The sequence below is a fragment of the Adiantum capillus-veneris genome, chromosome 8 (genome assembly GCF_014529385.1).
Source record: "Adiantum capillus-veneris isolate H3 chromosome 8, ASM1452938v2, whole genome shotgun sequence".
In the NCBI taxonomy this organism is placed as follows: Eukaryota; Viridiplantae; Streptophyta; class Polypodiopsida; order Polypodiales; family Pteridaceae; genus Adiantum; species Adiantum capillus-veneris.
Genome location: NC_140938.1, coordinates 130332903 through 130404991, shown reverse-complemented (window position 1 = coordinate 130404991; position 72089 = coordinate 130332903). Strand labels below are relative to the sequence as shown.

General features: G+C 41.6%; 1 protein-coding gene across 1 annotated transcript; it reads right to left on the bottom strand.

Moving 5' to 3' along the window:
- Positions 1-46754: 46754 nt before the first annotated feature.
- On the bottom strand, positions 46755-48002 carry LOC147452965 (uncharacterized). The gene has a single exon (XM_086519050.1). It carries the CDS (start codon positions 47767-47769, stop codon positions 46957-46959), a length of 813 nt encoding a protein of 270 aa, XP_086375176.1. The 5' UTR covers positions 47770-48002; the 3' UTR covers positions 46755-46956.
- Between the last annotated feature and the right edge of the window lie 24087 nt (positions 48003-72089).

Below are 72089 nucleotides of genomic sequence, written 5' to 3'. Positions count from 1 at the left end.
ACCTACCAATCCCGCAAGGTGACACCGCATATCCTACATTTGAAGTTGTTAAGGATCCAACGATGCATTATAGATTTTTAGTAATGTGCAACATATGTACAATGGATATGTACTACATCATGACCGTGGATCTTGACAGCTTCAAAAAATATTTATTCTATTTTTGGCTTCCATGTGCTAGTAATCATTGGGGATCTATGTTTAAGCAAATTAGTATGAGAGCAAGAGGATGCTCAATCAATGTGCCCATGACTTGCTGCTATAGTTTCTTGCCATTCTTAACATCCATCATTCTTGCCATGGTTTCACCCCGTGCTTGTTTTAAGTTGCATGCCTTTATTTTCTTAAAAAAATAGTTCAACTTAATTATCCTCACACACTAAATTTTTTTAGTAGACATAGAGTTAACAGACCTAGCAGTTTTGCTCGACACTACTCTACTATAACAATTGTTTGATGTTGAGCTATTATGTTTCTTTGTACATGGTTTGAGTCAAGTGAGCATTCTATTGTGTGCATATGGTTCTAGATTGCAAAATATGAGTCATCTCAGCAATCTAAAGAATGAAAAAAGAAAAAAAGCTTGACCAAAGCAAGATTCTAGATGCACTAAAAATTAAAATTCCAAAACAATGGTCAGCTTCAAAAACTACTACAACATCTATTTAAACTTTGCATTTGTAGATATAAATCCCATTCATAACTATTTTGGCATCAATACCTAGATTTAGTGCGACTCCCACACCATAAGGCACTTCACACCAGCTGGAGTAAGCAAAAACCTCATTAACAACTCATTCCAATCTACAATGATGACACTAGCCATGCCCATCAATATGCTAGAGTTGATGTACACTACACGACAAAGAAAGTCATACACCGCTACAAATCATCTTTCCTATTGCTATAATCTAGATGACTATTTTTCATTCCCAAGTGATAGACAATACTCACAAATTTTAACAAGCATTTTCCCATCCATGAAGCAACATGTCTCTTGAATACACCCTCAAAATGTACTTATCTCCAACTAATGGTAGTTATAGAATGTAGCCAAAAAAACTAAATGACGCAATGTAGCCAAAAAACACACATGCCCTTACTGAAGGTGATCATACCAGTTTAGGACAAACACAAAAGACAATAATTTAAACACATTGAATGAAGATCACTAGAAGATGAACATAACACATTGACATAAAATAATCAAGAACAATCCTAAAACGCAATGACATACAATAGCGTGAAGGTAACCAAAACAACACAAAGACTTAAGGGAGCCACAAAACTCCAACATCCTCAATAATCATCACCAACCAAGGATAGACAAAAACAGCAACTATAAAACTATATGGTTAAAACTTAGATATCCTCAATAATCATCCCAAACCAACCCAAACTATGCAAAAATTGACAACCTTTTGAAGACAGGTTTCATCACTGAAGTTGTCTGCAATTGTTGATTATTGACTACAAGAAACTAAATTCTCAGATCTTTCAATAGCCCTTGACTAATAATATCGTCATGAATTCATTTGCGATATCAGTGTCTTGTGTCGTGGCATTCTCTAAACCCCCCAAGGCGGCTTCATGTCCCTGCTTCTATTAGGCATATCCCACAATAAAAGATGCCCCAAATGAGGGCTTCTCGGATAGCAAGCTCTTCAAGCACCTTTTAGGCTTTCTAAAGTAGACGACATCTAGCATACATCTCAAACCAAGGCATTGCCGAGCATGATTGTCTATTTCAACAGCCCTTGATTAACAATATGATTGTGAATTCTTTTGCCCATGTTAGTGTCTTGCGTAGTGCCACATGCCTTAAAGATGAAAGTGTAGATTTCACTTACATTTTCTTTCAGCAACCCCTGCCTTTGCCCAAATTAGCAACTTGAGTGGTGCCACACGCCTTCAAGATGCAAGCATAAGTGACTGCACATGGAAAGATGCTCTCACTTTACATCCACTGGTTGAAAATATCCTCGAGCTTGTTGGCCTTGTCGCCTTTTGGTATATCCTTTAATGAATTTGAAGAGACAACATCCCGAAAACATACCTCCTCGAGTACTACCTGTGATTTCCAAAGTACACCACATTTGGCATACATGTCGACCAAGGCATTGTTAAGCACAATGTTTCCTTTCAATAGCCCCTTACTAACATTAACATCATGAATTTGTATTTTGATATCTATGTCTTGCATTGTGACACATGCCTTTAAAGTGCAAGCGTAGGTAATTGCGTTTGGAGAGATGCCCTCACACATGCTTTGAAAACAACCCAAAGCTTCTTAGTCGTGCCCCTGTTGGGCAGGAGATGATCAAACGGTTGTCGAGAAATGAAAACAACGCAAACTTGACCATAAATGAGAAATGAGCATAATTTTGTCAAAAATACTCCAAATTTGGCCAAACTTCACCAGTGCATCTAGGACAACTATAGTCACTAGGGCAAGAGGTCACGAATGAAATCTGGCTCTAAGGTGTTGAGATGTCGAGCTCTACACCTTGAGCTGGCATCCACTACGGGTCTTGGCCGCTTACGGCATTTACTTACTGGCGCGTTAGGTGACCGACACGGAGGATCTCTGCCAGTGATTCTACAGCTGTGGACTACACTTATAGTGCCAGCCTAGTACGCTTCTAGCGAGTTCACACTTAGTGACCGAATGTACATATGTGCTACTTTTCAGCTTTAGCACTTAGTCATTTTGTACTCTCTTTTCTGTGAAGAAGAAGAAGAAGCTTTCCATCTCTGTGTGCTTTGTGCTTGTCTTGTGTAGCTCTCTTGCATCCTCATTCTTTACATGGTATCAGAGCCTGGTGTAGGCAAGAGAGGCTAAGAGAGCAAGAGCATCACAATCCCTTCGTTCGCAATCCACGACCAGATGCCGAAGGCGCCTCGCACAGCGAAAAAAATTTTAGGGGTTTTTCACACAAGTTTCTGAACAGGTCTCCAAAGTGCAGTATACAGAGATTTACTGTACAAGTACAGTGGTTGTGAAACGCTTGATTGTGGACACTCGTTGAGTGTAGAAAGCGTTACAGGAACCACGATAGCAGGTTCAACAGATTTGCAAGTTTTTGCAGATTGCAGCTATTTTGTCTTAGTGCTTCAAGATGTCTGACGGTTTCAGTCAGATTGTTACTGAGAAGCTTGAGAAAAATAACTACCCTGCATGGAAGTTCAGAATAACAAATTTCCTAAAAGGAAAAGGTTATTGGGACTATGTAGAAACAGACAATGAAAAGGAACCAGAGATTCCCGAGGCAAATGCTACAGCAGAACAAAGGAAAGCTTTGAGGGACTGGCAACAAGGCCAGAGCAAAGTGATGTATTGGCTTTCTATGAGCATCACAGATGGCATGATGGGCTATCTACAGGATGCTGAAACCCCTGCCATTGCATGGAAAAACTTAGGCAGAGTGTTCGAGGTGAACACCAAGGCCAGGAAGCTTCAACTAAAGTTGGAGCTAAATCAGGTTAAGCGGAACAACCTCTCCATCAATGATTATGCTTTGAAGATCAAGAGTATCATTGAGGCTCTTGGATCTATTAAAGTCTCAGTGGAAGACGATGACATTGTCCGTGCATGCTTGGATGGTCTAGGAGATGAGTATGTACATTTTAGGTCTTCCATGAATACAAGAGACGACATCCCCGTGTTCCAAGATTTGATTTCTATGCTTATTCTTGAGGAGAAGAACCTTGACACATCTTCTTCTCATGGCAGAAATAATTCTGAACAGGCCTTCTATTCTAACTCCAACAGAGGTAGAGGTAGAGGTCGTGGTCGAGGCCCAAGGGGTTGCAGGGGCCAATTTCTGGAAGGTCAATCAAATCAAAACAATACAGGTGGCAGGGGAAACAAGTCTCAAGGCAAGGGGAGTCAAAGAGGTCGTGGTGCAGGATCAAGCAGGCAGCAACATACTCCAGATAGTAGAGAATGTTGTACTTGTGGTGAAAGAGGTCACATGTCACGTGACTGTCCAAAGGGAAAAGCAAGTAGAAAGAGAGAACAGGGCAACTATGCATCTACTAGCAGAGATGCAGATGACAGCAAAAACGAGCGCATGTTTGTTATGCAGCATGTAATGAATACAATGACTGCAGAGAATTCCACCCAAGATGATGTTTGGTATGTGGATTCAGGTGCCTCTAATCACATGACGTCTCGTGGAGAGTGGTTTAGAGATATCCGCAAACCAGATGTGTCAGGCTATGTGCAGACAGGAGATGATACAGCTCACCCCATTGCTCATGTAGGGGACATACCTCTAAATACGAAGAGTGGGAAATCAAAGTACTTAGCAGATGTACTTCATGTCCCAAACATTACAAAGAATCTTGTTTCTGTTGGACAAATGGTTGAGCAGGGTTTGCAGGTTCGCTTCAATCCAAACGGCTGTTATGTAGAAGATTTCCAGAATGGCTGTAAGCTGATCACAGAGGGCAAATGTGTGGGCAGAATGTTTACGTTGAATGTAGACATGCCTGAGGTAAAAGCTGCATTATTTGCACAGGGCACAGGTGTTGTGGCTGATGTTGACATTTGGCACAAACGCATTGGCCATGTCAATGAGCAGAGATTGCACAGCATGCAATCAAAACAGATTGTAAAAGGTTTGCCCAAATTCAAGGTGGATGGTATGCATAAAGTGTGTGCAGCATGCCAGTTTGGAAAACAGTCAAAGGGCTCATTTCCACATGAGCGCAATGTATGTAAAAAGCCACTTGAGGTGGTGCACACAGATGTTTGGGGTCCAACCGATACTGCAAGTATACATGGTTGCAGGTATTATGTCTCTTTCATTGATGACCATACAAGGAAAGTATGGGTCTACTTCATGCGTCACAAAAGTGAAGTGTTTGGTCACTTTCAAGACTTCAAAGTCATGATTGAGAAGGAGACAGATATGCAAATCAAGACATTGAGGTCAGATGGAGGGGGAGAGTACTTCTCCAATGATTTTTCAGATTTTTTGCGAATGCATGGTATACGCAAGCAGTTTACATGCAAATATACTCCACAGTAGAATGGGGTCGCAGAAAGGAAAACACGCACATTGCAGAGGTTGCACGTGCATTGATGAATGAGAAGAACATGCCTCATTATTTCTGGGCTGAAGCTGTAAATACAGCTGTGTACATTATTAACTAGACACCTACAGCTACGGTGCATGATGTAACGCCTGAGGAAAAGTTTACAGGTACAACGCCTGATTTGGCACACTTGAAAGTGTTTGGCTGCATAGCTTACATGCATGTACCAGATGAGTTGCGTAGGAAATTGGATCCTAAAGCAGAGAAATGTATTCTTGTGGGATATTCCCTTGAACAAAAGGGGTACAGGTGCTACAATCCTACTACACGAGAATTACGAGTGAGCAGAGATGTAGTCTTTGATGAGATGAGCAGCTGGTACAGTAATGCACATGGCACTATTGGGGCTGATGTAAAAGATGATGTGGTTGTACAAAATGTGAGGCCACAGTCACAGGTTTTGAGTGGACCACAAGAGTCCTCTTCTCGTGGCTCTGTTGAGAAACCATGGAATGGTAGACTACGTACGCAGGTTACTCCACCAACAGGTACAGGGAATGTATCACGAAAAGGAAAGGAAAAGGTTGATGAACCTCCCTTTATGGTTGATGCATCATCAGGTTTTTCACATGTAGACATGGATTCAAATGGTTCTGAACAAAGTCTTGATGAGGAATTTGGAATTCCGGCTGTCAGGACACCTGGTGTAAGGAAAGTACAAGAAGATGCTAGAGGGCAAAGGAGTGACCAAGGACCGCGCAGATCTAATAGAGTCACAAATCCAGTTCAGAAATTGACTTATGATGGGTATCTAGCGCATCACCAAGCCTACATGGCTAAGGTGATACAGGATGTGGAGCCCACATGTTTTGAGGATGCAGTTGGAAATGTGCATTGGGATGATGCAATGAATGAAGAGATGGCTACATTGGAAGCAAATGACACATGGGAGTTGGTTCCATTGCCAAGTGGCAAGAAAGCTATTGGCTGTAAATGGGTGTATAAAACCAAGCATAAGGCTGATGGTAACATTGAGCGTCACAAGGCAAGGCTGGTCGCAAAGGGTTATGCACAGACGTATGGCATAGACTATGAGGAGACCTTTGCTCCAGTGGCAAAGATGACGACAGTGAGATCTGTCATAGCAGTGGCTGCATCTAGAGGATGGATTATGCATCAAATGGATGTAAAGAATGCCTTCTTGAATGGTGAGTTGCAAGAGGAAGTGTATATGGATCAGCCACCTGGTTATGTCGATCCAGGTTACCCAGATTATGTATGCAGACTTCTCAAAGCTTTGTATGGTTTGAAGCATGGCTCTAGAGCATGGTATGACAGGATTGCCAAGTATCTTGTCAGTATTGGTTTTAGGAGAGCTCATGCTGATCATTCACTCTATGTACGTGAGAGTGATGTGGGGATTGTGGTCATTACCATATATGTAGATGACCTTATTATTGTTGGTGACAATGCTATGGAGATTGACCATGTGAAGGGTCTTCTCAAACAGGAGTTTGAAATGAAAGATTTAGGCGAGTTGCGCTACTTTCTTGGCATTGAGGTGATCAGGACTCCAGAGGGTGTATGGCTATCACAGAGACAGTATGCTTTGGACATGTTGTCAAAGTATGGTATGGCTGATTGTAAGCCAATTTCTATTCCCTTGGATGTGAATGCAAAGCTGAGTGCAGAGAAGGGTGATGTTGTTGAGGATGTCAACATGTACAGGAAGATTGTGGGTAGTCTAATCTACTTGACTATCATGAGGCCAGACTTGAGCTACACAGTAGGCTTGGAGAGTCAGTTCATGCAACTTCCGAGGAAGCCACATTTGGATGGAGTACGACGCACACTTAGGTATGTGCAAGGTACTCTTGACTACGCATTGTTCTATGCAGCAAATGCACCATTAGCATTGTATGGGTATACAGATGCAGATTGGGCAGGTAGCATTGTTGATAGGAGATCTACGAGTGGGTTCATGTTCTCTTTTGGGAGTGCTGCTGTTACTTGGAGCAGCAAAAAGCAGCCTACGGTTGCTTTATCGAGCACAGAGGCCGAGTACAGAGGTGCAGCAGTTGCGGCGTGCGAGGTAGCTTGGCTACGCACATTAGTTGAGGACTTGGGAGTGCAGGTGGACCAGCAGATTTTCATCCATTGTGACAACCTCAGCAGCATGCAGTTGGCTAGGAACCCAGTGTTCCATGCCAGGACCAAACACATAGAGGTCCATTACCACTACGTTCGAGAGCGAGTGTTGGCGGGCGACATCGACTTGGTCTACGTCAGCAAATAGCGGATATCTTTACCAAGGCCCTCGGAGCTGAGAAGCTTCGACGTTTTCGGACTATGCTTGGACGCTGCGACATGCAGAGCTCGAGGGGGAGTGTTGAGATGTCGAGCTCTACACCTTGAGCTGGCATCCACTACGGGTCTTGGCCGCTTACGGCATTTACTTATTGGCGCGTTAGGTGACCGACACGGAGGATCTCTGCCAGTGATTCTACAGCTGTGGACTACACTTATAGTGCCAGCCTAGTACGCTTCTAGCGAGTTCACACTTAGTGACCGCATGTACATATGTGCTACTTTTTAGCTTTAGCACTTAGTCATTTTGTACTCTCTTTTCTGTGAAGAAGAAGAAGAAGCTTTCCATCTCTGTGTGCTTTGTGCTTGTCTTGTGTAGCTCTCTTGCATCCTCATTCTTTACAAGGTACATGGATCGCAATCCATGTTGGAGCACATTTTGATGATTTGATGATACCACTTGGCTCCCACCTAGTAGGGCACATCAAGGTGATGCTTTGGTCTGAAAATTTTTAGGGTTTGGTGTTAGGAAATAAGACGTAGCTAAATAGATTTTTGAGTAGATTACTTAATGGAGAGAGATATATTTCACACACAAGAGATTATAGAGTAGAGAGAGAGAGAGAGAGTACACACAATATACGTGGTTCACCCAATGTGGGCTACGTCCACGGGAAAGCAGTCACTCAATGGCTTTAGCACTTCAAAAGAAGAAGTAGTTTACAAAGGGATTAAGCCCTTGATAGAGCTCCCGCCTTGATTCACTCTCACTACCTCACACTCACCTTGTTGCATCAACTTCACACTATGAAATGTGTGTAGAAATGGCCTCCTTTTATAGGCCAAAAGGGCTGCCCTCTCTTATGAGAGACAGCCATGTGTAGCCGCCCTTGTGCGAATAAGTCCAAATCGGACCCTCCAATCCGCCCATGTGTGGCCGCCCTTGAGAAGACAAGTCCGCTTTTGAATTCGGCCACCGGCCACCGGCCATTGACTTCCGACCACCGGCCAACCGACCGATTGTTTTCCGACCACTTTCCGGCCGCCGTCCGGCCGTAATATTCCGGTGAAAAAGAATATTCCGGAGATAAAAAAGTCTCGGGGGCCTCCGCCGCCGAGGCCTTTAAAGTTGCCCCTGATTCTTGTCCGTGAAAATTTTGGCTTCCGGTGAGTGATTTTCCTTCACACACGATGGCTTTGCCTCATAATGGGGGCCTTACAAATGTGCGCTTTTACCACAGAAAATTACAAGGGTAAATCAGGCTCCATACTTAACAATCTCCCACTTGGAGACTGATCTCCAAACCAAACCTGTGACTGCTTTCCATTGTGGCTTCTTATCCTTGAATGCCGATTGAAGATGAGAAAAAGCTCAACTTCGCCTTGTTGACCACCTTTGTAAACATGTCTGCAGGATTTTCACTTGTATGCACCTTTCCTAGCTTTAGTTGTCCCTCTTCCAAAAGAGTGCGTATGAAGTGATATCTCACCTCAATGTGCTTTGTCCTTGAATAAAAGGCTGAGTTCTTCGCAAGATGGATAGCGCTTTGGCTATCACTGTACAAGACACAATTGTCTTGTTTGAATCCAAGCTCTTCTAAGAATCTGTGAAGCCACAGAATTTCTTTGCTTGCCTCAGTCATTGCTACATACTCTGCTTCCGTGGTAGAAAGTGAAACCACTTTCTACAGCTTTGAAGCCCAGCTTACTGTTGTGCCTCCAACCGTGAACACATAACCACTAGTGCTCCTTCGAGTATCTTTGTCACCTGCCATATCTGCATCAGCATACCCTTCTAGAAAAATATCAGTTCCTCCAAAATACAAAGCATTTGTTGTTGTCCCTTTTAGATACCTAAGTATCCACTTCACAGCTTGCCAATGCTCTTTACCTGGGTTGTCCATGAACCTACTCACAACTCCCACTGCATGTGCAATGTCTGGCCTTGTCCAGACCATAGCATACATTAGAGAACCTACCGCTACAGCATATGGAACTTTAGACATATAGGCTATCTCCTCTTGTGTCTTTGGACACATATCCTTCGTTAGTTTAAAATGACCAGCCAAAGGTGTAGAAACTGGTTTTGAATTTTGCATTGCAAACCTTTCTAGTACCTTCTTGATGTAATCTTCTTGAGATAGCTTTATTGTCTTCTTCGTCCTGTCCCTTGATATTTTCATACCAAGTATCCTCTTTGCAGCACCTAAATCTTTCATTGAAAAAGATTTGGACAGCTCCTCTTTTAGGTCTTTGATGTCCTGCATGTTAGCACTTGCAATCAACATGTCATCAACATACAACATTAGGATGAAGAATTTCCCATCTCCCAAATTCTCCGTGTAGACGCAGTGATCCGAGTTGCATCTTGTGAATCCATGATCCAACATCCATCGATCAAACTTCAACTACCATTGTCTTGATGCTTGCTTTAAACCATACAAGCTCTTCTTTAATCTGCAAACCATTTTCTCCTTACCTTTTACTTCATACCCCTTTGGTTGAAGCATGTAGATTTCCTCCTCTAAGTCACCATGAGGGAATGCCGTATTTACATCCATTTGCTCGAGATTTAGATCATGAGCAGCCACAAGGCTTAAGACAAGCCTCATTGAGTTCATTTTTACAACAGGAGAAAATATTTCATTGAAGTCAATACCTTTCTTTTGAGAAAAACCTTTTACCACAAGCCTAGACTTGTACCTTTTCTTCCCACCTTGTTCTTCCTTTAGCTTGTACACCCATTTGTTTTGAAGTGCCCGCTTACCTTTAGGCTACTCAACCAACTCCCATGTTTGGTTGCGATGTAGTGAGTCCATCTCCACTTGCATGCTCTTCGTCCATTCTTCTTTGGATTCATGTTGCATAGCTTCTTCATATGATTCCGGCTCTCCAGAATCTGAGATCAAGAGATGGTTGAAGGAAGGAACAAATCTTTCTGGAGGTCTACTTGCTCTTGTAGATCTTCGGGGAATAGGTTGAGGCTCCTCATTTGGTTGACGTTGTTGCACATTGTCACCGTTTGCAGTCCTTGAGTCTTCACCGTCCTCAAGCTCCATGTACTCATCACCTGTTTCTTTTGTTTGTTTTCTTTCCAAGTAATCTTTGTACATATTTTGTTCGTTAAAAATTACATCCCTACTCCTTAAGATTTTACCATCTTCAGGATTCCATAGGCGATACCCAAAGTCTCCTTCTCCATAGCCAATGAAGAAACACTTTTTGGACTTTGCATCTAGCTTTGATCTTAGGCTTCTATCTATGTGCATGAAAGACTCACACCCAAACACTTTGAGAAATGCATAATTCACCGGTTTACCTGTCCATGCCTCTTTTGGAACTCTCCCATCCAATGCCGTTGAGGGTGACCGATTGATTAAGTACACAGACGTACTTACAGCTTCCAGCCAAAGCTCAAGCGGTAGGCCTGCATGTAGCCACATGCTTCGTGCTCGTTCCATGATTGTCCTGTTCATCCTTTCCGAAATCCCATTTTGTTGAGGTGTCCTTGGGGTTGTCCTTTGCCTCCAAATGCCATTGCTAGCACAAAATCTTTCAAAATCTTGGCTGCAATATTCGCCTCCATTGTCGGATCTGAGGCATTTAACCTTGGTACCTGTTTCATTCTCCACAAAGGCTTTCCACCTTTGAAATATGGAAAATACATCGAATTTATTCTTCATGACATAAACCCATGTTTTTCTAGTCGCATCGTCTATGAATGTTACATAGTACAATGAGCCACCAAGTGATGGTGTACTTGCAGGACCCCAAACATCAGAATGAACCAACTCAAGTTTTTTTTTTTTTCTTTCATTTCCTGATTTTTGAAATTTTACCCTCTTTTGTTTACCATAAACACAATCTTCACAGAACTCTAAGTCCACTTCTTTCAAACCTGGTAGAAGCTTCTTTGTTTGAAGGATTTGCATTCCTTTGGCACTCATATGCCCAAGTCGGTAGTGCCACACCGCACTGTCAACTTCTGTAGTTGCTGCACAAGCTGAAGGTTGCGTGCTAACAATACACAACTAAAGTGTACCGACTTTTTCACCCTTGGCAACCACCAAAGATCCCTTTGAGATCTTCCACCGTTTGTTTCCGAATGCAATGTTGTGACCTTCATCGTCCAATTGTCCTGTAGAGATCAAATTTTTGCGAAGAGAAGGAACATGCCTAACATCTTTAAGCTTCCATTCATTTCCGTTAGCAATTTTGACAGAAACTGTACCTTTGCCGACAATCTCACAAGCTTCATTATCTCCCAAGTATACATACCCAAAATTACCTTTGGTGTAGTCTTGGAAATGTTGCTTGTGTGGTGTCACATGGAATGAAGCCCCGGAATCTACTATCCAGGAATTAGACACATTGTCTAATGAGAGAATTAGAGCATCTTGCTCTACTTTACCTGCCACATTGGCCTCCGATGTTGGCTTGTTTTCTTGAGACTCTGTCTCCTTCTTCTTCTTGGACCAGCAATCCTTCTTGACGTGGCCCTTCTTGCCGTAGTTCCAACATTCAAGAACTGACTTTGTGCGTGACTTGCTCCGCCTTGAGCGATCACGACCCTTTTGGTTTTTGAGCCTCTCCTTAAGCCTTCCTCTTGTTTCCATTGATAGTGCAGCACTTGATGATTCTCCTGTGCTTCTCCTTCGCATTTCCTCGCTTAGGAGAACACCCACAACATCATCAAACTTAAGAGTATTTGTGCCAGAGATAGAATTACTTATAGCCATCACAAGGTTGTCCCAACTATCCGGTAGAGATGATAGTATAAGGAGAGCTCGCACTTCGTCATTGAAATTGATTTTCACTGATCGAAGTTGACTTATGTTTGTGTTAAAGTCATTTAGGTGTTCTGCAACTGAACCATTCTCTGCCATCTTTAGATTGAACAAGCGCTTCATAAGAAATACCTTATTGGATGCCGATGGTTTCTCGTAGAAGTCGTCAAGTGACTTCATCAAGTCCTCCGTGGTCTTCATCTCTGAAACATTGAAGGCCACCGTTGACTCCAAGCTTAACCGGATTGTTCCCAGTGCCTTTCGATCAAGAACAATCCATGCTTCATCTGCCATTGTTGCGGGCTTCTTCGCAAGACCGCCTAGTGGCAAATCTAGGTCCTTCTGGTAGAGATAGTCTTCAATCTGCATCTTCCAATGTTGGTAGTTTTTGACGTTGAACTTCTCAATCTTGAGCTTCCCTTCCTCCGCCATAACTCCCACTCAATTCAAGGAATCCTTTCCTTGAGATAATTTAGCTACGAGCAAACCTTGCTCTGATACCAGTTGTTAGGAAATAAGACGTAGCTAAATAGATTTTTGAGTAGATTACTTAATGGAGAGAGATAGATTTCACACACAAGAGATTATAGAGTAGAGAGAGAGAGAGAGAGTACACACAATATACGTGGTTCACCCAATGCGGGCTACGTCCACGGGAAAGCAGCCACTCAATGGCTTTAGCACTTCAAAAGAAGAAGTAGTTTACAAAGGGATTAAACCCTTGATAGAGCTCCCGCCTTGCTTCACTCTCACCACCTCACACTCACCTTGTTGCATCAACTTCACACTATGAAATGTGTGTAGAAATGGCCTCCTTTTATAGGCCAAAAGGGCTGCCCTCTCTTATGAGAGACAGCTATGTGTAGTCGCCCTTGTGCGAATAAGTCCAAATCAGACCCTCCATTCCGCCGATGTGTGGCCGCCCTTGAGAAGACAAGTCCGCTTTTGAATTCGGCCACCGGACATTGAATTCGGCCACCGGCCACCGGCCATTGACTTCCGACCACCGGCCAACCGACCGGTTGTTTTTCGACCACTTTTCGGCCGCTCTCCGGCCATAATATTCCGGCGAAAAAGAATATTCCGGCGATAAAAAAGTCTCGGGGGCCTCCGCCGCCGAGGCCTTTAAAGTTGCCCCTGATTCTTGTCCATGAAAATTTTGGTTTCTGGTGAGTGATTTTCCTTCACGCACGATGGCTTCTCCTCATAATGGGGGCCTTACAAATGTGCGCTTTTACCACAGAAAATTACAAGGGTAAATCAGGCTCCATACTTAACATTTGGATCATTGGTTAGGATTTTAGGTCAAATTTGGGGAAAATTTGACAGACTTAGAGAATTGAGCTCTTTAATTGGGATCTTGAGATCCAAATGACTTGATACTTCAGGGCTAGACTTTGTATGGCATCCAGGACTAGATGGTGATGCCCATTCTTGGCTGGGTGAAAAAGGTACATGGATTGTGATTCATGTTTGACAGGTTTTGGAATGCCATTTGGAACACATGTTCCTATAGTCCATCCTAGCACACTGGTGAAATTTTTTCAAGTTTGGGCATGTTTTCCTAAGTTTAGTCCATTTCTTAGTTTATGGCCATATTTTTCCACTTTGACCATATGTGTTTTCTGGACCTCTTTTTATGAATTCCCTTGCTGATGTCTCCTTGACTTCTGGTGATTTTTGTTTGAGGATCCCCTTGCTGCCCAGTTGCCTATCAATTTCCAATATTCTTTTATTCCATTTCAGGTTGGAGATCTAGCTGAGCAAATTCAAGGACTTTGAAAGCATTTTTAATTAGATTTCACAAACTTTGAAACGTTGATTGTTTCTCTTTGGCACTTTGGTTTCTCACGCATCTGCTTTGAACTTCAAAATCAACATTTATGTGTTATCCTGACATCCTTTGCCCTGTATTTCTCATGTATTGAACTACTGGTTGTAAACTATTGAAATCTATCACAATTTCCCTTGGAGGTACATGGATCACGATCCATGTTATGAGCTCAAATAGTACTAGACTTGGTGGGTTAGTTTTTTGTGCATTTCCTAAGCCATTGGACATAGAATTTTAGAGTTAAGATCATGTTAGCATTGGTTAGATGACCATTTGCAAACTGAAACTACAAAATCTCTTGGTTCCTAGTGATTTAGTGATCATTTTTGTGCCCAACTTGCATGTCATGCTCCTCTTTGCTACCTCTAAATATAAGTTGAGTTTTTTTCCTAAATATGTCATTAGGGCACATGGATTGTGATCCATCTTGGAGCATGGATTTCAAATCCAAGTAGCACAGTGTGTTCCTCGACTTATGGGGAGTCTACTGTCCATTTTTTTTAAATTTAGGGTTTTGGGAACATGGATTGCAATCCATGTTCCACATCCTTTTGCAACTATGATTAGCTGGGATGATTTTGCTAAGTGTCAGGAGTCTAATGGTGAAAAGGTTTTTGGTTTTGACATGTGTAGCTGACCCAAATGGGCTCTGACAGTTTTCTAATTTCTCATCTTTGATTTGATATGTTCTGTTGATTTGATGTTTTTGGTGCAGTTTAGCATATAGAAAAATGTTATTGCTAGGTTAGTGATCATATGTGACAAATCTGGTGGAATAAGAGCTATTGTGGTGGTCGCAACAGGCAAAAATGCGCCAGAGAACTCTAGCTCTCTCTCTCTCTCTCTCTCTCTCTCTCTCTCTCTCTCAATGCAAATGAGCTTGATTTTTCCCCATTCTGACTGTACGTCCCCGACCTACCTGGAATGCCCTATGCATACTTACCTTGATTGCTCATACTTTTTTATCATACCACCTGTACTTTGAATAATTCATCATTTGGACATTTGGTCACCAATTGGCTTTTAATCTACAGTTTTGATCCCTCACAGGTTGGTCCAAAATCCAATTGGTGCCAAACCTTTCGATATTCTCCATGTCTGAAGCCCCTCCTTTGCAGATTCAGCGTTTTCTTTCAGAGCTCAATTTCAGATGTCCTGGCTCTACTTATTATTTTTTTTAGCTTAAAATTAAAAATATTACCAATAATTATTATTATTTGGCCAAAAATTTTCCAAAATTATTATGCTCACCCATATATACATACTCTTAGTCTAGCACCTTACTTCTCATGAGTTTTGCAATACGGCTCAATAATATGGCTAAAAGAGCTCATGAAAAGGAAAACAATTAACAAGAAATTTTATATACAAAGTTATGATCATCTTGTTGTTAGTTCATGTTATTCTCCCCTTCCCATTCTAAGTCATCCCCTACAAAGATGTGACGTGGTGCATGGGCGCGAACTATGTGTCTATGCAAGGCCATGTAATGTGGCCCTATCATGCGAATTAAAGAGATGCATGGGGTAACGACATGTTGTGCAAGATGTGTGTTCTGAACTGTTTGTTCATTGGCTATTGTTAGCAAGGTTGCTTTGAAGTTACGAGACCTAAATGAAAGGGCTTAAAGAAGATGTGCACGTTCTTTGATTGTGGAGGCTAGTAACCTTGGTGGTTAATTTGGTTTGTTTTGAAATCCATTTGAGTTGCTTTGATGGATAGCAGGGAGATTGTGATCCATTTTGTTGTCGATGTTGTTTTGGTCTCCATTGCCATGTGGTTTTTGGGGGGTGCTTGTGGGTGGGTTGGATTGGCTTTGATATCCAATGAGAAGTAACTGAATAGGCATGAGAAGCTTTGTGTTGTTTGGGAGGAGTGGACATTATGTTTGAAAAAGCAGGTCCAATTAGTGGGGTTTGAATGTGGGTAAAATTTATTTTGGGAATCCATATTTTCTTTGGATTTGACTACATCATGGACTTATTGACCCAAACCTTTCTAATTGCCTTGGTTGAACGCGACAGTGTAGGTTTAGGTTTTTCTAAAAGTGGCTGAATTTCGCTAATGGAGTAGTGAAGGATGTGTCATTGAACTTGAGTTGTAAGGTGTCATCCTACCAATTTGGTGTTGCTTTGTATGTGTGCATCCAAGGTACTCCAAGAATCACTTCTTCATTAAGATTGGTATCTACCATCACATGAAATTGATGAGGGAAGTTGTGATCATCGACATTGATTGATAAATTGGCTTGACCCATACTGAGCAATGTCCCTTGATTGGCTGCCTTGAGCTCAATTTGGTTTGGTGTTAAAGGTTCCGTGGCCATTTTCAAGAATGTCAAGTATTTGATGACATTGGCTCATGCTCTTGTGTCTCCTAGTGCTTGTTTGGTGGAACCATCAGGAAGTTGAAGAATAATTTGGAAATCCATACCACCAAGCCATGTAGGTTCTATTTGAATTGATGTGATTGGAGAAGGATTGGGACCTTTGCATTGCGGCCAAGTTTCCCTATGGTTGGCTTGCTCCTTCCGCTTCAATATCCTCAGCCTCTGGCTTCCTCCTTGGCCTGTGTTTGGATAGCAGAATTGTTTCTAACTCCACTTTTGTCAATGGGACAAGGTTCTTTTTTAACCCGCGTCCACTTATCCAGTTAGGCATCTCCTCACCTGCCAATGTTGCAAGTTTTAAGGCACCACTTTGCGATCCCTCGTTTCTTGAGTTTTTTGAGTATTACTTGAGGGTATACACCAATATGTAGTTCCCTTTCTAAACTTCTTGCTTATTATATGTTGGTCATGGAATGCATTCATTTGTTGCTTCTAGGAATATATCCCTGCTATCACCTTCAATCATGTTTTTTCTAGTTGTTCCGGTCCTTCAAAGAGTTTGTATCCCGTCCAACCCAGCTATGCTGCGACTCGAAGTGTGGGAATTAAGAATTCCACAGGGATAATAGCATTTATTCCAAACACAAGATTAAATGGAGCGGCTCCAATGGAAGTTTTAAATGCTACCCTATAAGCCCATAATGCTCAGTGTAGGTTTAGGTCCCAATCAGTTCTTAAGTCACTCACTATTTTGGTTAGCACCGTGAACAATATTTTATTGGTGCTCTTTGCTTGTTCGTTAGCTTGGGGGTGATAGGGGGCCAATTTACAAAAAACCACCATGAATTCATTGACTAAACTTTCAATGATAGTGTTTACAAAGTGGGTTCCTCAATCACTCACAATCTCAATGGGTAGGTCGTATCTTGTAATGATGTTCTCAAATAAGAACTGTATTGTAGTCCGTGCATCATTTTTTTGTGTTTCTTTTTCTTCCACCCATTTGTTCAAATAATATGTTGCCACAATAATGTATTGAGCGTGTGTACGGTATGCAGGAGGTATTATGGGGCCTACAAAGTCTATGCCCCACTTGGAAAAATATCAAACTCCTATTATCGATCATAAGGGCATCTAATCTATCCACAGAGGTGCCTTAGTGAGTTGGAATTTGTCACACCATTTAACATTTGTTTCCGCATCTATGAATAGGGTTGGCCACCATATTCCTGCAAGAAATATCATCTTTGCTATTTTGTCAGCCAAAAAATGTCCACCCGATTGGCTTGCGTGTGCTTGTTCTAGGATGGAGAAATATTCACCCTTAGTAGCACACAATCTCAATTGGATGTCTTTTCCTCGTCATTGATCCAGTTGATTCAAGATCAGCGCATAGTGTTTTGCTTCCTCTTCAATAGTTCGCATTCGTGCCTTACTCAATCCCTCCAGGAAGGTATTGATTTTTAAGTACTCCATAATATAAGTAATCCATTTGGGCACTACTATCACTCTAAAGAGTGTGGCATGTTCCATTGGTGGTTGTCTCTTATAGGCTTCACAAGATTTTATGTATTCATAGACGCACTCTCCCATGTTTATCCAGTAGACACCAAGTCTCATTAGTATTTGGAATGTTTTCGTTTTCCCATTATGAAACCCCATGTGTTGTATATGGACAAGTCTCAGGTAGTATTCGTGTTCATTCGGCTCTACACATAGTCTCAAGATATCATCATTAACTTTTTTGTATAGCCGTCCAACTAACAGCCGGAGATTTTTTGTCTGACTAATGATTGACCGTTTTTTTTCAACTTGTAATGATTCCATGGTGAGTAGAGGAATAACTTCTTCACTCCACCTTGGAACCATTTCAATGTTGAATAGATAAGAATTTGGAATGTCATCATCAATACCTTTGGATGCTTCTCCATGGAAAAATCTCAAAAGATGGTCTGCTCTTTGGTGCGTTTTGCCTTTCTTGACTATCACGGTGAAATTAAACCATCGAACAATCCTTCCTGTATTGCAAGTTTGTTTACCAAGTACAATAGTGCTTGGTGGTCAACAAAAAAAACAAACTTGTTCACGAGAAGGTAATGTCTAAATTTTTGACGGCATATATCATCCTTAGGCCTTCTCTTTCCGTAGTGGTATAGTTCTTCTCTACATTGTTTAGCTGCCTATTAGAGTAACAAATGGAGAAATCCATGTTTTTCTTTCCAAGTTGAGCTAATTTTCATCCTATGACATAGGCTGATGCATCCACATGGACATGGAAGATCTTGTTTTAGTCAGGGGCTTGCAAAATTGGAGCAGTGATTAATCCTTGCTTCAATTTTTGAAAAGCCTTCTCACATTCGTCCGTCCACTCAAACTTAGTGATAAGAGCATAAAGATGCTTAGCTATAACAACATACATTCGTCCGTCCACTCAAACTTAGTGATAAGAGCATAAAGATGCTTAGCTATAACAACATACATGTATATGAAACACTTATAACAACCGCAATGGCCCATAAAGTCTTGTACCTCCTTTACTTTGGTTGGCCTTGGAAGTGCAGCATTCACCTATACTTTCTCTTGATCAATGGAAATCCCATTTTTGGACACAATGTGTCCCAAGATTTTACATTTCCTTACCGTGAGGACACATTTCTCATGGTTTAAGCAAATACGATAAGATTTGCACTTCTCAAAGACTTTCTCCAAGTGTGTTATGTGCTCACTTATCAATTGAGAATGCACGCACAAATCATCCATGTATATTTCCAAAAATTGTATGAGATACTCCTTCAATGCATGACTCATTAGTCTCTGAAAGGTGGCAAGTGCATTGGTCAAGCCAAAAGGCATCACACTATATGCAAATATGTCCCATTCTTTTGCAAAATCCGTCTTATGTTGATCCTCTGGTTTTATGGTCAACTGGTTATAGCTTGAGAACCCATCTAAAAAACCATAAGCTTCTTTTCCTGCAACTATTTCGATCACATAATTTGTTATCGGTAGGCGATAGTTGTCTTTGATGATAGCAGCATTTACATGTTTGAGATTCACACATACTCATAATTTTCCATTCTTTTTGGGCACTACCACAATCGGAGACACCCAATCAGTGTGTTCAATCTCATAGATAAACTTCGTGTCCTTTAGTTTGTATATCTCTTCCTTAATCTTTTTGGCAAATGCCTCATTGTTTGTATAGGGACGTTGTCTGCGAGGTTTGGCATCACCCTTAAGGTATATCATGTGTTGATAGATTTATGGATCTATTTCTTTAAGATCCTTGTACGACCATGCAAACACATCTCTATATTGTCGGAGCATCACTATATCAATAGTTTCTCTTCTTCTTTCGTGAGGTCAGTGGTAATTTATGCCAACTTTGGTTCCTCTCATGGTTCCACTAGGTCTATACACTTGGCTTTTTCCCGGCCCATCATATGAGGTTCTAGGTTTGTTGGGGTTTCATATGGGCTCTTAAACTACATTTTTCTATCTTGGTGGATAGTGTAACTTTTGTAGTGGGAAAGTGCGTCAAACCTATCATTGTCGGATTCTTCCTCAGTTTCCAACTCCGTTGTCCAAACTTCTTTTAAAGTTCGTAGTAATTCTTTGTATCTTTGTTTGCGCTCTGTTTTTGCCAATTTTGTCGACTTTCTAAAGGTGTAAGTTCTGATTTTGGTTTGCCTCTCTTTTTCGGATTTCCTCTTTCTGTTGAGATAGGTTTGATGAACTTTCTCGAGATCTTGTCCTAAGGCAATCAGTTGCTTCAACCATCCTTAAATACTGCGTTTTGTTTGTTAAGAGAGGTATGGGTTTTTCTTTTCTTTGATCTCGTTTCTTCACGCGTCTTTCTTGATATCTCCATTGTCTTTGTGGTTTTTGGTTGGGAAATTTGTAAAAAACAATTTGTTGATCCCTGAGTTCGATGTCCTTAAATTCAAGATAACGCTCGTCATCTGAAAAGGAATTATATCATATCCTTCCTCATCAAAAAAATTGGTAGGTGTCACCTCATTCACACACACATCAAGGGTGGCGAATACTTGCTATCATCAAAATGGTTCGAACATCTCTTTCAGAAAAGGATCTAGTACATATGTCTCATCCCTTATCGAGAATACAATCTTCTTTTCTCATACTTCCACACTCCGAATCTCCGCACATCCAAATATGCGCTTTTCTTTTTGCAGCCATGCAAGTATCTCCCCTTCCTATTTAATTGTGGAGTCTAACTCTTCCCCAAAGGGTTCGCTTGACATCTCTATAACTAGATCTTTGACAATGATCTTTGTAGTGACCTCCTTGTGTCTTAACTAGATATAGTCATAGCCCCAATCTTGTACTATTTTGAGTTGATGCATGAATGGTCTGCCCAATATGACATCAAAATTGATGCTCTTGTCAAAATTCATTATAGCAAAGATATGTTCATACACAATTTCACAAGAGGAAATGATTTGTTCTAATATGCCAATCGATCTCTCCATGTACCCATCCGCTAATTGCAGTTTCATTCGGGTTTTCCTTAGAGCAGGCTTTTCCCATTTTTCCCACATCCCCTTTGTTGCTATGGCAATTCCAGCCCCACTATCTAAGATTGCAACCGTCTTTACTCCTTTATATTCCACAAGTAAGGTAGTGTTTCCTTCTTTCCCCTCACAATAGTCTCTCACTTTATTTATTGGCACAGGTTCTGATTTAGTATGTTCTGGTGTTTGATTGTTTGATGTTTTTGAAGGAATGATTTGTTGCGGAACCATCAATCCTATTTTTTTTGAAGTTTTTTCAACTTCTTCCCAAAGATGAGGTCTAATCTGCAGTAACCCTGCATGGAAGTTTAGAATAACAAATTTCCTAAAAGGAAAAGGTTATTGGGACTATGTAGAAGGAGACAATGAAAAGGAACCAGAGATTCCCAAGGCAAATGCTACAGCAGAACAAAGGAAAGCTTTGAGGGACTGGCAACAAGGCCAGAGCAAAGTGATGTATTGGATTTCTATGAGCATCACAAATGGCATGATGGGCTATCTACAGGATGTTGAAACCCCCGCCATTGCATGGAAAAACTTAGGCAGAGTGTTCGAGGTGAACACCAAGGCCAGGAAGCTTCAACTAAAGTCGGAGCTAAATCAGGTTAAGAGGAACAACCTCTCCATCAATGATTATGCTTTGAAGATCAAGAGTATCATCGAGGATCTTGATCTATTCAAGTCTCAGTGGAAGACGATGACATTGTCCGTGCATGCTTGGATGGTCTAGGAGATGAGTATGTACATTTCACGTCTTCCATGAATACAACAGACAACATCCCTGTGTTCCAATATTTGATTTCTATGCTTATTCTTGAGGAGAAGAACCTTGACACATCTTCTTCTCATGGAAGAAATAATTTTGAACAGGCCTTCTATTCTAACTCCAATAGAGGTAGAGGTAGAGGTCGTGGTCGCGGCCCAAGGGGTTGCAGGGGCCAATTTTAAGAAGGTCAATCAAATCAAAACAATACAGGTGGCAGGGGAAACCAGTCTCAAGGCAGGGGAAGTCAAAGAGGTTGTGGTGCGGGATCAAGCAGGCAGCAGCATACTGCAGATAGCAGAGAATGTTGGACTTGTGGTGAAAGAGGTCACATGTCACGTGACTGTCCAAAGGGAAAAGCAAGTGGAAAGAGAGAACATGGCAACTATGCATCTACTAGGAGAGATGCAGATGACAGAAAAAACGAGCGCATGTTTGTTATGCAGCATGTAATGAATACAATGATTGCAGAGAATTCCACCCAAGATGATGTTTGGTATGTGGATTCAGGTGCCTCTAATCACATGACGTCTCGTGGAGAGTGGTTTAGAGATATGCGAAAACCATATGTGTCAGGCTATGTGCAGACAGGAGTTGACATAGCTCACCCCATTGCTCATGTAGGGGACATACCTCTAAATACGAAGAGTGGAAAATCAAAGTACTTAGCAGATGTACTTCATGTCCCAAACATTACAAAGAATCTTGTTTCTGTTGGACAAATGGTTGAGCAGGGTTTGTAATTTCGCTTCAATCCAAATGGTTGTTATGTAGAAGATTTCCAGAATGGCTATAAGCTGATCACAGAGGGCAAATGTGTGGGCAGAATGTTTGCGTTGAATGTAGACATGCCTGAGGTAAAAGCTGCATTATTTGCACACGACACAGGTGTTGTGGCTGATGTTGACATTTGGCACAAACGCATTGGCCATGTCAATGAGTAGAGATTGCGCAGCATGCAATCAAAATAGATTGTAAAAGGTTTGCCCAAATTCAAGGTGGATAGTATGCATAAAGTGTGTGAAGCATGCCAGTTTGGAAAACAGTCAAAGGGCTCATTTCCACATGAGTGCAATGTACGTAAAAAGCCACTTGAGGTGGTGCACACAGATGTTTAGGGTCCGACCGATACTGCAAGTATACATGGTTGCAGGTATTATGTCTCTTTCATTGATGACCATACAAGGAAAGTATGGGTCTACTTCATGCGTAACAAAAGTGAAGTGTTTGGTCACTTTCAGGACTTCAAAGTCATGATTGATAACGAGACAGGTATGCAAATCAAGACATTGAGGTCAGATGGAGGGGGAGAGTACTTCTCCAATGATTTTTCAGATTTTTTGTGAATGCATGGTATACGCAAGCAGTTTACATGCAAATATACTCCACAGTAGAATGGGGTCGCAGAAAGGAAAACACGCACATTGCAGAGGTTGCACGTGCATTGATGAATGAGAAGAACATGCCTCATTATTTCTGGGCTGAAGCTGTAAATACAGCTGTGTACATTATTAACTAGACACCTACAGCTACGGTGCATGATGTAACGCCTGAGGAAAAGTTTACAGGTACAAAGCCTGATTTGGCACACTTGAAAGTGTTTGGCTGCATAGCTTACATGCATGTACCAGATGAGTTGCGTAGGAAATTGGATCCTAAAGCAGAGAAATGTATTCTTGTGGGATATTCCCTTGAACAAAAGGGGTACAGGTGCTACAATCCTACTACACGAGAATTACGAGTGAGCAGAGATGTAGTCTTTGATGAGATGAGCAGCTGGTACAGTAATTCACATGGCACTATTGGGGCTGATGTAAAAGATGATGTGGTTGTACAAAATGTGAGGCCACAGTCACAGGTTTTGAGTGGACCACAAGAGTCGTCTCCTCGTGGCTCTATTGAGAAGCCATGAAATGGTAGACTATGTACGCAGGTTACTCCACAAACAGGTACAGGGAATGTAACACTAAAAGGAAAGGAAAAAATAGATGAACCTCCCTTTATGGCTGATGCATCATCAGGGTTTTCACATGTAGACATGGATTCAGATGGTTCTGAACAAAGTCTTGATGAGGAATTTGGAATTCCGGCTGTTAGGACACCTGGTGTAACGAAAGTACAAGAAGATGCTAGAGGGCAAAGGAGTGACCCAGGACCGCGCAGATCTAACAGAGTCAGAAATCCATTTCAAAAATTGACTTATAATGGGTATCTTGCTCATCACCAAGCCTACATGGCTAAGGTGATACAGGATGTGTGAGCCCACATGTTTTGAGGATGCAGTTGGAAATATGCATTGGGATGATGCAATGAATGAAGAGATGGCTGCATTGGAAGCAAACGACACATGGGAGTTGGTGCCATTGCCAAGTGGCAAGAAAGCTATTGGCTATAAATGGGTGTATAAAACCAAGCATAAGGCTGATGGTAACATTGAGCGTCACAAGGCAAGGCTAGTCACAAAGGGTTATGCAAAGACGTATGGCATAGACTGTGAGGAGACCTTTGCTCCAGTGGCAAAGATGACGACTGTGAGAGCTGTCATAGCAGTGGCTACATCTAGAGGATGGATTATGCATCAAATGGATGTAAAGAATGCCTTCTTGAATGGTGAGTTGCAAGAGGAAGTGTATATGGATCAGTCACCTAGTTATGTCGATCCAGGTTACCCAGATTATGTATGCAGACTTCTCAAAGCTTTGTATGGTTTGAAGCAGGTCTCTAGAGCATGGTATGACAGGATTGCCAAGTATCTTGTCAGTATTGGGTTTAGGAGAGCTCATGCTGATCATTCACTCTATGTACGTGAGAGTGATGTGGGGATTGTGGTCATTACCATATATGTAGATGACCTTATTATTGTTGGTGACAATGCTATGGAGATTGACCATGTGAAGGGTCTTCTCAAACAGGAGTTTGAAATGAAAGATTTAGGCGAGTTGCGCTACTTTCTTGGCATTGAGGTGATCAGGACTCCAGAGGGTGTATGGCTATCACAGAGACAGTATGCTTTGGACATGTTGTCAAAGTATGGTATGGCTGATTGTAAGCCAATTTCTATTCCCTTGGATGTGAATGCAAAGCTGAGTGCAGAGAAGGGTGATGTTGTTGAGGATGTCAACATGTACAGGAAGATTGTGGGTAGTCTAATCTACTTGACTATCACAAGGCCAGACTTGAGCTACACAGTAGGCTTGGAGATTCAGTTCATGCAGCTGCCGAGGAAGCCACATTTGGATGGAGTACGACGCACACTTAGGTATGTGCAAGGGACTCTTGACTACGCATTGTTCTATGCAGCAGATGCGCTGTTAGCATTGTATGGGTATACAAATGCAGATTGGGCAGGTAGCATTGTTGATAGGAGATCTATGAGTGGCTTCATGTTCTCTTTTGGGAGTGCTGCTGTTACTTGGAGCACCAAAAAGCAGCCTACGGTTTCTTTATCAAGCACAGAGGCCGAGTACAGAGGTGGAGCAGTTGCGGCGTGCGAGGTAGCTTGGCTACACACATTACTTGAGGACTTGGAAGTGCAGGTGGAACAGCAGATTGTCATCCATTGTGACAACCTCAGCAGCATGCAGTTGGCTAGGAACCCAGTGTTCCATGCCAGGACCAAGCACATAGAGGTCCATTACCACTACGTTCGAGAGCGAGTGTTGGGTCACATAAAAAGGTGATAAGAGATAAAAATCACACCGCGTCAAAGAGAGTGAGAGAAAGAGAGAGAGAGAGAGCCGTCGTCTGCGTCTCTGACAGAAAGCATCTGCAAGATTGACTTGACCCGTCTTCGACATAACGCAGGTTTGCGTCCTTAGAAGGTTTGGCCCTCTCTCTCTCTATCTCTCTTTCTCCTTCTCTCTCTCTCTCTTTCCAAAAGGTCAGGCTATGCTTCTCTCTCTGTTTCTGAAACGTCCCTCTATATGTCCCTCTACCTCTCCCTCTCTCTCTCTCTCTGTCTCTCTGTCTATTTTTCTCTCTCTGTTTCTCTCAGAGTATATTCCATATCTAGCTCTCTCTTAATACACAACACACACATACACACACAAATACAACACACACACATACACACACACACACACAAACACACAGACACACAAATATAACATACACACACACATACACACACACACACAGACACACACACACACAAATACAACACACACACACAAACACAGCCCCTCTCTCTCTCTCTCTCTCTCTCTCTCTCTCTCTCTCTCTCTCTCTCTCAAGGCGCGCGTAGACAGGCACTTCCGGTTTGTATGTCTCTTTGCGCGCCTTTAGTACTGTGCATCCACGAGTGATAGAGATTGAGTGTATCCACGAGTGTGTGTGTTTGTCTGTGTATGTGTGTGTGTTATAGAGAGAGGAAGAAAAAGTGTAGAGACTGGGGAAGGCGGGAGAAAGAGAGAGAGAGAGAGAGAGAGTCTTTCTGTACCCTTATACTAATGATGCACGAAGGTGTATTTTGGGGTCAAAACATGTTTCACGCGCGTAGTTAGTAATGGGAGTCTCTCACTCTCTCTCTTTAAATATGCTAGGCTATAGAAAGGAGAGGGAGATATATATATATATATATATATATATATATATATATATATATATATATATATATATATATATATATATATATATATATATATATATATATATATATATATATATATATATATATATATAGAGAGAGAGAGAGAGAGAGAGAGAGAGAGAGAGACTCCTCTATTTTTATACAGTGAAATGGCTAAAACAAAGGCCACTGCAAGGAAGGCAGGCAAGGGACCAGGATTAGCAGCTAAGGCAAGTAGCAGATCTGCAACCCCAAAGAAGAGACCTGGAAAACCAAATAAAATTTTGAAAGGTCCAAGGGTGAAGAAGTTACAGAGCTGCATGGGACTTTTCAGAGAAATCAGAAAGGCACAGAAATGTGTAGATTTGTGCATACCAAAGCTGCCCTTTCAGAGGATGGTGAGGTCTATATGTGAAGAAGCTACCTGGGGCACTAAAATGTGGAAGGTGGTGGCATTGATGGCTCTACAAGAAGCAGCAGAGGACTTCCTACTCGAGTACTTCAATGACATGACCATTGTAGCAGCCCATGCCCACAGGGTGACTGTAATGGACAAAGATAGTGAGACACTAAAAAGGATAAGGTGGAGGTATGACAAACTACTGGTCCCCAATGTCTGCAGGGATAAGAAAATGAGGGAAATTTTGTTATACCCCCCTGAGATATTGCCACAAGTCACAATTGTAGATGTCACACATGATGTGAATACAAGGGGAGGGGCAGAGACGGTTGCTCCGCCAAACAGAGGACATGAGGGAATTAGAGCTTAAGGAGAAACAAAAAGTAACAGTGGAGTCCCAGAGGCAAACAGAATGCAATGTGACCCTGTCCATAGAGGCAAGCAATAAAGAAACTCTACTTTCAATGAAGGATGGTTTGCTTGCAGAGATACCATTTGTAGATGGAGCCAGAAAGCTGGCTCTTGAAAAAGTGGACATTAATTTATTGTTGAATCCAGATACTCAGATCTCAGACATAATTATCTATGCTTGTCTTAAGTAAGTGTTAATATCTTGCTAACTTTGAAAACTCAGATAATAGGTTTACTATCTCAGGTATACTCTCTGCAGCTTGATCAAAAGTCAACTCCCACCGCACACCCACATGGAGGTGTTTCTTCTTGATCCACAAATGTCAGTGATTATTAGACAGAAGAACAATCCATCTGGCACCTTTGAGATTTGGTTTCTCCACTGTGTTATGCTGGAAGTAACTGTCATCATCTTTCCATATGAGAACAACCATCACTGGAGTCTCATATGCCTTGATGTTGACCAACCAGCAGTGTGGGTGTTCAATTTAATAAAAGGAACCCACCCTGAAATTAGGTTGTAAGTGTTATGTATCAAAAAGTGTTTCTTATAGATATCCATGTAAATTTGAAGCCTCAAGCTAACATCTTGATACTGCTTTGTGCAGTTGTATAAAGAGGTTGTTGCTTGCTTATGGCAAGCTATGTGGAAGGTATGAACTATACAAGGCCCCAATCAAAGATGTACCTGTCCCAAATAAAACCGATGAAAATTCGGCTGGAGATGTCTTCTCCATGCAGAATATGTCCTGCAAAGCTACTTTGCATTAAAACCTTTCATGACTAAGGTAACCATTTGGTAATGCATTCAGTCAGTTTTGGTTTTCTTTATACAAGACTTCTCACCATGTGGTCTTTCAATTTTGCAGAGTGCTTTAAAAAACTACACATATGATTATTTGCAGAGATTCCGGGTAAGTCTAATACAACACCTGCTTACTATGTCGAGCCCCAGAGAACCTGAAGATAGCGGCTTAGACGACCGCACAATTGATATGACAATACATGACGTGCCACCACGACAAATCCCTGCATCAGATACAGTGGAATCACAACGAGCCGAGGGGGTCATATCAGCCGAAGATGAAAGAGCCGAGGATGAAGAAAGGTCAAATGAGCATATGGAAGGTGCTAGTGTACAACCAGAGGGGCTTATGGAGGAGACAATGAACGAGCCAAGTAAGCCAGTGGAGTAGCCAAAAGAGCCTATGGATGAAACCCTGGATGAGGAAAGCAGGCCTACGGATGAGCAAAAGGATATGGATGAGGAAAGCAGGCCTAGGGATGAGCAAACTGATATGGATGAGGCAAGGATGGATGAGGAAAGCAGGCATACGGATGAGCACAAGGTTATGGATGATGGAAGCCGGCCAACAAAGATAGAGGAAAAGACCTTTGAGGAAACCCTGAATGAGGCAGAAAGAGCCATAGGGGAGACCCTTGATGAAGATGTGAAGGATGACTATGAAGATGTGAATGATGAAGCTAAAGCAGAGGAGAGCAACAACGACAACAACACTACAGAGACCCAGTATGGACCCTTGCTACCTGTAGATATTGTTGTTCCGATAATGTCTATTCAAGTATGGCAAAATATGTTCAGCTTCTAACTACTTATATGTACTTGTCAACCTTTACAGAGGTTGATTATCTTGGACCTCAATGGATTGCTGATGATGCGCATGCCTCTGGGTGACATAGAACCCTTTGAGGATTTGCAAACATTTTGGATGGGAACTTCTCGAGTTGTGGTTCACGTCCAGGAACCAAAGAATTTATTCAGTTTCTTCTTCCGCACTTCAGAGTTGCCATATGGTCTTCAATGCAAAGGCAAAACTTGTCGGCACTAGTTACAATAGTTTGCGGTGTATGCGGCGCTCACATGTCAGATTTTGCCTTTTTGTATGATCAAAGAAAATGTGTTACCGTCGAGGGCCACTACCACCCTAAAAAACCACATTTACCTCTTTTGTACAAACCGTTTAGCCAAATCGATGTACCCTTTGATGCAACTAATACACTACTGATTGATGATACTCCTAAAAAGGGAGAACTAAATCCACCGGGAACAACTATCTCACCACCTTCTTTCGAGGGGCATTCCTTTGATTTTTACCTTGAAGACATTCTGATTCCATACTTACAGAAATTGTATCTCAGTCCATTGTTCACGGACGAGTTTGTACTTTCTAATGAATTAAGATGACTCTTCTATCATGTCTTTGTCTTGTCTAACATTGAGAGAGAGAGAGAGAGAGAGAGAGAGAGAGAGAGAGAGAGAGAGAGAGAGAGAGAGAGAGAGAGATTTGACATGCTAAAGAAATGTATTTCAAGAACACTTATATTCACAGGGCACAATTGACAAATGAGCTCAAAAAACTTCATGTATTGAAAGTCATTCGTATACACTTGGGTTCACAAGAATCTCTGTTACATTGACACTATTTCAACCCGACCATCCAACTCTTTGCACAAAATATATTTTTCCCTTCACTGCATCAGCTTATGGCCAGCTAGGAAAAAGGAAAAATCTGAAAGGTCCCTGTCCATTGACTCTTCAATTATGTCATGTTGCAACTGCAAAAGACTGCATATCTCCCTTATTGTAACCACCAACATTAGGCCATTCTCTTTATCAATCACTTCCACATCCACAGCAGGATTATCTTCCAAACCTGCAGAAACTTGGTCAATAGGAATGTACTTACCTTTGAGCATTTGTGATCGCATATACCAAAAGGAGACTAACAGTGATTGGCTTGCAATCATGTACTTGACAACTCAAGCGCGACCTCGCACTGTATGCCAATCTCTTCCTTTACATACCATCCTCTGTCAAGAAGTTTGTCACAGGATGACTGCTGAAATGACTTGCACATGAACATAGTTTTCGTAACACGGATATTGTAGCTATGAAACAACTCTATGAAGAGTGCAGCAGGACAAAAGTTTGCAATTCTAACCAGTTTGGTGGGAATAGAGCTACGTAGAGACCTCTGTATATCCTTGTAGAGCTTACTTCGCATTCCTCCACCATTGTTTCCTCGGGAACTGGCCAGTCCACAGTGTTCCAATCGGTTGGTAGAGGCAGTTTCACCAACATGCCATTCTTATTCCCTGAGCTGAGTTGGTAGAAGTGGTCATAGAAAAATATTCCTTCATCAGCCATGCTTTTGCTGCTCCTCCCTCAATACTGTAGAGAACCAATGTGGGCATGAACAACAAGGAAGAGGCCTATTATGCACTCCACAGGCTCCCATTGCTCATAACAAGAGGGATAAACATCTGCAAAATATATAACAAGAGTTAAACTAAGAGTATCAATAAGTAAAAATGACAAATCTAATGTAGTTGAGCTGTGAAGAATGGAGACATTGCTCATAAGAAGAGGGATAAACGTTGCAAAATATATAAGAAAAGTTATAATCAAAGTATCAATAAGTGAAATGACAAATCAAATGAAGTTCAGATGTCACGTGTACTTACAATTGCAACGTGGTTGATGTATATCTGATACATTTCCACTGTTTGCTATCACGTCTGGATGGGTAAACACATGCTGAACAAGAACTTCCTTTACAGATCTTTTGCCAATTTCAACTTTGAAATCCAACACTCTGGCCTTCCATGCTGAGCGGTAAACATTGATACCACTAGACCTCTTGGTTCTTCTTGGTTGCATGAGGACCCATGAACCTTTGTTTATCCTTTGTCCAACCCATTGGTTCTCTGCACTTATTGAAGTTGATATTGTAATTGAGGATATGCTACTACTTGGCCTTCTAGGCAAAGTGCAGTTGTTAGTTGTTGGTGTGAGAGACAGTAAACACCTAGAGCTTCTTGGGCGAGAAGACGTGGAAGCCATAGCTCTCAGAGAAAAGCTTTAGTGGAGGGAGATTCACTTTGAAAGCATTCTAATGGAGGGAAAGTGTTTTAGAATTCCAATATCTTGTGCGGGCTTAATGGTCACCCTCGAGTACGTTAATGACCATAAGAGAATATCAGTAGTGGGACCACACAAGCACCTAACAGCTCGGTAAAAGCAAGGAAGTTACGATGCCACAATCCTAGATTCGTGAAAGTTTTTAGGCTATTTTCCTATTTTTTGAGTCTTTCCACGTACTTTCCTACATAACGTAGCCCTCCTCCTCATTGGACGTGCTCTATTTTTCTCTCTCTTCATATGGACCTCCAAATGACCTCCGAAATTTCCTAATGTGTGTTTGGGTTTGGCCTGTTATCTCGGTTCATCCCTCTGATCACTTCCTCGATCATCTGATCAATGTCCGGCATAGTTGGGTTTTGCCCGCCCAACTTCAATATGGATTCACTAGTGGCGGAAGAGGCACTACTTGTCCCTTGGTCAGTATCCTCAGTCACCTCCTCATATGCTTTACAGTTGTCTACTAGATACAATGCTTCTCTAGTGACTTGCTTGAACATAACACATGCCTTCAAGTGAAAATCCTTTTTGATAGTCTCATTCCGCAATCCCTCCATGAAAAGAACTAACAGTCTCTCATCCTAAGGTAGCTCTCTGGTGGGACATCATTTAATGTACTGCTTTTCTTTCTCCTTTTGTCTAAATGCATAGATTTGGGAGACCGTATTATTATTAATCCCTCTCTTTGAGAATTCCTCTGCAGAAGTTGTTCGATGTTGGAAAAATCTCGGCTGTTTAATGTTTAGAACCATGTCAAGGTTGTTCCTTCTAGGGTCAATCCAAATTCTTCATACTGAGTATAGAAATCTGCTACCTGCTCAGCCCTCATGAAGATTGAAACATGTGCATATGGATCCCCTGACCCACTATACTTTTTGGGTACACACTTAGCCACTTGAGAGGGTCGCATGCGTCTAGTTTCGGTAACCATTTTAACCACTCTTGGTCCTCCTGAGACAGGGTCTCTCTAGCTTGGTATTCTCCCCTTGGCAATACAATTGGTGTCCTGTCCGCTACTCTTTCATCCGATCGTTCTATTCAATCTTGTGTAGAAGGCGGAGGGGCTCTAGTTGCGTAAGTCAAATTGGTTGCTCCACTGTCCCTATGTGTGTTCAAAGAAACTCTAGATACCAATGATCCCGTGGGTCCTACATTCGAGAATCTTTGATGACCAACTAAATCTTCCACTCTTGTTCTTATTGGACTTACATATCTAGTTTATAGCCTCGTTTGGGTCGTTGTGGGTCTAACTTATTCGGGGGTTACATAATATTGATGGAGTGGTTCACCAAAGTATGTATACCATTCTTACGATGTATAGGAGAGTATTTAAGACCATGCTTATCCATCATGACCACTTGGATATTTCTCCCCTCTGCGTATGTAAAAACATACAGTCTCTTGTGGTCGATCAGCTCATCAATGTGAGATTCATCACATCTATAATACTAGAGTGTTTGTTTTCCATTATTGAATTTATGCAACCCCACGTGAGTGTTATCTGTATTGAGCCGCTCCATCTCCTTAATGCGCCTGAGCACAAAGTTTTTCTTGTCCAAATCGGGTGGCTCATCCACTAATTCCTCATCTACTTTGTCTTTGGTGCCATTCAACCCCCATTTGTCCACACTGAAGGGGTTATGCACAACTAGATACATCATTCCTTTGCGATCAAAGTATCTATCTCCGTCATAGTCCACATCTACAAGGTCCTTGAATTTGCTTGGTTTGTTCTCCAATTTAACATAGTAGCGGCCCATACCATCCTTATAGATTTTAGCTTTCAGCTCGTTCTCAAATTGAAATTTTAGATACAATAGCTTGACATCTGATGCAGGTCGAGAAGGACATGTCCCCGTGGAGGTTCCTTCCTTAAAGATCACCCTGTTGAATCCCTCGGCCATTATGGTGTATGATCTTTTTGATGATATATCAGACAATTCTTCCTCTATAATAGTTTCTAGCGGATGCAACGGTTTTTGATTCACACTTTCTCCAATTGAAATGTTGCTCACTTGGTCTCTTAGACTTGGATTTCTATTCTGACACAATCTTCCTGATACAAATACATGAAGAAATGTTTCTACAAAATCCCAACCTTGTTACCTCATCGACTGCCTTGTTTTCTCTCCTTGTTGAGTCACACCCTCTAGCTCTTGCACCCTTTAAAAAAATTCTTGATGGTTATGAGTTTACAGCCACTCTGTTAATCCAAGCTTACAGTTCACAAAATTTTATCCCTTACTTTCACCAAATTCACAATTTTACTTGTAATACCCACAACTGAAGTCCAATTTCAATTTTGAAAAGACCACCAGGGTTGTGGAGACTATCTCTGGTTGTGGTGGAATTCTGGTATCAATGTGTCTCAGAGGAACATGGATCGCGATTCATGTACCTCAATGAAAAAATGGAATGATTTTGATCCCACATGTAGCCCTTGGTCTAAAGATATCAAGTATATGCTTTTTGTAGAATTTGGGTCTGTTTAGGGTGGACAAAACTTAAACCCTAGCCCCGTTTTGGTCTCTTTTGATATAAATTGATTTTGCCCTTTTTGACCTCCTTCTGGATTTATTTTCACTTCCTTGCTTTGAGAACTTTTGTTCAAAATGGTTTAAGCTCCTCACTAGACCAATTCTTGTTCAAAATTTTAAGAAAGGTACATGGATCGCGATCCATGTTGGAAAGCCAAATTGCCTTTTTTGGTACCATCAGGATCAACATGTTCACTTGAAGCTAGGGCATTAAAGGTTTTGAATTTGAACTAGTTTTTGTCAGCCAAAAGTGATTTCTCAAGTTTGTTCTGGCGGTTTCCGACTATCTAATATTTTTTCCTTTTTCATCTCTCCTCTAAACTTTTTTCTACAATGGTTCTTTTGGGAACTGTATTTCAAATTGTATCACTTATCCATTTGTCAAATTTCAGCCCAAAATCTTGATGAGGTATATGGATCGTGATCCATGTTTGACCTCATTTTGACATGAGACTTGGTCAGCTAATAGTCTTTATGGTGACACTCTTCCCCAAATATTTTTGATGGTGAATCACTTTTGCTCAACCAAAAGAAAAAATTTATGTCTGCTTTGCGGTTTTTGGCTATCTAGCAAAATTTTGGTGTTTTGTACGACTTTTTGCACTTTTTTGATGTGGTCTCTTTTGGGAAAGTTGTTCCACTAGTTATCAGGGATGTACTGGTCAAATATTAGTCCCAAATGTCAACCAGGTACATGGATCGTGATCCATGTTGGGAAGCCCTTTGTCATGAAGTTTTATCCTGTTGGTTTCCTATTCCCTGTAGAAGTCAAATCTCGCCTCTTTTTGAATTTGGAACACTAAAAGCTCAATTCTCCTAAATTTTACTAGATTTCCAAGGTTTTTGCAGATTTGTCCAATTTGTTGATTTTGGATGTACTTTAGCAATCTATTAAAGGTCACACTCAAAATTTTGGTATCTGGGAGCAAGCTCAAAAAATGGGTGACAATTTCTAGTCAATTGGTCATAGAGGTACATGGATCGATACATGTTCCTCAGCAAAACTGGAAAGAAATTGTTGAGATTATCTCTAACAAGCCTATTTATCTCTTTTTGCAAGGTATTTTTATTTTGAATCATCTTTGATGCCCTGATCATCAAATGTTTAATTTTTCAGACAGTCTTTACCCTGATTCTTTTAGTCCCATTTTGATGGTTGGAGTTGTTATTTATCCTACTCTTATGAGCTGAAATGAATCTATGAACGAAAATGAATACGACAATGAAAAAATAACAATGTAATGGATGGAGAAGCAGTCAATTCCAAGCATAGACAAAACCAAAGAATGAAATGCCTTTTGTATCTCACTGACAGCTCTCACTGCTCCTAAAGAGTAGAACTGGTCAATCCTTGACTCTAATCTCTACCATACACAAACCCTCGTCTAGCTGCTTTATTGCCTAAGTGTAAATGAAATGGGTGTCAAAATCTTTGAAAAAGAGGCTTTTTTCGTACGGCTAGGTCACTCACCACTTAGGATCATTTCCCCGACAACAATGCCAATGTTAGCAGGTCGTCGCCATGGACGTTTGCAGCATATCTATCTGACACTATCATATGTCAATACTTAGGAAAGGACTCAGGATGGGACATGTAGACTCTTTGAGATTGTCAGTCTCAAGAAGTGAACTTACGAACCTACGCAATCGACTACTTTAGAAAATCTATCACTCTCTAGTCCGAAAATCTACCTATGTCCAGTCTCATTGCTCTAATTCATCACGCCAATTTGACATTCAAACAGTGTCGGAATGAAACAAAAGTTAAGGAGGAGTATAACAACACCTAATGGCACAATCCTACCAAGTTCTTTGGTCAGCAGACGAGGTACCAAAATCACGATCCATCCCAAAAAGTATGCAGAAAAGTAGAACATAACTATTCAGGAAGGTAGCTCTATGGAATAGCAACACTCTTCCAAGGCCAAAACATCAAAAAAGAACCATTTTAGCACTCAAAATTCATGCATTTAGCTCACAAACAAGTTCTTGCAAACCACACCAAAACTGAGAATGATTACACTTAGATTCAAGAGCAAGATAGAAGGAACACAATGCACTAATCGGAATCGATTTTTGATTAACAGACAATGAGAAAGATTGATTACAAAATGTAGCAAAATTGCGTCCCACAGTCGACGTCCAAAAACTTCTTAGAGATAATGATCATGTTACTTTTGAAACTAAGGCTTTAGACCCAAAAACTTGGAACCCTTTTCCACGGCCATGGCCACTTTACAAGGCTTGAAGGTTTTGAACAAAAAATAGAGAATAATAGGCTAGATGAATACACTTCAAGAATCATTACTTTCTAGTTACAAAGCTTTCTACAAAAAAAGATACAATAACATGTGATGTGTAGCCGACTTTTTAGGTGCCCATCGGCTTCATCCACCAAACAAAAATGCTTTCAACTTGAACACATGTGGCACTACACAATACACAAATATGGGCAATGCCCTAATCAACATATACACCAAATGTTGTTTACTTCAAAAATCACAAAAAGTGCTCAAGGAACTGTCTGTCGTGCATGCCCTCTCTTGGAGTGCTATGAATGCAGGATATATACCCAACACGGCCAATGCCCGAACGCTCAAGGCCGTTTTCAAAGGATGCAAACGCATGTTATATAGGGGGATATTGAACAGTGAATCCCCTTAGGGGGATATGTATGACAATGTGGTGTACATTAGAAAGCACAGACAATGCTTAAGGAGCTAACTATCAGGATGTTCTTTGAGTACATTGATTACAAGATATGGTGAGCGAGGGCAAGTCCATGAAGCTTTAGGATGTTTTAGCGGATGCAAAGCGGTGGCATATCTCCATATGCAATCACTTACGATTGCATCTTGAAGGCGCGTGGCACCACTCAAGATGCTCAAGGAGCTGTTTGTGCTACATATCGTCTGTTGGAGTGCACTTATTTCTAACGATGCCCTACATGGGTAGGGCCCCAACACTGGGGCTGTTTCAACTGATACGAAGTGAGGGTGTCTCTCTAGATGAAATCACACTCAAAGCCTAACATAAGAGGGAAGGTTTTTGTTAAAATTTTAAAAATGGAGGAGGAAAACCTCTTGTTACATGATTGTCTATACTATATATGAAACAGCTTAAATTTTTCAAGAAAGGAGAGGCCCTCCATGTGTCATTCACTGCTTCATTTCAAAGAAAACCTTTAAAAACACTTGATTTGAAATGCAAAATTGAAAGGTAAGTACTGACATGGTAGACAAAAAAAACACAAAAACTTCTGAGTTTGGCAATGTAGAGTCAAAAAGTACTCTATCTATACTCGTAATACTTCAGAGTCTTTGGGAGGCATGTAGTTTTACTCCAGCTCTCAAATGAAATTTGCAAAATGACACTCACTACTTTTGTTTTTAAAAACCATTTGAAAGGTGGCTTTACTTTGCATTTTAAAGGCCTTAAAGAACTCCCCTAAGAAGTGAACCCCAAATAAACTTGATATGAACATCAAGTGACCGCCAACAAGTGATCCCCATCCGAATTTCAATCGATATGATCACCTTGCGATCCCACCTATTTAAAAGTGATCACTGTGTGACCCCCAACCATTCCATTGAAGCGATCACCATGTGATCCTCACCCTTGTCATTTTTTCTATATCATTTTACGTTCTTGCCTCCATTTCAAGTTATGTGCGATAGCTTAGTGGGAGAGACATAGACTGTGATGTGGTAGGTGGTGGTTCAAGTCGTGGAGGCTCAACCCAATTGACACCTTTTATTGCTTGAGAATAAGCGAACGATCCACATCTTTCCAAGATCGTAGACCGTCCATCCCACCTAACAAGGGGTTGTCAAATAGTCCCGAGACTTTGCAATCTTGCACAGGCCTCCATGTCGTGGATGATCTCTGATCTTGGTGCACAAAGCTTATCAGTTGTACACACATGCTCATGTTTTGTTCGTATGTATGTGTGTGTATGAGAGAGAGAGAGGGGGGGGAGGGGACCCATTGTCTCTATGTGTGTGTGTGTGTGTGTGTGTGTGTGTGTGTGTGTGTGTGTATCAAAGACAGAATCAACATACCATCATTCGCTCAGGTGCTGAAGCGTTGCACGGAGGCCTTCCACATTTACATTAAATTAATGAAGTGTAGCAAGCTCAATGATCTAGTGATGGGATTCTAGCAACTTATTGTGGATGTCATGCACGTATTATGTGTGTGTGGAAAAATTCACTATATTTGAAGGTTTTTGCACTAAACATCTCTGCACTCTATAGATTTTCTAAATTTTAATTCAGGTTCTTTGAACTTGGTAGTTTCTTTGCATTTTGGAGGTATTCTCACCTTTAATTTAGAATTTATGGTTGAATGCTCGACCCCCATGGCTCGGGTCATGCGTTTGAGTATAACGAGGCGACCCTATGCACTCATAAGGACGTTTGCTTTGAACTTGCACGAGATTTGTGCAATTGGAAGCATCCATGTCTCTTTTGGAGCATGGGGACGTTCACTTTATGAAGTGAGTGCTGCTAAAACCAATTTTTTTATTAAAAAAATAGGGATAAATCTCAAATTTTATGGGTGGGATTATACTAAACCTAGGTTTTTTCCTCCAATTGTTATGGGTGTCATAACCATCAAATTATATCTAGAGAGTATGTGGCCCATCTTATGGACGGAGAGAGAGAGAGAGAGAGAGAGAGAGAGAGAGAGAGAGAGAGAGAGAGAGGATCCTTTTCTTTACCTTGGTCCCCCCCCCCTCATCCAAGCCCTTTCCTTATTTAGCGTGGCAAGGGTCTCTAAGGTGCATTAGATATAGTTGAGTAAATTTGTAGATGGAATTTTTTCTCTATCATTCTATAGTCCATTATAATAGAGCTTGAAAAATTAGAGGAAAGAGAGGGCTTCCAAGCATTGCCTTCTAGTTGGATTGTATGGCCTGTTGTATCAATGTCAAAATTGTGATGGTGAGTCCCTATTGGGCCATCATCCTTTTTGTAGACACATTAAAAAGCCTTCAAAAATTGCAAGAAGTGGTTCAAATTCTCATTCTTTCCAAATGACTTGCAATAGTCATGATCGTGTGTGTGTGTGTGTGTGTGTGTGTGTGTGTGTGTGTGTGTCTGAGAGAGAGAGAGAGAGAGAGAGAGAGAGAGAGAGAGAAACCCGGTAGACTGCACAAAACCAACCTTTTTCAACAACGGACAGACTATATAGCCAAAATTATTTGCCTGATAGCTTGTGTGTGTGTGTGTTTACGCATGTTAACACTCACTTTATGTGTGTGTGTGTGTGTGTGTCTGTGTATACGCACGTTCACACTCACTTTATGGGTGTGTGTGTGTGTGTGTGTGTGTGTGTGTGTGTGTGTGTGTGTGTGTGTGTGTCACCATCATTATATGTGTCACACACACACACACACACATAGAGGTGGGTCACTAGGGCCAAGACCTAGACCTAAACTAGAGTAGTTGGTGGTTATCACACATAGGTACAATAGGCCAAGCGGTGGTGCCTCTATTTTCAACAGTAGTAACTTGGTTGTGAAGTGGTGGGGAATAGGGGACAAGCATTGCCTGCTGCCCTTGGTAGTAAGTAGATAGGTGCTCAACGTAACAAGTGTACATGGGTTTTTTGCTTAGAGTGATTCCAAGGACTACAATTCCACTCTTCACACATGAGTGAGAGAGAGAGAGAGAGAGAGAGAGAGAGAGATCCAACTGTCATGTTTTTCTTCGCCGCAACAGCGCACAGGTCACATACTAGTTATGTTGTAAAAATCAAGCTAAAAGGAGGGAAAGAAAAAACTATTTTGAATATAGAAATATTAAGTTGTGGGACTCCCTTCTAACTCAAGAGTAAAGTATATGGAAATGGATGCATGGAGTTCTTTACAAAAGAGATACTACTTCATTATGAGGTTACCCTTGGCTAGGTACCCTCAAGGACAGAAGGCCCTAGGCCCTAGGATTATCAGGATCGTATTGTAGTCTTTTCTATATATTAAGGCACTTAAGCCTTTGATGCACTTCTATATATATATACTGTATATGAAACAGCTTAAATTTTTTGAGGAAGGAGAAGGCATCCATATATCACTCACATGTGTCACTCATTGCTTCACTTGAAAGAAAATCTTACAAAATGTCACATTCTTATGAAGCTTGGAATTTGTGAACCTTTTCAACTTTCAACACTCAACCTATCAAGTAAAAATTAAAAAAAAGGTTTGAGTGTATTTTTCCACTTTTCCTTTTGAAATCCAATTGAAGTATGGATTAATTTTTCTTTTGGAAAGCCAATTGCCATAAAAGTTCAGAATTTAAAAAATTGTTCGTATGTACACTAGCAAAATCTTGCGAATTTATTTCAAGAAAAACTTGGAATCTAACTAAGATTTTTCAATTTATACGTTAAACTCCAATTTCAACCGAATGCCGATCTTGAATAGCCTTAAAATAAAAGGGCGTGCATACGTATGTATGTGTGTGTGTGTCTGTGTGTGTATGTGCGCGTGCACATACATGTGCGTGTGTATGTGTGTGTGTGTGTGTGTGTGTGCGAGAGAGAGAGAGAGAGAGAGAGGTAGAGGTCTCAAAAACAGTGCCAGATCTTTTTTCCTTGATCAAAATAATTTAAAAGTAAATCTATCTATTTTATCTCTTTATGGAATCCTCAAGCTCTTAGCCATGCTACACGTCAAAGAATAGAGCACCTCTCGAATGTGTGCACGCACGTAGTCGATTTATGGTAGTAGCAGAAGCTTGGAGAAGCTGATGCAATTCCGTGGCCTTCATAGAAAGAGAGAGAGAGAGAGAGAGAGAGACAGAATTGCTCACGGCATCAACAGTTGCAAACATGGCAGCACACACCATTCAAGAAGTGTAGAGAGAGAGAGAGAGAGAGAGAGAGGAAGAGAGAGTGAGTTGCTCCGCGTCAATTGCAAACATGGCAGTACACGCCAATCAAGGCATGTGTGTGTGTGTGTGTATTGGGGGGAGGGGGAGAACACACACACACACACACACACAAATGTGGCATTAACTTGGATTGTAAAGAGCAATAGCTTAGGTAGGAACCATTCAGACACTAGGGGCTCTCCCTTGTGAGCCTAGCCAGTGCTCACGTGGGCCATCCATCATGTGTGGTCGAGCAAGCAATCCTAGGGGTGGGAAATGGGCGTTCACGGGTGTCGAGAGTGGTAGGGTTGGTTATCATATTGTGGACTACCCTATTTGTTGGCTTGGAAGCGTGCAATAGGCTGAGTGACATGTCATCATGTCGGCTCCCTTTGTTTACCCATGAGATGCAGCTCTCTTCACTTAGCTAGCTTGATTATGTAGCCAAAGTGCATTGCCAATTGAGTAGAGAGAGAGAGAGAGAGAGAGAGAGAAAGAGTTTTATTGATGTGTGTGTGGGTATGAGGACGTGAGTGTATGATGGGAGAGAGAGAGAGAATTTGATTAGGGTGTGAGGGGTCGTCTGTGTATGTGGAGAGAGAGAGAGAGAGAGAGAGAGAGAGAGAGAGAGAGAGCATCCATACTTCTCTCCTCTACCATTTCCAGAGATGGAGATGGCGCCTGATCTATTCTACAAGAGAGGTTAATTGTGTGTACATTGTCTCCCTTTTTTTTCAAAAAAATCTTGGTTAGATTATGAGCTTGCAATCAAGAAAATCAACAAAATTTTACAAGTTTTAATGTGAACATCGGCAAATGCTTCAAATTTGGACCAAAAAATTGAAAGAATTTCAAGGGTGTTCTTATTTTAAAAATGCTTTTGGAAAGCATTGTGAGTACTCGATGTAGCAACAACATCAATAAAAGGCAGGCAGTCAACAATGATAAGTACAGAAGAGATAAGCCTTTAACCTATTGGATTAAGTCTTTAAAGAAGTTAATCGCTAGCAACACCACAAGTATGCCCAACACTTCTCTTTAATTCCCTGAAATCCCCTTGAGAGATTGTACCTTTCAGCTACCAATCAATTTGATTTATTATTTCTATAGATTCGTACCAGTTTCAACAATTTTGTAATAGTTTTTCTTGATTTTTGAAGGTGCTTACATACTTCACACCTCTCCTCTCTCCCATCACACTTGGGTAATGTCTTTTCTGGCACACCAACGAGCTAGGGATATACTATTGGCAGACCCTTATTTACATGCGTAGAATGTCATTGAAGCCAAGTAGGATGCCCACACGCTACAAGAACACCAAAAAAGCAAAGAGGAAAGGCTAGAGTGAGAGGGGTTGGAGCGGCATAATAACACCATGGACAAACTTTACTCACAAAAGTGAGATATTTCACCAAATAGAAAAATTGAAGCAAAGAAGAAAGAGCCTTGGAGAGGCTAAATTTAAGTCCATGGACACCCTAAAGAGAGAGATTAGATAGATAGAGAAGGTTGAAGCTTTGTTTCACCAAAGGCTTTGGGAGGTGTATGTGGAACCAATGTATCAAAGGGTTGGAAACACCATTCTCAAACCTTCGTGCTACACCTTCTTCTGTATTGTACTCTTCACAACTCCCATGGAACCTGCTAAAGGCTATTTTACTATACCTGCAACAACAATACCATGCATTTTTGTATACTATTATAGATAAAAAATCCATATTCATACATGAACTTCAAGTTGATGTTCTCCACAGAATTTGCTATCTAGAGTAGATCATTTTAGAGATGATCACCTCTTAGGATCTAAAAACAAGTGAAAGGATCACGACGGCTTTCAAAAACAATAAGAAAGTGATTAAATTGTTAGGTTGAATTAAATTGGTATCAATATTTGGGAAAGGATTGCTTCATCTTAGTCTTGAGCCGATTGAAAATCGATACTAGCTAGCTACAAACCATGGTAAACGGAAGAAAAACTGATAAAATATGTGAGAAAGTCGTCTAAAAATTCTACAAATCTCAAAAATTTTGCTAGTATTTCCGATTTTCTTCTTTGTGAGAAGGAAACTCAACCAGCAGCCGCTTAATAAAAGAGACTTTTTCGAACGTTAACATTGACTTGAATCAAGTTATAGAATGCAAGAAATGTAAAGCCATGTGAAGTTGTGAAATGAAAGATGAAATAAAAAAGAACTAATTAATATATGTGTGTGTATAGGATTAATTAGAATTATGCAAGGTGAAGCTTCACTTTAGCATTCTAAAACTATAGAATGCAAAAGAAAACATATATGTGTGTGTGTGTGTGTAAAATTTACTAAAATTATGCAAGGTGAAGCTTCACTTTAGCATTCTAAAACAATAGATTGCAAGAAAAGTAAATAAACGTCAAGATATGAAATAAAAGGTGAGTCTCCATCATATCATGCCTTGAAAACAATGAAAGTCTCCCTAACCCAACACAACACTAAGGGTTTCTTTTAGAAAGCCAATTAAAGCCACCCAAAAAAAAAAGGCCAAGGTTGATGACACTCCATTGTTCAAGAATATTAGGTCACTCCATATTGGGTCGGTTCACTCATCCATTAATTAATTTCTTGCTCAGATTCTCAACGAATCTCTTATTTCAAAGCTAAAGTCGTTCAGTTGTCACCATCACTCCTCTGTCGTCCGCTATGCTCGTCTGTCCGTCATCCCCTTCGCTAATCGCGCACTCCCCCAGCCTTGTGCATTGCATTGCCTGATCTCCTCGGCACGACGGCTGAGTTCCACCCTCCTACAAAATAGACTACTCTTGCAACATGAGCTCATCCCCCCCCCACCTGTACATATTAGCCTTGCATCGCTTATAGACTACACAACCATACATCACCTGTTTCCCTCTGCGCACACTTCCGGATGTGCTTCTGCCTCGACCCCCACTATGCGTCCGCACCATGTTCCATATGATCCTAGAGATCATCGCCTACTCATCAACTGCCCATCCCTTTGAGCCTCGCTCTTGCTCTACGCATTTTGTGTCTGCTTCTTTCCCAAACCATGCGTACACGCATACAATGTCCTATGGCATTACTGCCTCTCATAATTGCTATCCTACGGAAAAAACAACAAATCGTCTCTCCTTGCAAGACGTCGATTTTCTCGCTTTTCCCCCTCCAAACACAGCAACATCTACCGAGATACTTCTTAAAACAAATGGCAAAATGATTCTAGAGACATACCATGCTTTTTTGTCTCCTCTTTCTTTTTTAATCACAATTCACTATCCTAACTTTTGCACAAGTAGACATATAGTTCTATTGCATGGCTATACCACAAAAAGAGAGAGAGAGAGAGAGAGAGAGAGAGAGAGAGAAGAGAGTTCTTCTCTTTAGTTAAAAACATCCAAGAGACCCTATAGGTCTATCAACAATAAGTCCTCAAGTCAAGACGTTTAACTTAAAATAAAACTTTGTGAGTGAGAGAGAGAGAGATCATATTGTCACTTGAAATATTAAGTATGACCTATGGAGCCAAATGAAACATGTCACATACAATTTTGAGTTGATCAGAGGACTCTCAAACTTGCAAGGACATATTGTGCATAAACTAAAGGGCTCAAGGCACTAATGCGCTATCTCGCAGCAAAGAGTGTGGGAGATGAGTCAGATTGTTGCCATGATGTGGCATAAGGAGATATGTGCAAACGTGTATGGGTATAGAGAGAGAGAGAGAGAGAGAGATTCCATACAACAACAAGAGAGAAAAAAGAAGGGGCACTTTTAATGTCAAAAGAGGAACCCAAAGAGACCTCAACCCTTGAGAAGATAAGACGTGAACTCAAAACGATGACTCTTAATGTGGATATTAAAAAAGTGGATACTCCACGTGGATATCAAAAAGGTAGGTTTGCTCTTAGCCACTGCGGCAACGCACGAGTCATACTAGTAAACCTTAATACACTATAACATTTACTAGTTCAACAAATACACCAAAGCTTTTTAACATGATTCAAGTCCTCCCAAGATTCAAGTACAAACACTTTAACTAGCTCACATTCTCAGGTAAGCCTTTTATACACTACGGAGAAAATGTGACATTTCCTAGCCCGCGCCCCCACCCCCCAAACAAAAAGAAAAACCTTGTATCAAATTCGCCATGGTTTAACTCTTTTTTCTCATAGGTCAATATGGCCCTTAGAAAACATTTCATTTCTCTCACACAAACGTTCAAAATATAATGCTTAAATGAGGACATTATATTAGCATTTCCTTGGTCAAATATGTATGTTAAATGAGGACTTTATATAGCACAAATACTTGTTGGGGAGATACTTGTCCGAGATGTCTTTTGAAGTGCACTTATTTTTGGTGCTTTATAAGGGCCACGACATTAAGTGACACATAACATTAAAGGGGGGGGGGAAGGGGATCGATGACGTGGAAATGGATGCGGGGAGCCCGAGGTAGATTAAACCCGGACACACGGCAAATCAATGCGAAAAAGAATCCGAGCGGCGATTCAATTTGAACTCAGGGCCTCGTCGCCCAGATTGTGATGCATGGGGTAACTATCCCACCCGCGCGCACATGTTGTACCCATGGCCCGGGTTTTTGGGGTTTTATATTTAAAATATAGGCGCTGCCCGGATTTAATCTGTGGCTGGGTTTAGTCTGTGGCCGGGTTTAGTTTTTAAGTGCCCATCTACGGCTGCAACCTCTTCGATTTTCGTGCGCGCACTTCTCTACCCTCGATCCCCTTACCCCCCCCTCATTAATACTATGTGTTATTTAGTCCTGAGGTTATAAGGGCCAATGCCATTTTCGTAGATACCAACCAAGACGTGTGCACCATGCAAAACGCTAATATGTACGTTGATGTGTGAAATAATTCTCAACTGAAATCAACTATCCTTTGGTCTTGTGCATTGGCATGTGACACTATGTAAGACGTACGCTGATATTTACAAAAGAACAAAACACTATAGCATACAGCTATGTTCTCTCTCTCTCTCTCTCTCTCTCTCTCTCTCTCTCTCTCTCTCTCTCTCTCAAACATAAGTACAAAGCATTGGCGAGAGGGCTTCAAGGCTCCAAAGAACTTCCACGACTCCAATGCAATCAGTGATGCAACTCGTGACCAATGCTTCACCTCCAAGGGCTGCGCTTAAGCCATCGACAATGTAAAAACAAGGAGCGTGGAGAGAGAGAGAGAGAGGGGGGGTTATAGCAACACTCTGAAAGAGGGGGGGGGGGGGGGGGGGGGGGGGGTTGCAACTGGAGAAGGGTGACGAGGGAGAAAGGGGTGGAGAGGTCCAAGGGTTGGGATGGTATGTGTTGTAATAGAACTGGCGGGGACGTAAGCCTCGTCACTATATGGCACGGCTCTTGGTCAGAGGGGATCTAGGGCCCAAATTTGGGGGCGCGAGGCAGCTTTAATCTCCGCCGTCGGACCATGCACTAAACTAGGGATGGGTGAACTGAGGGTGAACTAAGGGTGAACTAATGGTGAACTAGGGGCGGATAAGCTTGAGGTGGGTGAACTGGGATTGTGAACTAAGGGTGAACTAGGGACGCCTAAACTAGAGTATGATCATGTGCCATGCCAGCATAGACAACGACGTGCGCTAGCGTGGTGGTAGGATATTCATGTGTGGGCACTACATGACGCCGAAGGAGGGGCGAGGAACCGACCATACATTGGTTGAATACAATGGCACCCTCTCTAGGACACAATCATAAAGCTGGAGGAGGGGCAAGGCCCATAGTCACCCACAAGGAACTCGTGAAGTACCACGAGTCACTGCTTCCACCAGCAACCACCATACCCCTCGAGGACCAGGAGCAAAAAAGCAAAGGAAGCGAGCATCGAAGCATGCAACCACAGAACCACCACACAGAGAAACCACAAAATTTCGCAACCACCATTTAAACTTATTCACTCTCGACTGCCAAAGGGTGGAGATTTTCCCGTCGTCCCCCCTCCTCTTCAAGAAAAGAATAGCTCCGAGGTCAACCTAGTTTACGCTCTCTTGATCGCTGCTGCAATCCACAAGGGCCTTGGAGGCCCCAAGCAACACCCAACCCCATCGTAAGAATCTACCCAGCAAGCACCGCGAACGCACTAGCCATCCTGCCGCCGCAGGTCTTTCAATAACCTCCCCACCCATTCGATTCTTACATGTTGAGGATGAGCGATAGGGAAGCTCCCTTGCAACCATAAAACAACGTAAGATTCTTCTTCATTCACTATGTTATTACCTTGCAACCCTAAAACAACGTAAGATTTATCTTCATACAATATCTTATTTTTCCCATGCATGAAAAAGTAAGGGTAAAATGACTAAAGCATTGAATATATAAATTTTGTAGATTTGAGATTAGGAATTGAACTTTAAACATTGTTTACACAATTAAATTGTTCGATCTTTACAATGCCTAGTATTATAAAATCCAAAGTAATTCACCTTTAGAACCATACAATTCAAAGTCTCGACAATTAAATCGAATAATTTTATCTAAGTCACCGTCTTCGCAGCACTATGCAAAAAAGTACAAAATCTTACCCACAGAACAAAACCTTCTAAGTAACCGCAATTTCCATCACTAATTACAGGCCAGCATTTAAACGCTTTTGCCTTTTTTTACACCTTTTCCGTACTCTGTTGCCCTTCACTAGCAGCTACGCCTTCGACTACCGCCTCCTTGTTCTCTTTCTCCGTTTGCTTGATCAGCTCTTCGTCCGGTGGTAACGTGTCGATCACCTCTTCATCCTCCGCCGTGTCGGCCCCGACGTCCTTGTCCTTCGCCGGATCATACGTATGATCCCCCTCTTCCTCTTCATCGTCTCCCAAATTTGCTGCATCCACTGCTTGCCTGCCCTCTTCTGCCACCTCCTTTTCCGCCTCTGCCAGCGCCTCCTCGTCCGTAGGTAGGTCTGCTATCGCCTCCTCCTCGTCCTGTGCCTCTAACTCGTCCTTCTTGGGCTCATATGTCTCATCTTCTTGTTCACCTGTATCCTCCAACAATGTATCATCCCTACCCGACACATCTTTGATTTTATTCTGTGCCGCCTTTGCGCTTGCTCTCACGGAGCCTTTTCCCGTGTCCTGCACTTTCTTCGAACTTTCCTCCCTCTCGGCTTCCTTCCGCTCCTCCCTTGAAGATCGTGCTTTCAACTGGGTGCGCTTCTCCTTCGTGCCCGCTGCTTCTGGTTTGCCATCATGACCCTTGTCTGCCTCGATTTTGTTAAGGGTCTCAGGCTTCTTTACAGCTTCTTTTCCGGAGGTGTCACTCTTGACAAGGTATTTGGGGTCGTCGGGGCTGGCCTTGAAGACGCGGGAGCCAATTTTCTTGTTTTCTGTGATCTTTTCGACAACCTGGCCCTTGGCCTGACCAACGCCATAGCTCCAAGAGACCTGCTCACCAGGCTGCAACTCGCGCTGTGCTTGGGCCATAGCTATGTCGAAGAGGCTACCTACCTGAAAGTAATTGATAAGGATTAAGTAAGATTAAGGTGGGGTTAACCAAGATTGAGGGATGATTAGTACGTGGTTAGCAGCACTATCAGTTCACGCAGCAGCACGATGACAGAACGCAGAAAGGGACTTATAAGGAAACGGGCCTTGTTGTCGCTTCTGGAGACACATAGCTCTGCCGCTTGTGATTTGCATGCTGCACACGTTCCCTTTTCGTCACCCTACCACGTTAAAACCTCCTTGTCTGCCTCTAATTGGGCCGCCCCCCACTTTCTAGATTTTTCAAGCACGTACGTTTTGGGTCCACCAAGTGACCAGGGTGGGCACCTTCCCTTTCCGTAACAACTTCCGGATATAGTCTTGTTTGGTTGGCCTTGCTACAATAAAGAAGAAAATTTAAGCATATAAGAGCACGTTCGCACAGACATCGTTCTACCCTTGCTACGTGACGTCAACAAATGCTACCTTCAAACTCCAACCCTATCGATTTCATTAAACTTTGGAAAGCCCCTCTTCGACTCCCATCTTCACAAATTGCCAAGCGTTCATGCTGAGCTCCTTTAAATAGGAAACGACGATTTTGTTGACACTTGGCGAGGGTTAACCCCAGCCTGTGCGAAACCTCCCTAAATAAAGATTTGAGATTTGAGATACGAATAAAGGGAGACCTATGGGAGGATAATACGTGGTTACATGGAGAGATTTAGGTTGAAAAGCATAGATGTGGGTACTTCGTTAACGACAGTTACACGGAGCAACCTCTGGCCTCATGTACAAAACTATTTTAGGCCAATCAAGTAAATTTTTATGCATTACAATTTACAAAATAGATGAGCAATTAACACCAAGCTGACTGCAACTTACAAAACATAATGCCCATTAATATCACCACCACTTTACATGAACCCCCCCAATATCTCCTTATCGCGGCTTGGTAGATGTTAGCTATTCTCTTTGCTCTTGCTCTTGCTCTTGCTCTCGCATAGCACCAGTTTGCATCACTAAGTCGGCCATATATAGGGTGTTGTCACTTTGCATTAATGTCTCCTAACTACTATCTATTGGTAGCAAAACGACCTATTGGTTGCACCGTTTTATTAGCAACAATAACTCTTACATATTAGACTCATTCTCGTGGTTGATTTATGGCCAATTTAGGCCTAGGCAAAAGGGTTTTTGCCAATGATGTTAAGGTGTGACTGAAAGAAAGTACAATAATAAGCAAGAATATATTGTAAAACTAGTGAGCAACAAGCCATGGAAAAACGTGGTCCACCTTTTGTGTTAACTCCTCTCCAGTGCTACCTATGCTTCTTAACCCGGTCTCTACCACCAAGACATATCCCAATTGTGGATTCCTCATTTTCTCCATCTCAAAAATTAACATCGACGTGCAAAAGCGAAGGCTTCTTAGATGGGACCTGCAAAGTTCAGGCTCGAAAGCACTAGAGAGTGGAAAAAGACATAAAAAGACATAGCCTAGAGTGAGCGTCAAAAAATTCAATGCATTTTAAAAAGAAGAAACTTTCTATTTTCTACAAAAGTATCATACTGGTCACAATTATGAGGTACGATGCCACACTTTTGTACTACAAATTGAAACATTGCTATAGCAATTGCCTCTTGCACCACCAATAAAACAAGGTGAAGATGGAATTTTCACTATGGCCTGCCTGCCATGAGGGATTTACGTTTATCAAGATAAGCTTTGAATAAAATAGCCACATTGTTGGATCTCATTATTGTTGTTTCAAAACGTTCTTACAATAGCGTAGATAGATGTATACACACACGTCCATATGTGTGTGTGTGTGCAAAATATATTAAATACACACATACACATTTTTATATGAGTGTGCCTCTCTCCCTCTCATATAGAGCATACATACATATGTTCTCTCTCTCTCTCTCTCTCTCTCTCTCTCTCTCTCTCTCTATATATATATATATATATATATATATATATATATATATATATATATGTATATATATGTGCATGGACATATACTCTATATAAGGAGCCACATTGTTGATCTCATTACTGCTGCTTCAAAGGATAGATGTATATGCTAAATATACATACGTATGTGCGAACATAGAGAGAGAGAGAGAGAGAGAGAGAGAGAGAGAGAGAGAGAAAGAGAGCGAGAGAGATGGCTGTATTTTTGAAGTGGGTGGAGAAAATCGTGGTCTTCCTTAGTGGATGGCTACTACTACTCAAAAGTTGCCACTAGATGAACTAAACGGGTGTCGAAGATTTAAAGCATAAAAATGTTGTTGTTGTTAGGTCTCCCCAATCTCAGAAAAATAAAAATCCTTTCAAAATATAAGTATATAAGTGAAGGGTGAGTTTAGGAAATAAAAAAGACAGATGAAGTTCGAAAGTGAAAAGACATATTAAAGGTGAAAAGTCAAAAGACAGATGAAGGTGGAAAGTCAAAAGACCTTTTGTGTTCATACAAAGAAGTGTTTCTCTTCTCCTTTATTTTCCCTTTAGCGTTTTCTTCTTTTTCAAGTTTCCTCTCTCTCTCTCTCTCTCTCTCTCTCTCTCTCTCTCTCTCTCTGGTGCGCGCGCGCGCTCTCGCGTAATGTTGTATCCATCCTTCCTAGCTAAAGTCAAAGCTTCAACAGAGATTATTTTGAAGTGCACGGTACTTGAGTATGTGTCACAATACGGATGTAAAATTCCTATTGACAGATGGACAAACTGTAAAAAAAAATCTTGATGAATGTGATGTTAATTTGTCCTAGACGATTCATTTTCATTGAATCAATTGATACATCTTTGAAAGAAAAAAAATCATTTTTTTAGCAGGTGTCTATGAGTGTGCACTTTTGAAAGCTGGTGGACCCAAAAATGTTACTGCCATTGTCACATACAATGCATACAACTATAAAGGTGTAGGGCGTCCAATCGAAAGAGAGTATCCTGAGCTTACCTGGGTTCCATGTGCTTCCCACACTTTGAATTTTCTTCTCAAAGACTTTGGAAAAGTGTCATCAGTGATACAGACTTTAATTAGATGCTAATCATGTCGTCAAGGTCATTAGAGAGCATGCCTTTACTTATGCTCTTTTACATTCTTGATATGTTGCAACAACTAAATTCATCCCTTTGTGAAACAGTTTTAAACAGAAGATGGGATATTTGGATTGACAAGTATCCCCGCTATGAGACCACAGTCAATAAGTGCTTTCAACTTGTGAACTCTCCTATATTCTAGAGAAATATGGAAAAATTTGTCAATGTTACAGAGCCCTTCATGCATCTTGTGCGCTTGGTTGACAAAGATGAATTCATATTTGGGCGGGTTTATTGGTACACGCATGAAGATGTTTGCAAACTGAAAGAGACTTCCTCCTTTGTGGTAAGAGAGAAAAAACATGATGGTCTCTTTTGTTGAGAAGCGGTGGGATCAATTACACACCCCGTTACATGGATCAGGCTTTGTGCTGGATCCAAAGTTCCAAATGCACAATCAATCTATTAATAACTAGTTCATCAATAATTTTAAGAAAGTGTGTGCTCAGCTATTGGGTGATGTAGATGGCAGGGTTGCTTATACAAAAGACAACTTACACCAACAGAGAAGGAATGTATGGATGATATCCATGGAACATAAATGCAATCAAGACAATGACTACACCTATTTGGTGGAAAGAATACGGTGGGGACAAAGTGAAGCTACAACACGTGGCTGTCAGAGTCTTGTCAGTAGCCGCCTCTAATGGAAATGTGAGCAAAATTGTCATCTTTTTCCTTTATACACACTAAGAAAAGAAATTGATTAACTCCTAAACAAAGTGCAGATCTAGTATACGTCTTTTTCTATATGCGACTAATGCACAAGCCGGCAAGGATAGCTACATGAGCTACAGAGCAAAGCTTCGATGTTTTCATACCCACGAAGCAATTGCAGATGAATCCCACTATGATGATGAAACTAAGTGGGATCTAGAAGATGTGGATCCACATTGTTCAGATGTGGAGGAAGTAGATGACTTGGTGCTTGTGATTGACACTCCAGATGATGTATAAGCGTCATTACTAATCGAATGAAGCTCTTGAGTGTTAGACATCTCTCCAGCGAGCGCATATGAAGGCGAGATAAGAGCGTAAGTAGAAGGCTATAGAAGCTGAACTGGCAGCAGATCGAGAGCAATTGAAATAGTAGAGGAAAGTTGAAGCCCTTAAACCGACTTAAGGAAAGAGAAGTGCAAGTTCTGGAGGATCTTTCCTTGTAGGGAAAGTGTTTGAGCCTTTGGATGCCATCCTTCAGGCTTATGAGACTAGACTTCAGAATAGGCAGACTTCGGAACAAAGATGGTTGACTCATCCTTATCCGGAATTAGAAAAATGAGGCTTGAAATGTATAAGAAGCTCATAGGGACTGCTTAGGATTTGTTGGAACCCCCTCCAATGGTGAAAATGTGTTACGCCAAAAGTGTGTGTTGCAGATTTGGATTCTTTAAAGGAGGAGACCCCTTTGCGTTTCCAAAAAACCTAAAAAATGTGTGCCCTGCAAAATGATTCGGGCACAATTTCTTGCATTCCTTGTAGCTCAGTGGCTCTCCATCGTTGTCTGATTCATCCTGTTGGGACCTTGTCAAACCACTTAGATTGCCTTCAGCTACATGAATTGCCTCTTCATGGGTAGATTTGTTGTGCTAATTCATGGTTCTAGTAGGGATCTTCATTTGCATTTCGTTCATGATGCGGTGGTGCATCATCTTGCTCAAAAGGCATATCATTAGCTTGGGGTGGTATGTCAGTGTGCTAAGGTACGTTTTCCATCCACACATAGCAAGAAGCACACGTTAGCGACATGAAATTTGCATGACCCACAAACTTTGAAATACTTTATGGCACGATTTTTTAAAAAGACTTTAAGACTTAAATTGAGCAAGAATTGCACACTTTAAACAATGGCAAAAACATGTGATTCCACGATCATGTAATCATCAATTGGCCCTCAAACTTTGAAATTGCTTTAGAAACATTTTTGGAATTGAATATTATGGCACAATTTTTGAACAAGACTTTAAGACTTAAATGTAGCAATTAGCATTGCACACTTTTCAAAATGGAAAAAAAACATGTGATTCCATGATCATTTAATCATCAATTGGCTGTAGACGAGAGTAAGTTCAATATTATAGCCAGCATGTGGGCTCCATCCATACAAAGTGATAAATCCCATGCCTTTGGCCTATTTAAGGGATTCCTCTCTTTCCCTTGGCCAATATGTTGCAATGTATAGTGCAAAAAAGCTTGGTTTTCACGTTTAAGAGGTTGTGGAATACAAAACATCAAGCGTCTAAGAATCCAACATAAGCTATATGCATCAAAGGCTTTAGTTCAAGGAGGGGGGTCTTATAATTTCAGATCTACCCATGGATAACCTCTTTCTTGTTGTGCTCTTGCTTCTGGCTTAGCTGCAATATTCAAGGAAATGTCGTTTTAGTGTTTGCGACAATGCTTGATCCCCAGTCAGCAATGCCGACATACACATCTTTGGTGCCGAAGCGTATCATTATGTTATAAGCATGCAAATCATTGTGTAGAAAGTCATGGCTAAGAAAAAATTTTAGTGCTTGTAAGAGGGCATCCATGATTGGTAAGATGTTCTCAATAAACAGCAGCTCCAAGTTGCCAGAAATGTATTGGAACTCTCTTATGGCTGGTTTGCTCCCATCATGGTGGCATGTTTGTATCCACTGCTATAGGTGACCACCGTTCCATAGTCTGAAGATAAGAATTGACTTAATGCTATGGCACGCAAGGATCATACCACAATGCTAAATATTCATGGTAGTGCCCTCTTCTAGTGCCTTCTCTATGGGAGATTTGTCATGTGGCATGAGCTTCACTACAAGAGGTTGTGTGCTCTTGTGACACTGTTAGCGACGAAAATACACTGGGTTTTTATAACCCCCGGCGTCGCTAATAGCGTCGCTACGAGAGCGTCGCTATATGCGTCGCTGTAGGCGTCGCTATATACGTCGCTATAAGCGTCGCTATATAGTGACGCTCATAGCGACGGTTATAGCGACGTTTACACAGAAGTCTATAGCGATGCTCATAGCGACGCTACAGAGCCATAAATAGCGACGGTTATAGCGACGCCCGAGAGAAATTTTTTTTGGTGACAGGGCATTGAATGCCCTGCCACCCATCAACCATATTGTACTTGATTCACTTTTTTAAAAAAGTGCAAGGGTAGATAATAGACCCAAAATAGTCACCCACAAGACGCATTGTTTGCAAAATTGACAAGCGTAAAATTGACAATTGTACACATCATAGGCAAAATGAATTGATTGGCAAATGTAATAATGACAATTGTACAACATCATAGGCATAAAGAATTGATTGGCAAAATGAACTGCGGTGACAAATGTAATAATATACATGGTTCAAAAAGACGTATAAAATCCGTCTCATGATACATAAGCTATGAGAAACCCTAAACTAATGCTATCTAGCTACGGCTAAACTGACGTCGTCTAGTCAGACGTCTCATCGCGTCCAAGCGGCGTATCTATCGGATTCTGCAAAAAAAGACAATAAGACAGCTTTCAGTAAGTATAAACATATAACGACATTTATAAAACAATACAAAAAATAGAAAAGAGTAAACCCTAATACTAACCATGCCGCCGCGAGAACTGAGAATGTCCATCAGGGCGTTTAAGCCCTTCCTGCCTGCGTACTCGCGCTCGTACGGTGTGGGATCACATCCTGTCATCGACCACTGTCAAAACATACAAAGATTTCATTATGTTAGAATTAAAAAACTCATAAACCCTAAACTATCGAACATAAAGAGCAATGCGAAAACACTTACAAAATCGGCCTCAAATGATGCCCATCCACCGCTCCCCAAGTGGTGCGAGCTCCCTGCCTCTACTCGCGCTCTGGCTGCATCCTTTTGTTGCTTCCACTTGTCGGGATTCTCGCGCGCTGCTTTCTTCGCATTCTTCCAATCTTCTTTGGCCAGCCAATCTGGCCTGTTCCACCCATGCTTGATTGCTTTTTGCACTTCGAAACGCTTGTGTTTGCAGTATTCGCGCATTCGAATCTTCATCAGGTCTTCATTGAAGCGCTGATCCCGTGTTGGAACGGGAAACTCATCATGAAGTATGCTGATGACTCTGGCTTTTAAATCACTTGGTACTTCACTCCATTTGTTTAGTATGTAGTGTCTAAACAGCTGAGAGCAAAGACCACGCATGCGCGAGATCACCTTCTTGCCGTCATCATCCATGATGATGCCGCCGCTGAAGTCGACGGAGTAAGGCAAGCCCTCTGGCCGGTGACGCGTGAACCTGGGTGTCCCGGCAGGGGTCTCTAGCGGCTTGTCGATGGGGGTACGGACGTCAGGTGTCTCCACCGGTGTCTGGGCCCCGAAGCGAGGAGTGTCGAGTGGGGTGGCTCCTGGCGGAGTAGGTAGAGGTGTGTAGCTGCTAGGAATAGTCAGCCCGCGCGAAACCTGGCGTAGATGGCGATGTTGTGGCTGGTGTGGGGGCGGGCAAATACGGGGAGGGTAAAGAGCCTCGTCGAACACGAGACGGTGTGGAGGCATCGGCGGCGAAATCCCCACAACAACCGCCACCGCCACCACTAGAGCGCCGGTGTCTAGACGAGTGTGAAGATCGTCTCGTCGACACCGAAGCTTCGGAGCGCGCCGAATGCTCCGAAAGAGAGGGAGATGCGGATGGAGTAGGAACGCGCGATGATGCGCCAGAGCGATGACGCTCCACGTACCACTGTCTATGTTGCGGTGACAAAGAAGAAAGAAACTCCTCATCATCCATACCTGCATTAAACACACGAATATTTAAACTTAATATTGAATGAATAGAGTAGACAATGACGCAAAGACCATTAAATACAATGACGTAATGACGCATATAAATACAATGACGCAATGAATTGAGTGATAGAAGAGGCAAGTCGAAAACTCAGAATTTTCAATCAAAAGATGTGAGCGCGAGTAGAAAAGAGCGTTATACACCATGGAAGGTACTTAGAGAGCCAGAGCTTTTACAACACGGAGCAAAATTGTTCACATACAATATTTGTGGCTTTAAGAGATCTCTCTCTCATCCTCGCATAACTCAGCATAACTTCTTATATCTATATAGAGCTCTCCGTTTAAACACATATCCTCTGTTTCATTTTGTAGCTCCTCTGCATGCACCCCATATAGAGTAGTAGCATCTTGATGCTCGTCTGGCACCACCGCAGCGGCTTCTGATTGAGCATCTTCTCTGATCTCCTCCATTGATGCCGTTGTGATTGGCACATGGTAGCCTTCATACGTCCTTGCACTACGAGGGGCTACCTCTATGACGTACCACCAGTTTGATGTAGACTTTGTAGGATGAAATATTACCTGCCAGAGCCACATAACTTACATGAGAGCTTTCAAGCACATAACTTGTAAAAGGGGGATGTTAACTATTTACATACTTACTTGTTCACAATGCTCGGGTAGTACGAAAGTGTCTCTTAGGTCAGTCCATTTCTTAGTAGAATCCACCTCAAAAAAACCAGACTCTCCTCTACGCACAGTAGCGTTGCGACCCTCCATGATTATCTTGAACCATTGCACATCGAACAAGTCGACAAAAAATCCTCTGTAATCGATCCTCAAAATATCTTGTAGCGTGCCGAAGTAAGTGAGTTCCGCCACCACAGGATCTGCATCAGAGGAACGTCGTCGACTAAACTGTTCAAATTTTGCCATGAATCCACAATCTTGAGTAAAACGCTTTTTGTCGATCCGTTCCACCCTAAAATGTCGACCTTTACACCATGCTGCTGTGTATGACTTATACTACGAACAAAGATTATGAGTGGCCGTTCAAACGTTTAGAAATAAAGTCACTAGCTAGTCGTACATTGCAAACTTACCTTGGTCGCGCAACCCCGAGAGTACTCCCTGTTACCATATACATGTGGTAGTGATGTGTGTGAACACACTAGGACCGCCGGGGCATTTTTTCCCTCTTTAGGAGGTTTTTTCCCCCGTGCATTGTATATACGCCCATCACTCTAGGGCTATCTATTTTTCCATTGCACACTAAGTAATACACTCTCTATTGTGTGCCTTGAGCTTCCTTCGTCTTCTCCAAGCTGTGTGTGTTTCTCTGCAACCCTAATTCCAACAATTGGTATCAGAGCAGGTCACGTCCTCCCGGGCTTAGTCGCCAGCTGCTCCAACACACGCCTGCTCACTTTCTCCGATTTTAGTGAGAATTTTGATTTGGGCTCATTTCGGCCTCCGTTTCCACTACGGGCAGTACTGCACAGGCTATTTCGTCATTTTGTGCAGATTTTCTGTCAGTGCCGTTTTTTGCATAACAGGTGCCTTATAGTCTTCTACGGTTTGTGCTATATAGCACAAGTTGTTCCCGCTCCATTTCTCCTATTGTCGGGCAGTTTTCACATCAGGTGCAGCATTTACCATGGCTGACAACAACAACACAGATGTGTTCAAGATGTTTGCTGCTGAGGACAGGTTGGATGGGGACAACTACCCTATGTGGGCTTATATGATGCAACACGTTCTTGTGTCAAAAGGTGTCTGGAACATTGTGCAGGGCATTGATGTACGTCCTGGTTCTGAAGATGTAGGCGATATTGAGGATGTTGCAGGTCTTGCTGCAAGGATTGCAGCTGTTAGAGTTGTTTTGCCTACAGCAGAACGAGCTCGTTGGGATCTTAAGGATGCGCAGGCTCATGCATTGATTGCGTTGTCTGTGAAGCGCACCATTATTCCTCACATCCGTTCAGCAAAATCTGCAAAACAGGCTTGGGATATTCTAGCAGGTCTTTATGCAAGCCGCAATGAGGCTAAAATTGCTTTGCTGCGTAAAGAGCTAGAGTCAAAGATTATGCATGAGGAAGATGATATGGACACTTTCCTTGCTAGTGTCAAGGATATCAATGAGCAACTCATTTCTGCAGGTGAAGTCATTTCTGACAGTTCCCTTGTGCAGACTGTTCTTGATGCCTTACCAGATTCCTACCAGACTTTTGCTAGTACTTGGAGACTGATGACCCAAGGAAATCCTGAAGTTGTCAAGTTTGATGCATTATGCACATTGCTGTTGCAAGAGTCACTTTCTAGAAAAAACAGGACTAGGTAGCATGCAGTTGAACAGGCTTTTATTGCTTCTCAAAGAAAGGGTGGTAACAGTAATGCAGCCACTTCTTATAGTTCTGCTGCGAGTGGCAAAATTTCTGTTCCTAATGCTTCTGCTGGCAGCACTTCGTCTGGCAATTCTGGTGATAAGGGCAAAAAGAAAATGCGTTGCCATTATTGTAAAGCCAATGATCACTTGATCAAGTCGTGTCCTAAGTTGAAGGCCAAAGAGGCTAAGAAGAAAGAGGGTGGTTCCACTGCAAATGCTGGTTCCACTACAAATGCAGCCATTGTTGAGTCTTCTGTGAAAGGAGATTGTGATGCTGATGTTGATGCAGAATGGGCTTTTAGCGCAGAGTGCACTTACAATCCTGCTGTCCATGATGCATGCTTGTCAGTTGCTGCAGATTCACATGTGTGGTATTTCGACAGTGGTGCTACAAAGCACATTACCTCACATCGTGAATTGTTTACCTCTCTCGAGTCTGTCCCTCATGGGAATTCAGTCACTTGTGCCAACAACGCCTCTTATCCAGTTCAGGGAGTTGGAAAGATTGTGCTCACTGCTGCTAATGGCAGTTCCTTCACACTTGTTGATGCACTTTATGTACCTGGGATCAAGAAGAATCTATTGTCTGTATCCGCACTTGCTAGACTTGGACTTGTAGTCAAATTTGTGGATGACAGATGTACAGTTCATGATCTCAGTTTTGGTGATGAAATTGTTGCATCTGGGCTTTTGTGCCGTGGGCTGTATAAGCTCACTTTGTATGACAAGTGTGGACAAAATTTTGCAAATGCTGTTGCAGATTCAAGGGCTATTTCAGATGCAAAACTTTGGCATGCACGTTTTGGTCATCTGAATTTTGCCAGTTTGCTGCGTTTGCAGAAATCTGATATGGTTGCTTCTTTGCCGCCTCTTGAAGCACCTATCAAACATGTTTGTGAAGGCTGTATTCTGGGTAAAATGCAGCGTTCTAAGTTTCCAAAGGATGGTTCAGTTAGGGCCACATGCAGGTTGCACTTGTGCATAGTGATGTTTGTGGGCCCATGCAAACTCCGTCCTTGGGCAATTACCTGTACTTCGTGACTTTCATTGATGATTACTCCAGGCATGCATGGGTATTTCCGCTTAAAGCAAAGTCCGAAGTTTTTATGTGCTTCAAACAATTTTTGGCTATGGCTGAAAATGTCTCAAAATGTACTATGGGCACCCTCCGTTCCGATCGAGGGGGGGAGTATATGTCTCATGAATTTAATGCATTTCTGGCTAGTCGTGGGATAAAACACCAATGTACAGTGCCTTATACACCTCAGCAAAATGGTGTTGCTGAGAGGAAAAACAGGTCACTAACGGAAATGGCACGATGTATGGTCAAAAGTCAAGCTTTGCCACATTCTTTTTGGCTTGAGGCCATCATGTGTGCCACTTATGTACTTAACAGGTGTCCTACGAAAGCTTTGCAGTCTATTACTCCATATGAAGCATGGCATGATAGAAAACCTTCTATTGAGCACATGCGTGTTTTTGGCTGTTTGGCATATGCTTTGGTGCCACAAGTGCAGCGCAGAAAATTGGATGATAAGGCTGTCAAATGTATTTTTGTTGGTTATAGTGCTAAAAGCAAAGGTTACAGGTTGTATCATCCGCAAACAAAACGTATTTTGGTTTCACGGGATGTAGTGTTTGTGGAAGATTCTGTTCAACCCTTGCTGTCATGTACTAGAGACAGTAATGTAAGCTCACAGGACATTTATGACACTTTGTTGCCTCTTTTCAGTGGTGGAAATACGAATGTAAGTCCCAATGAGGCAAATGTACAGCCTATGGGGGTTTCTAAAAATGTTTTAGAACAGCCTATTACTGATGCAGATGTACATGATGTACTTGATGAGGAAAGGGCTGAAAATGAGCAGGCTAGAAGTATGCCAAAATGGTTGGTGCACACTTTGCGTGACAGTAAATTGGATGCACCTTTATCTAGTCGTACTCGTTCAGGCTCTCGCCATGCATCTTATGCATCAGATTGTTATGCTTTGGCTGTGTCTAGTTTACATGATGTTGAGGAGCCTCTGTCTTTTGATGAAGCACAGAATTCAGAAAATTGGATTGCTGCCATGAAATCAGAATATGATGCACTTATAGAGAATGACACATGGACTTTATGTGATTTGCCTCCTGGCAAAAAGGCCATTGGTACGAAGTGGGTTTACAAGTTGAAACGCAAGCCGGATGGTGAGATCGATCGCCATAAGGCTCGACTTGTTGCAAAGGGTTATGCACAACAAAAAGGCATAGATTATGAAGAGACTTTTGCTCCCACTTGTCGTATGACTACTGTGCGTTTTCTATGTGCATTGGCAGCTCATTTTGGTTGGGATGTACATCAATCAGACATTGTTACTGCTTTCTTGAATGGTGACATATTTGAGGAAGTTTATGTAACGCAGCCTCGCGGTTTTGTCATAAAAGGACAAGAGGACAAAGTGTGCAAATGTAGGAAGGCTTTGTATGGGTTGAAGCAATCTCCTCGTGCTTGGTATGAGAAAGCTGACACTCATTTGGTTAAACGAGGCTTTCGTAACAGTCCAACAGAAAGCACATTGTATGTAAAGCGTGAGGATGATGTATTTCTCATTGTGGTTCTTTATGTTGATGATTTGCTGATCACTGGACCAAATGAGAGACATATTGCTGAATTTAAGGCTGATTTGAATGCTACTTTCAAGATGAAAGATTTGGGGCTGTTGCATCATTACTTGGGTATACAGTTTAAGCAGTGTGATGGTGGTATTGCCTTGTGTCAGAAAAGTTACATAGAGACATTGCTATGTAAGTTTGGACTTGAGGATTGCAAACCTATTGCCACTCCCATGGAAACAGGTTTGAAGTTGAGTCTACATGATGCTGGCGATCCTGCTGATGTCACTCTTTACCAAACTGCTGTTGGCTGCCTCATTTATGTATGCAACACGAGGCCAGATATTCAGTTTGCAGTCTCGCAGGTCAGCAGATTTATGCATAGCCCAGGGTCTAAGCATTGGCAGGCTGTCAAGAGGATTTTCCGCTACCTTAGTGGCACTTTACATCTTGGCTTGTTTTATCCCAAGGGGGGATCATTGCCGCCAGACTTACATGCTTTTTCGGACTCAGATTGGGCTGGTTGTTTTGACACGCGAGTGTCCACAAGTGGTTTTTGTTTCATGCTTGGCAGTTCATGTATATCATGGTTGAGCAAGAAGCAACCTACTGTGGCCACTTCGAGTTGTGAGGCTGAGTACAGGGCAGTCTTCACAGCTACGGTTGAGTGTGTATGGCTCAGACGCCTTATGGCTGCCTTGGGTGTTGGACAGGACACTGCCAACACTATCTTCACTGACAGTCAGAGCGCATTGGCAGTTGCGAGGAACCCAGTTTTTCATGCTCGCACAAAGCACATTGAGGTGCATTACCACTATGTCAGGGAAAGGCTCTCAGCAGGAGAGATCAGCTTGGCTTATGTGCCAACACAGGACAACCTTGCAGATCTTTTCACAAAGGCATTGTCTCGTGAGAAGCTTGAAGCTTTCCGCAAAGCTTTGGGCTTACTCCCCTTTGTGGACTGATCCTGTCCTCAAGGCATGGCACTTCCCTTTACTCATGTGCCAGCTCTCGTTCACCGCATCACTCCAGGGGGGATTTGTTACCATATACATGTGGTAGTGATGTGTGTGAACACACTAGGACCGCCGGGGCATTTTTTCCCTCTTTAGGAGGTTTTTTCCCCCGTGCATTGTATATACGCCCATCACTCTAGGGCTATCTATTTTTCCATTGCACACTAAGTAATACACTCTCTATTGTGTGCCTTGAGCTTCCTTCGTCTTCTCCAAGCTGTGTGTGTTTCTCTGCAACCCTAATTCCAACACTCCCACTCTTCCTCAGTCACTTCGTCACCGCATTGTTGTGCACTTTTCAATTGGTTGTGCAACCATCTTAAGCTCATGAATGTTGGTAGGCTCTCCAGACTCGTCGGATAGTGCATCGGTGGTCGTCTTCCCCGTCTCCACTCGATTCGTGCCCTTTGTCGCTCTTGCTTTGCATCCTCATATTGTGAAATCCACTTTTGCATCACTGGATTGTGAAGCATGCAAAATCGGTTGATTTTAGCCTCTAGATCTTCCGTCATCTTCTTCTCAACACCGAGATTGCACATGACAATCCCAGATATGCGCTCATCATCTATGGTTCGCCATAGCGTGTCCCGGGCTTTATCAAATCCGTCTAGCCACTCTCCAATGTACACTAGGGACTCTGATACCAACCAACCTTCTGCCATGCTACCCTCCGGACGTGCCTTTTGACGCACATATCCCTTAAGCGTTTTCATGAAACGTTCTAAGAAGAACATCCATCTGGAATGAACTGTGCCAGCTATTTCCACCTCATCAACTATGTGAACAAGAAGATGCACCTGAATGGTTAGCATGGTAGTAGGAAAATGTTTCTCAAACATGCACACAAGCTCCACAGCATTTAGTTTGGCGAATGGTATGGAGTCTACGTTGATCTCCTTTTGTGAGATCCATTGCACCAGCTTTGCAAGTTTGTAGATTGTGTTACGGATAGCGAGAGACAAACATCCCTCAATGGCAACCGGTAAAATAAACTGTAAAGTATGTGCAGCAATGATATTAAAGTCCACATTTTATGCAATGATATTAAAGTCCACTATGAACGTACCTGACACATTTTATGCCAATCGTGTGACTTCAAACTGGTAAGCTTTCCTTCTTTAGTAAAACACGTTCGGAGCGAGTGCATTACGCCAGTGGGGGTCCGCAAAGATCGAATGGTGTCTTTTACTTTGCGTTCTTGGGCTCCTGTGAAAATCCATGGTGCTTTAGGGAGTTTTATCGATCCATCATACGCTGTTTGCGGCCAATATTGCTCCATACGATCCACATTTCTAAGGTCAACTCTGGCTCCCAAAGTATCTTTCTTGCCGGTCAGATGGTCCCATAGTATATTACCCACATTCTTGAATATGTGCATTGGATCGAGCAAGTGATTGATCATGAGTCGGGGCCAGTATGGTAACTCGTACCATAGAGATAGTCTCTTCATCCCTGGAGGCAATCCGTCATCGCACATCTCCTTCTGCTCTAACCATGCTTGTGCAGACATCCTTGGTGGCTCTCTTCCCAAAAAGCCGTCGCGTAACACATGATTCTCTGGAAGATACGCTTGATGACCTTCGTAGATTTGCTTCTTCAGTGAGGGCACCCTACGTGCATTCAGTCTAGGTCCACATGTGACACATGCTCTGTATCCGCTTGTTTGAAGCCCTGCATGTATACACATGATAATAGATCAACTATGGGAAAAAACAAGATTTACAGTGTCTGAGTGAGGAGTGTCAATAGATCACCTGAGCATTCTGTTAGCCCGGGATAGTCATGCATAGTCCACATTAGAATGCCTCTGATCAAAGCATTCCAACGTCCTGTGTGTCGGCTCATATCCACCACCTCTATGCCAATCCACAATTGTTGTAGCTCTTCCAATAGTGGACGAAGATACACATCCATATTCTCCACTTTATATCGCCCTGGCACAATCAAGCTTAGCCATAGGTGCCCCTTCTTTGTAGTCAACCACCGGGGAATGTTGTAGTTGACGATGACAATGGGCCATACACTGTAAGATGTTGATCTTTGACCAAATGGATTTACGACATCCATAGCCAGGCCTAAGCGCAAATTTCGAGCTTCCCTGGCAAAATCCGACCATGTTCCATCTATATATTTCCAGGCTACGTAATCTGCAGGAATTCGTAGCACACCATCCGAAGATTTATTCTCCTCATGCCATGATGCTAGGGCGGCCATGGACTTACATTCGAAGAAATGCTTGATGCGAGGAAGCAGAGGAAAATGTCGCAAAACCTTTTGTGGAATTTTTGTCCCGTGGAGATCTACTCGATATCTTTCGGAATCACATTTCGGACACTTCTCCATGTCTATGTATTCCCCTCTGAAAAGAATGCAGTCATTAGGACAAGCGTGGATAGAATTGTAATCCATCCCCAAGTTGCGCAAAATCTTTCTTGCTTCATCTCGGGAATCTAGCATCACATTGTCAGCTGGTAGTATGTGCTCTTTAAGCAATCTACACAACATAAAAATACGATTCAGTCGTGTAAAAATCTATCAGATCATTATACATTTAGAGTTTTATTAAAGTAAACTAATTGTAATAGATCACCTGAAAAGCGCTGTGACGCTAGTGTCACTCCATCCAAACTTTGCCTGCATGTTGAGAAGAACCAGGAGTGCTTTCAATCTAGACATACGTGCTCCATTATACAATGGCGTATCGGCTTCACTTTTCATATCATCAAAGATAAGCCTTTCTGAATCCATGATCGTCTCGATCATTTCATCAATCTCGGGCTCAAACATTGCCTCGTTGGGAATGTGCTCTGCATGATCATCCCCCGAGCTGTCAGAGGCTACATCTTGTGGCCTCACATATGCTACTTGACCAAAGCGCCTGCGAACACGTCTATTGGGTTGCAAGATTGCTGCTTGTTGGCCAGCGTCAGAGTCCGACGAGTTATAATTGGCAACAACTCGATCTATAATAGATGGATCGAACTCGCCAAATTCGCGAACGTGCTACAAAGAAACACGTCTTGTCCGTCGCACAGCATGCTTGCATTGATTACAAGGACATAAGACCCTCGTTGAGAGATAGGTGTTTCGGTTGGATGGTCCCACATCCTCGTCACTACTCATAATGAGGATAAAAATCTTATAACCTGGACAACAAAATTAATATTCTATTGGAATTCTTCGTCTTATCTCTCTCTCTCTCTCTCTCTCTCTCTCTCTCTCTCTCTCTCTCTCTCTCTCTCTCTCTCTCTCTCTCTACCTCACATTCTCTAGTCATGTCCAATCCCCGCACACCTCGGTCTAGAGGTGCACGGAGATCAGAACCACCGGGTTATAATCTCGTCTTTATTGGTCAATACCTATATTTGTGGGTACAAGAAATCTACAGACCCACGTCTACATGATCCTGCATGTAGTGGACAAAACCCCTTTGCCTCTTCTCTAGCTGTAGCACTTCACAGCATCTTAACATCTTTTCACAGTAGATCTTTCACTGTTCGTCCAACTCTAAACCCTAAACCGTAAGTAATTCTTGCGTGGACTCGATCTAACGTAAATAAGCGTAAATCTAAATAAACGTAAATCTAACTAAAAATAAACCTAAATCTAATTTAACGTAAATCTACATCTAACCTAATCTTTAACGTCTTTTGGGATAGTTTCCTACGACGTTAAAACTCTCTTCTTCTTGTGTGTGTGTGTGTGTGTGTGTGTGTGTGTGTGTGTGTGTGTGTGTGTGTGTGTGTGTGTGTGTATGTGGGTAAACCTAAATAAACCTAAGTTTAATCTAATATAACATAAATCTAAATCTAACGTAAATTATGTTATATTAAAAACAAAGAACTAACAGGGATTATAAGAACCTTAAAACTGATTTAACACATAATTTTTCACATAACTCGGCAAGAGTTGGCATTCTCATCACTAAAGATGTCAGAGTTAACTTTCGGCAGTGACGCTGCCTCATCTCCATCCACATCTGACAACAACAATTGGCCCTTTGGACCGTTCTTGCTCTTGTTACTAACTTTGAAGTTGCTGTTGAATGACTAGAGGTTGTCTAGATGGTCATTGTCGGGGATGTAGTGACTCTTGCCGCCCTGAAGATCCACCTTCTTCCCTATCTTCTGAAGACATTTCACCAGTACTTTTGGATCGACGGAGCCCACCATGAGTGAAGGCAGCAATACCCTATATTCCATTGAGGGCTTTCTTCACCCGCTTCATGCAGGCATCGCAGTCTATGGAGACCTAAATCTAATCTAATATAACGTAAATCTAAATCTAGCGTAAATAAACGTAAATCTAACTAAAAATAAACCTAAATCTAATCTAATTTAACTTAAATAAACCTAAATCTAATTTAACGTAAGTCTACATCTAACCTAATCTTTAACGTCTTTTAGGATAGTTTCCTACGACGTTATAACTCTCTTCTTCTTGTGTGTGTGCGCGTGTGTGGATGTGTGTGCCAATAAAAAGAGATAAGTGGTATAACCTTTCTATCACCCATGCCAAGTATGATAGATTGGTTATGCCATTTCCCTCTTGAATAATAGGTCTTGAGTTCAACTCCTCGTCGGCTAGATCTTTAGGTCTTTTAATTTTAATTAGTTTCCTACGACGTTGTCGTGTTGTGACACGTACATAGTGGGAACGCATCCTACAAGAGTTATCTTGTAATTTTTTAGATACATAATTATATTTCCTATAATGTACATATGCATACGTAAGTATAAAAATAAGCTTTCTATCTCATCTTATTATTTATCTCAAGGGTAATGTATTCTTACTTTACCATCAAAAAATACTATGGGAAAAGTGTCAATAGCTCCGCCTCTTTAACTTGGGGCAAAAAGCATTGATTCTTTATTTCTACTATTTCATTATCATCTCACACCCTAGCTAGATCCTATATCTAGGGTAAACTCCAATATATATATATTCTATGTATTTTTTATACTTTTCTTATATTTCTTTTTAAATAGCTACTAGGAGAGAATCAAATCCTAGTGGGACACTAGGTGGCATAATTTCAAAGATACACTTATTTTAATGCATTATTGCAAGCATGGTTACAAAACTTTGTCAAGGAGAAATGTCATGCTTTCATATGGCATGAGGTGTCCTTGGGAATTAAATGAAAGTCAAGGCTAAGGAGACCACATGAAGACTTTTGCTGCCATAAATGGACCCTATTTTGATGAATTTTTTACACAAGGTTCCAATCCGAATTGGAGAATGATTTTAAAATGAAAATCGTAGCCAATGAGTTGAAGTTTCTGCCCATATTTTTACTTTTTTATTTGGAGCTACGGTTGAGGAGATATGATTAAAATACTGGACCCCAGTCTGCCCACATCATGCAGGGACAGCTCATTTCCAACTTTTCCAATTCCTGTTCACACTGGCTCCTCTCTTCTTGTGTAAACCCTTGTGGGTTCCCTTCACCTATAAAAGGGGACCTCTTCTTCCTTGGAAGGAACTCAAGCATTCAAGCCATTGATGAGAGGAATTCTTGAGGGAGTGAGTAGTAATGCCTAATTGTACTTAGCCCCATTAACATAAGCCCAAGCCTACACTTTCTCCTAGAGGAAAACTAGCCATTCTTGTACGCCATCCTTGGAGGATCAACTCTAATCAAAGAAGGTGTTGTACTTGGCGTCTCAATCAACGTTGAATTCTCCCCTCTTCTTCTCTCTTCCATCAATAATGGTGCCGAAGGGTTTCAAGTAAGACGTGTTCTACATTGATGTTTTCTTGATTTCTTGTTGTTTTCATTTTCATCTCTAATCCAACATATATATATGTATCTAATCTCATCTCCTTAACCAAACCTATCTCTCTCATTCTTAGTAATTCATCCTCTCTAGGTTCTCTTTGCTACAGGTACATCTCTCCCCGCAGTATCCTTATTGCCTACGGGCAAGAATAGGGCTTGGGAGGGAAACTTCTCATCTCTTCACACTTCTCTCATATCTACATTTCTCACATACTATCCTAGATGAATAACCCACATGATGGTCATTTCTATCGCTTTCACTCTGTACGATCTATTAGAATTAACGTATGGATTAGCCGTAAAATACACTTTCAACAACGTATAGTGTTTCTCTTTGGCCCTGAAAGGCTCAATGAAATACTTCTATCACCGGATCCCATCATACTACCTCTCATATACTATAATTTTTCTTTTGATGTAAGCGTAGTTATCTTGCTATGAACCAAGAGGATTTGTACACACAATTAATCCCAATCACTAGACAAAATATATATATTATGGTAAGCACAAAACTACAATTCCAAAGAACAATTCGTAGCCTATTTGGTCAGCCAAGATTGAATGCCATTAACTCATCCATTAACCCTTTCATATTACCCATGATACGATATGACCATAGCCTTGATGTTTTCATCTTCGTATTGTTTTGAAATTCTCTTTTGCATTCTTTCTTTGTGTGTGTGTGAGTGCAAGAGAGAAAGGGTGAGTCTTCTTTGATTGCACTTCTTTCCAAACCCTAGTCTTCATGGCATCTGTGGTTTAACTCCTTCAAATAGTTTTTGTTGAGTTCTCTCACAAACTCTCACAGCCATAAGCCCGGTGCTTTCCTGGCAAGACCGCAAATTTCTCGACAACGTTAAATTAGTTTCTCTCTCTTTCTCTCTCAATGTGTGTGCGTTTTTTTGTTTATGCATGTTTTCTCTCTCTTTTCCTCTCTCAATGTGTGCGTTTTTTGTTTATGCATGTTCTCTCTCTCTCTTTTCCTCTCTCAATGTGTGCGTTTTTTGTTTATGCATGCTCTCTCTCTCTTTTCCTCTCTCAATGTGTGTGTGCATTCTTTGTTTATGTATGTGTGTGTGCGTTTTTGTTTATGTTTGTACTCTCTCTCTCTCTCTCTCTCTCTCTCTCTCTCTCTCTCTTTCTCTCTCTCAAAAACACTATGTGTGTGTGTGTGTGTGTGTGTGTGTGTGTGTGTGTGTGTGTGAGAGAGAGAGAGAGAGAGAGGGAGAGAGAAAGAGGGGAAGGGAACATGAGAGTGAGGAGAGGGAAGGAGCATACCTGGCTCTCCTTCCTCTCCTCGTGTGTGTGTGTGTGTGTGTGTGTGTGTGTGTGTGGAGAAGAAAGAGAGAGAGAGAGAGAGAGAGAGAGAGAGAGAGAGGGAGAGCGTTACCTGCTCCTTGCTTGAGGGCGCCGAAAAACTCAGATCTGAGATCTGAGTTTTTGGGCGCTCTCTGTTATTTTTTTTAGCCCAGCCGGCGTCGCTATGAGCGTCGCAAATTTACTTGTAAATTAGCGACGCTCATAGCGACGCCGGGAAATATTTCTTTTGAGCGTCGCTGTGTGAGCGTCGCTAATATGAATAGCCTCTTGTAGTGCTTGTAAATCTTGGCCACATCCACTGCATCCTTGAATTCTGGATGTGTTACCTTCACTTGCTTTACAACAGCAAAGCAACCTTCACCGAGGTGGGGAGCTTGTAGGTGAAAAACAGAAATTTTGACAAGCAAGTGAAGGATGGGGAGGGCGAGACTTTCATCCAGAAAAATTGCCTCTGTAATAGCGGGACATGTAGAATGTGACTACTCTTGGATTTTGGGTGACAGGTTCAACAATTGCTCCATGAGCAACATGACCTTCTTCTTCAACCCTTGGAAGTTTGGAGGAGTCTTTTTGTCTACTTTTTCCCTTAAACTCTAAATACAGCTGTGAAATTAGTTGCATTCAATCTAGAATTGTTGGGAGAGTCTTGGTCTTAGGACGTTGGATACTCTCAAACGACATGAAGATGTGTCCCAAGAGCTTCTTGATTGTTAAATGCATGCATGACTCCATTTGTTAGCATGATTGTATCAAATTGCATCAAAGAAAATGAGGCTTTGAGCTCAGTGAAACTATGTCTCACAAGCTTGGTAATGAAATCCTCAAACTTTGATGCAAGTGGATTAAATGCTTGTCGTAGATGATCCTCTAAAACATGATATAGATAGAGTACAAGAGCATCAATTATGACTTTACGATGAGCACGTGAGATTTGTGTTTCTACCATGGCTAGAATTCTGAAAAGCACATGAGAGAAGTAAATCTAAATGTTAATGCATGAAAATGTCATAAAAATAAATGACATCAAACATAAACGTAAAAAGACCTTAATTGATGCAAATAATTCAAAACGAAATGCTGAAAAAACACAACCATTCCTACAGTGCGATGTTGAGGTCTACACAGTCAAGGACAAGGTGTATATTTAAACCATCATCCTCCATGTTGTGCGACGGGATGGTTTGCACAGTTAGAGATAAGAGAAACATACACTTATTTGGACTATAAAGTAAAGCATGTAACCTTGTCCAAAACGATCTAGTTAAAAATAGAAGATGTGCACAAATAATGCAAAACTTTTATTTCCTTACGTATTCATAATTGAATGGTTTTGGATAAGATTAGTAACTTCATTGTACACTAGTCACTAGTCAAGCCATCTTTGTGGTGCGACACGATGGTTTGCATAGTCAAAGATAGAACGTTTGTATTTAAGCCCTCCCTGCAGTGTGACAGGGTGGTCTACACGGTGAGAGACGAAGCATTTTGTTATCTGAAATTTGTAGTAGTAAAGTCACTTGTTCAAAACAAATGACTAAAAATTCAATGACGAATATAAGAAATGTACACAAGTGACACGTCTGTCATATTTAAACACATTCATACATGCTTAAAATAAGCATTTAAGCATCTAAACACATTCATACATGCTTAAAATAAGCATTTAAGCATCTCTGTGTGCGTAAATATGATAAATGTGATGACAATGCAACATTTTATTTCTCATTGAATATGTAATGTCATGTACTAAACAAGTGATCAATTACTTCATTGCAAATAAGTGTTATACTTTTTGCGCCATCTCTACGATGTGACATGTTGTTCTACACAGGTAGAAATAGATTGATTATTGAACCCTATACCCTCTCTACATTGCAACATGATGGTCTGCACAGCTAGAGATGTGGAATCTAACTCTGTGTATTTTTCTTGCAGTGTGTCGCAATGGTCTGTGTAGTCAAGAAAAAAGCGTGAAATTTTTCAACTCTCAAGTAGTGTGACACAAAGGTCTACACAACTAGGAAAAGTACCTAAGCTAAATCGTTCCTGCAGTGTGATGATTTGGTCTACACAATAAGGAATAGTGTATTGACCTACACACCAACCCCAAAGTGTGAAACTATGCTCTACAACAATAGGATTAGCATAAAATAGAAAGTAAATTAAAAATTAAAAAAAACAAGTAAAAAGCGCTAGAATGATCACCTGAGGTAGTTCTCTAAGTGCTCTATAGGTACTATCCAAGTGCTCTAACCAGTCAACCAAAGCTAAAATATGCTAATTCCTTCGATAATGCAAAGCTCTGGTATCATAAAGGACGATACAATGTGGTAGTTGATGCTCTTAGCCATATGTCTAATATCAACTCTTTTCTCTTTAGAGAGGTTCGAAGTGAGTTTTTGGAATCTTTAAAGGGAAAATATGAGCATGATAAAACATACTCCAAAGTGTGGAGCCAAATGTAAATGAGGAATCATTCTCACTCTTATGTTGAGATTGTGTCTTTTTCCTCTGTATCCAGTTATCCTCTTTCTAGTGATGAGCTCCAGAGATGGAAGAATTTTTCCATAGATGATGGATACCTACTCTGTAGGGTTAAGGTGGATAAATTAGTATGCCATTCATGTTAATAGCATGCTTGAAGAGGTTAGTGTAGAGTTTGAGAGCTTGAGAGAGAAACTATAGCACAATACAATATAGAGTATACTTGCAAATGATAAAGCTTAATATTATTCAGCAGAACTTGCCTCTATATAGGCTTTTGGAAATAGGCAGCCTTTTGACACATGAGCACAAAAGGTGGCTGCCAATGCACAATACAAGTGGCTTTCTCTTTACAAAGGTTGCAAGAGGCTTTCACATGGCTTGACGTACATAAGGCTTTTCTAGGTGGAAGAGATTGTTCACATAAGAGATGCAACAAAACTCGCATCCAAAAATCCTCCCCTATGTGGGTTTTGGTTACATATCACTCACACAATCCTCCCCTCAAAACACACTAGGGTGAAGCACACAATTCGCAAGCTTTATCATTTGCAAGTATACTCTATATTGTATTTTGCTATAGTTTCTCTCTCATTCTCTCAAACTCTACACTAACCTCTTCAAGCATGCTATTAACATGAATGGCACACTAATTTATCCACCTTATACTCCACAAGAGGAAAGTCTCTGTACCAACAACGTAACCATTTGGTGCCAAATTCTTTATGAATTTCATGACAATCATAGTGCAGGGCACCCAGGAATAAAGAAAACTTATGCACTCATATGACGTAACACAAACCTAATTTGAGGATTAGGTTTGTGGACAACCTAATATGAGGACTATTTAAAACAGAACATAGGGATGAGCACATTCAAAGCTGTGACAATGTTGTCTTCAA

Bases quoted from the DNA above. Each gene is read 5' to 3' on its own strand.
- LOC147452965 (XM_086519050.1), bottom strand. From the start codon at position 47,769: ATGGCCCAAGCACAGCGCGAGTTGCAGCCTGGTGAGCAGGTCTCTTGG.